The sequence below is a fragment of the Hippopotamus amphibius genome, chromosome 5 (genome assembly GCF_030028045.1).
Source record: "Hippopotamus amphibius kiboko isolate mHipAmp2 chromosome 5, mHipAmp2.hap2, whole genome shotgun sequence".
In the NCBI taxonomy this organism is placed as follows: domain Eukaryota; kingdom Metazoa; phylum Chordata; class Mammalia; order Artiodactyla; family Hippopotamidae; genus Hippopotamus; species Hippopotamus amphibius.
The window spans coordinates 86,302,015-86,374,103 of record NC_080190.1 but is presented as its reverse complement, the minus strand read 5'-3'; positions in this window follow the sequence as shown (position 1 = coordinate 86,374,103).

Below are 72,089 nucleotides of genomic sequence, written 5' to 3'. Positions count from 1 at the left end.
TAATGATATATAAAAGCCAAAATATTTTTAAAGGAATGAACAAAGTTGGAGGAAAATACCAATTGATTTTAACATTTAAAGTAAATTCCAACACTAGCCAGATGAGTAACTGGAAGGGATTTACCCACCAGCTTTAAAAACCAATTTAAGAAAAAAAAAGGAAAAGAAAGAAAGGAAGGAAGGAAGAAAAAGAAAAGAGAAAAGAAAAATGTGTGTGTCTTCAGATTTTCATTACATCTTATTTAATTAAATGTTTTACACTAGTTCACATACTATCTTCTAAACTAGACTATACACACCTTGTGAGAAAACCATGTCTAACACTCTCCTTTTAAATACACTCAGCCCTCCATATCTGTGGGTTCTACAATTGTAGATTCAACCAAACATGGTTGCATATTTGGGAAAAAAATCCAGAAAGTTCTAAAAAGCAAAACTTGAATTTGCTGTACACGGACAACTATTTGAATAGCATTTACACTGTATTAGGTATTATGAGTAATCTAGAGATGATTTAAAGTATATGGGGGGATGTGTGTAGGTTATACACAAATATTATACCATTTTACAGAAAGGAATGGAGAATTACATTGATTTTGGTATGGGAAAGGGTCCTGGAGCCAATCCTCCTTGCATACCAAGGGCCGACTGTACTTTGACATTCATAGAACCTATGAATCATCAAGTTGAAAGAGCTTTAGATCAAGTTGAAAGTGCACTAAAATGCTGTTATATAGCTGTATGAAGTAAAGAGACTTATGAAAACATGTTTTGAAGTTATTTAGTCTTGGGTTTGAATTCAGCTCTGCCACTAACTGATTCTCCTTGGGCAAGTCTGCAATTCTTAACTTTCTAACTAAAAATAGCTGAAAGAATGCCTGCCTTATTGATTTGTTATAGGATTCAATGGATTATATTAGTAACTTACTTTGCAGTTGACACACACTACCTGCCCATTATAGGTAAGTTCTCTGATTTCTTCTCCCGAGAACCTCCATATTTTATCTAGAGGAGACCATGTTACAAAAAGTGTTCAGAGTTTTCTCTCCACTATTGCTTCTGTATAGGGATTTGGAGAGGCTGAAAGTAGATGAAAGTCCTAAGGGACCCCTGAACACACATACTCATTTTCTCTGATATGCAGTCACTGATTGTTCTTACACTCAAGCTCTGTAATCGCTGCCTTTGAACTCCCCACGGACAGGGTTGATTTAGGACAAAACCCAGGAGAGAATAAAACAGAAACAGGCAATCAAACAAAATAATTTCCCTCAAGGGAAAAGAAGGAGGACACCCTAGGAATCTGTAGATATCATGCCAAATCCCGAGAAAGATAAATGACTTTTAGGGAGCAGATGGCTGCAATCAAATAAATGATCAGATGTTTTTACACTGAGCCAGATATCATATCATTGGAGATAAGATAAAATGTAAGCTTTAGTGAGGAGAGATTAAGCAAGGACTCACACAGAATATATTAACAAACTTTTTTAAAGCTCTTTATTGGAATATAATTGCTTTACACTCATGTACCAAATTTGAGGTACACCAAAGTGAATCAGCTGTATTTATACATATATCCCCATATCCCCTCCCTCCTGCGACTCCCTTCCACTCTCCCTGTCCTGGCCCTCTAAGTCTTCACCCATCATCGAGTTGATCTCCCTTTGTTAGACAGAAACTTCCCACCAACTGTAAAATAGATATTAACAAACTTTTCCAGTAAAGAAGATTCACTTTGAACTTCCTGCTGCCTTTCCATTTTTACATATAGTATCATCAATGTTTTTCTTTAAAATGAAGACATATGATACTAGATATGTTGGACAAGTGTAGTAAATATATGGGATTTTTCAATAGTTATTGATTTTAAGAATTTATTCTTATTTTTCTCTTTTTTTCCTATATACTTGTTTTGTGTATTTTATAGTTGCAGTCATCTTGATTTTTTTCTTGAAACATTAGATTAGATTTCACATATAATGGGCACTTTATTTTTGAATTTATATAGTAAGTTTAGTAAATTTGAAATAATATATCGTGTATTAATTGAATTTTTCCTAAATGCTTATTGAAATTACTAGATGTCTTAGTCCATTCAGGCTGCTATAACAAAATACCACAGACTTGGTGACTTATAAAAACAGAAATTTATTTATCACATTTCTGGAAGCTAGAAGTTGAAGATCAGAGTGCTAGCATGCTCACATTCTGATGTAGTGCCTTCTCCCAAGTTGTAGGTTGCTGACCTATTGCTGGGTCCTCACACGGTGGTAGGTGCTAGGGAGCTCTGTGCAGTCTCTTTTATAAGATCACTAAATGTCATTTATGAGGGCTCCATCCTCAGGATCTGAGCATCTTGCAGAAGCATCATCTCCTTAATACTAACACACTGGGCATTAGGATGTCAACATAGAGAATTTGGGGGACACAAACACTTAGACCACAGCACTAGGCTAAGTTCTGAGACTTATATAATATACCTTCAAGATACTACCAGTTTAAAGAAGGAATAACCAATTACCTTACCCTATAAGAACACAGAGAAGAGACTTCTAAACTCACTCTTTGTAACAAGGTGTTTGTAAGGGATTAGTCAATGCTATTAAGAAGTCTACTGTAAACTGAGTTTTAAAGATAAGTAGGAATCAGGTTTGGCAGGGAGAAGTGGGTGGGATGAGGCTATTCAAAATTTAAAGAACAAAAATTCAAAAATATGAATTATCAGAAGCCAAAGAGAACAGTTGAAAATGTAGATGCAAAAAAACTCTATTTTGTAGGGGAGACAGAGAAAGAAATATGCTGGAAAGGAGGCCATAGCAAGAGAAATGAAGAAGAGTTAGGGACTAGATAATGATATCCTGAATGGCGGTATGGATTTTATTCCAAAAAGTGAAACCACCAAAATCTTATAAGCAGAGGATTGACTTACTAGAGTTGTGCTTCAAAAATTCTGTTCTGACTGCATTGTTGAAACTGATTTCAAAACTGTCAGACTGCAGTCATGGATATTATCTAAGAGAATACCCATGACTTGGGGTTGTGTTGTGGCTCTATCCTGACCCAGTGTAGCATTTGAAGACTTACTAGAGCGGCATCCAAAACTAATGAGTAAGCCGCTTAACATCTTTCCAATAGTTTTTAAGAACATGCCAACAGGTTGAATGACAGAGTTATTAAATTTATAATAAAGAACAAAACTCAGATCTCTTCTCCTTCTCTCTCCCTCAAATTTTACTGTTTCTCAGCTATTCCCAATGTCTTCTTTCAACTACAGACCCAAGCCTCTGAAACTTGCTTCCTAAACTCCCTCTAAAAAGGCTCTTTAGCCATTTCCTCTCTTTTAAAACTTTATCTCTTAAAAATAGCTATCTTTCAGCCATTTGTAATATGTTAAGCTAGACTTTAAGCCCCAGGGAACCTCTAGTCCTAGCTTGATCCATTATCTCGGTCTACAAAATAGAACCTAAGATTAGATTAGATAAAACAGAATTTATTCTGTCATGCATTCATTCAACAAAAATCTCTAGGCATAGCTCCATGTTGAATGCTGTTAAAATCCAGTATAGCCATTGTAATCCAGAGAGAGATAATGATGGTGATAAAATTAAAGTATAGGGATCGTCTGAAGATGGTAGTGGAGTAGAAGGACATGGAGTTTGTCTCTCTCCAGGGATGCATCAGGAATTCATCTGTAGATGCAACAATTCTCACGGAAAACCAGCTGAACACTAGCAGAAGACCCTGGACACCAGAAAGGACTCTAAAGATCCTTGCATAACTGGGTAGGACCAAAAAAAACAAAAGGGAGAAGGATAGAAAATGGGATGGGACCTTCACCCCAGGGTGGGGGAGATGAAGTAGAGAAGAGATTCCCAAATTTGGGGAAACCCCCTCTCTGATGGGGAAATCAATTGGGACAGAAGGCAGGCATTTGGGGCTGTTGCAAGAAGGTGAAATGGCCAATCTGTGACAGACCGGACAGGGTGAGAAATACACAGATGGTCCATACCCCATACCATGGCCCTGCATGCCCCAGACTGAGACATGTGCTCACAAGTGTGCAAGGGGGCTGGGAGCTAAAGCACGGGAATCGGAGAAAAGGCCCAGGATGAGCCTGCTGTTGGCTGCAGGGAGACAGACTGAGGGGATGGAAGGGAGGAAATCCACAGCAGGGAGTACCTACTGGGGAAAACTGGGCTGCCATGGAAGCAGGACAATGCTGCTAAGTCACACGCAGAGGGAGGAGCCACTACTGTAGCTTCTCTCTCCCCACACGTGGCACCTGTGACAAACAATAAAAGAAGCCCTCTCCAGGGCTGGCTGCTGCACACCAGTGGCCGAGAAATAGAAAAAGTCCACCTCAAGGGCTGGCCCTCACGTGCCTGCTGAGGAGTGCCAGAAAAAGATCAGCCAGGGCTGGTGCTCACTAGGGCCATATCTCTTGCACCTGTGGCTGCCAGCTTCCCTGCGCATTTGGTTCTACCACTGGGGTTCCATAATCCAAGCAGTCATACCACCTGTGTGCCCTCTCCTCACCTAGGTGGATGCAGAGCTCCAAGGTAGATTCAGGACCAGACTCCCATGGGCAGACCACACACAGAAGTGGGGATAAAACCAAAACTGAATCCAAGGATGGGGACTAAGGTTGAGGATTGAAAATCTTTCAATCAGCTGTACAAGCTGCAGATTAAATCCCCATGATCAGCTAGGTAGACCCTGCATGTATAGAGCATCTGAGTACACAATGAGTGTAACCACAAATGAAAAAGATCTAGCTCTGGCAGCTGTGGACTTTGGCGGCAAGCACACACAGGAATTGGGCCAGATCAGAGTCTGAGTGGTCCCCACAGCAGGTCCAGAGTCCAACCCAGAGGCAGAGGAGGTCCCCTTGGGGAGGCGAACATGGCCTGTGGCTCAAGGCGTGTGCAAGGACACCTACAGCTGAGACTCCAAGGAAACATAATTATCATTATTAATTATATTATGTTTTGATTCATTATATTGTTGATTCTGGCTTTTTTTGTTTTATTGTTTGTCGGTTTGTTGTAGTTGTTGTTTTAGGATTTCTGTTTGTGTGTTTGTTTTGTTATGGAACTCAGTCTTTTGGGATTTTCATGTTTTATACAATATTTTTATTTTTTTATATATTTCTATTTTTAGTTTGCTTTTCTGTTGTGCTGTGTTCTTTTCCTTTTTTTCCCTTCTTTTTCTTTAATATATTTTTAATTTTTTTAATATTTTGATTTCTACTTTGCTTTTCTGTTATTCTGTGTTATTTCCTTTGTCATTTTATTTTTCCTATTTTTAATCACTTTTATTGGTTTGTTCTGTTTCCTTGCTCTGTTCTTCAGTTGGCACACTGTTTTGGTTTTTGCTTTTAGGTTTTGTGTTTTTCTAAGTTCTGATTCTAATTGTTTGATTTCTTTTTGAGGTTCTTCTGTTTATCTGGTTGTTCTATTGCTTTTTGTTTCATTTTGTTCTGTTTTTGTTTCGTTTGCATGAGTGTGTCTTTGTTTCTGTTTTTGTTTGTTTGATTTTGTTTTTACCATTCCTCTGGGGTTTTTTTTTTTCTTTCTTTTCCCTTTTTCTTTAATATATATACATATATATTCCCATTTCTATTTCTATTTTTACAATGCTCTGCTGTTGTTCTGTCTTCTTTCCCCTTTCTCTCTCTCTCTCTCTTTTATTAATCACTTTTGTCAGTTTGTTTTGTTTCTTTGCTCCATTCTTCAGTTGGCACTCTGCTTTGGTTTTGTTTTTGGTTTCTCTTTTGTTGGTTTTCTTTTTAATAGTCTGATGTCATTCAGGGGTTCTTTTCTCTGGTTGTTCTCTTGTTTTTTGGTGTATTTGGTTATGTTTTTGTTTCTTTTGTATGTGTGCATGTTTCCTTCATCTGTTCCTGTTTGTTTGACTTAATTTTTACCATTAGTCTGGGGCTTGGTTAGTCTTTTACTAAATCCCCTTTATTTCTGTGATGAGTGACTTGTGGTGTCTTGGTTCCTCGACCAGAAGTCAGGCCTGAGGTTCTGGGGTGGGAGCACCAAGTCCAGAATGCTGGATCACTAGAGAATTTCCAGGCATAGGGAAGATTAATTGCCAAGAGCTCTCAATTCAAGAGCTCTCAGAATCCAAGACTTGGCTCCACCCAAGTGCCTGCAGCTCCCAGTGCTAGATGACTCACACCAAACAACAAACAAGACAAGAACACAAACCCACCCATCAGCACACAGACTACCTAAAGTCATATTATGCTCACAGACACACCAAAACACACCCCTTGGCATGGCCCTGCTCATCAGAGGGAAAAGACTCAGCTCTACCCCCCAGAATGCAAGCACCAGTCCCTCTCATCAGGAAGCCTACACAAGACATTGGATTAACCACACCACGAGGGGCAAAGAACAGAAGCAAGAGGAACTATGACCCTGCAGCTTAGGGAAAGGAGGCCTCAAATACTGTAAATTAGACAAAATGAAAAGACAGGGAAGATAGTAGAGCAAAATGATGAATATGTTGTTTAATAAAGTTCTTGGTGAAAATGAAAAAAAAAAAGACATGGAAATATCTTGCAGGCAAAGGTGCAAGATAAAAACCTACAAGACCAAATAAATGAAGAAGAAATAGGCAAATTGCATGAAAAAGAATTCAGAGTAATGATAGTAAAGATGATCCAAAATCTTGGAAATAGAAGAGAGAAAATACAAGAATTGTTAGTGAGGACATAGAAGAACTGAAAGGCAAGCAAACAGTAATGAACAACTAAATAATTGAAATAAAAATACTCTGGATGGAATCAATAGAAGAATAACTGAGGCAGAAGAACAAGTAACTGACCTGAAAGAATGGTGGAAGTAACTGCTACAGAGGAGAATAAAGAAAAAGAATGAAAAGAATGGAAGATAGTCTCAGAGAATTGGGGACAACATTAAGTGCACCAACATTCAATTTATAGGCTTTCCAGAAGAAGAAGAAGAAAAGAAAGGGTCTGAGAAAATATTTGAAGAGGTTATAGTCAAAAACTTTGCCAAAATGGGAAAGGAAATAGTCAATTAAGTCCAGGAAGTGCAGAGCCCCATACAGAATAAACCCAAGGAGAACCACACTGAGGCACATATTAATCAAACTAATGAAAATTAAACACAAAGAAAATATCAATATCAGCAAGAGAAAAGTAACAAATAACATACAAGGGAGCCCCCTTAAGGCAAATACCTGATCTTTAAGGAGAAGCTCTGGAGACCAGAAGGTAGTGGCAGGATATATTTAAAGTGATGAAGGGAAAAACCTACAACCACGATTACTTTAATCAGCAAGGATCTCATTCAGATTCAATGGACAAATCAAAAGCTTTATAGACAAGCAAAAGATAAGATATTTCAGAACCACCAAACCAGCTTTACAACAAATGCTAAAGGAACTTCCCTAGGCAGGAAACACAAAATAAGGAAAAGAATTACAAAAACAAACCCAAGACAATTAAGAAAATGGTAATAGGAATACACATATCAATAATTACCTTAAATGTAAATGGATAAAATGCTGCAAACAAAACACACAGACTGACTGAAGAGATACAAAAACAAGACCCAAAAGCTGCCTACAAGAGACTCATTTCAGACCTAGGGACATATGCAGACTGAAAGTGAGAGGATGGAAAAAGATATTCCATGAAAATGGAAGTCAAAAGAAAGCTGAAGCAGCAATACTCATATCAGACAAAATAGACTTTAAAATAAAGACTATTACAAGAGACAAAGAAGGACACCGATAATAATTAAGGGATCAATCCAAGAAGAAGATATAACAATTGTAAATATCTATGCATAGGAGCCCCTCAATACATAAGGCAAATGCTAACAGCCATAAAGGGGGAAACTGAGAGTAACACAATAATAGTAGGAGACTTTAACACCCCAATTACACCAATGGACAAATCACCCAAACAGAAAATAAATAAGGAAACACAACTTTAAATGACACATTAGACCAGATGGACTTAATATTTATAGGACATTTCATCTAGAAACGACAAAATACACTTTCTATTCAAGTGCGCATGAAACATTCTCAGGATAGATCACATCTTGGGTCACAAATCAAGTTCTAGTAAATTTAAGAAAATTGAAATCGTATCAAGCATCTTTTCTGGCAACATATAAGAATAGGTGTCAGTTAAAGGAAAAAATAAACTGTAAAAAATACCAACACATGGAGGCTAAACAATATGTTACTAAACAACCAAGAGATCACTGATGAAATCAGAGAGGAAATCAGAAAATACCTAGAAACAAATGACAACTAAAAGACAACCCAAACCCTATGGGATGCAGCAAAAGCAGTTATAAAGTGAAGTTTATAGCACTACAATCCTACCTCAAGAAACAAGAAAACTCTCAAATAAACAATCCAACCTTACACCAAAAACAATTAGTGAAAGAACTAAAAACCACAAAGTTTGCAGAAGGAAAGAAATCATAAAGATCAAATCAGAAATAAATGAAAAATAAATGAAGGAAACATAACAAAGACCAATAAAACTAAAAGCTGGTTCTTTGAGAAGAGAAACAAAATTGATAAACCAATAGCCAGACTCATCAGGAAAAAATGGGAGAAGACTCAAATCAACAGAATTAGAAATGAAAAAGGAGAAGTAACAACTGACACCATAGAAATAAAAAGGATCAAGAGAGACTACTACAAGCAACTATATGCCAACAAATTGGACAACCTGGAAGAAATGGACAAATTCTCAGAAAAATACAACCTTCCAAGAGTGAACTAGGAAGAAATAGAAAATATCAACAGACCAATCAGAGGCAATGAAATTGAAACTGTGATTAAAAATCTTCCAACAAACAAAAGCCCAGGGCCAGATGGCTTCACAGGTGAATTCTATCAAACATTTAGAGAGGAATTAACACCTATTCTTCTCAAGATCTTCCAAAATACAGCAGAAGGAGTAGCACTCCCAAACTCATTCTATGAGGCCACCATCACCATGATACCAAAACCAGAGAAAAATATTACAAAAAAAAAAAAAAAATTACAGGTCAATATCAAGGATGAATGTAGATGCAAAAATCCTCAACAAAGTATTAGCAAACAGAATCCAAAAGCACTTTAAAAGGATCATATACCATGATCAAGTGGGGGTTATCCCAGGAACGCAAGGATTCTTCAATATACACAAATCAATCAATATGATACACCATATTAAACTGAAGGATAACAACCATATGATAATCTCAATAGATGCAGAAAATTTTTTTGACAAAATTCAACACCCATTTATAATAAAAACTCTCCAGAAAGTGAGCACAGAGGGAATGTACCTCAACATAATAAAGGCCATATGTGACAAACCCACAGCTAACATCATTCTCAATGGTCAAAAACTGAAAGCATTTCCTCTAAGATCAGGAACAAAACAAGGAGGTCTTTTATTCAACATAATTTTGGAAGTTCTAGCCATAGGAATAAGAGAAGAAAAATAAAAGGAATACAAATTGGAAAAGAAGAAGTAAAACTGTCACTGTCTGTGGATGACATTATACTATATAGAAAGTCCTAAAGATGTCACCAGAAAACTACTATCAATGAATTTAGTAAAGTAGCAGGATACAAAATTAATGCACAAAAATTTCTTGCATTCCTATAAACTAACAATGAAAAATCACAAAGAGAATTTAAGGAAACATTCCCATTTACCATTGCAACAAAAAGAATAAAATATCTAGGAATAAACCTGCCTAAGGAGGCAAAAGACCTGTATACAAAAAACTATAAGACACTGATGAAAGAAATCAAAGATGATACAAACAGATGGAGGGATGTACCATGTTCTTGGATTGGAAGAATCAACATTGTGAAAATGACTATACTTCCCAAAGCAATCTACAGATCCAAAGCAATCCTTATCAAATTGCCAATGGCATTTCTCATGGAACTAGAACAAGAAATTTCACAATTTGTATGGAACTGCAGAAGACCCTGAATAGCCAAAGCAATCTTGAGGTGGAAAAATGGAGCTGGAGGAATCAAGCGTCCTGACTTCAGACTATACTATAAAGCTACAGAAATCAAGATGGTATGGTACTGGCATAGACACAGAAATATAGATCAACAGAAAAGAATAGAAAGCCCATAGATAAACCCACGCACATATGGGCACCTTATCTTTGACAAAGGAGTCAAGAATATACAATGGAGAAAAGACAGCCTCTTCAATAACTTGTGCTGGGAAACTGGACTGCTACATGTAAGAGAATAAAATTAGAACAGCTACCTGTAAAAATGTGAAATTAGAACAGTCCCTAACACCATACAAAATATAAACTCAAAATGGATTAAAGATCTAAATATAAGACCAGACATTATAAAACTCAGAGGAAAACATAGGCAGAACACTCTATGACATAAATCAAAACAAGATCCTTTTTGACCCACCTCCTAGAGTAATGTAAATAAATAAAAAAATAAACAAATGGGACATAATGAAACAAAATTTTTTTGCACAGCATAGGAAACCATAAACAAGACAAAAAAAACAATCCTTGAAATGGGAGAAAATATTTACCAATGAAGCAACTAACAAAGTATTAATCTCCAAAGTATACAAGCAGCTCATGCAGCTCATGCAGCTCAATATCAAAAAGACAAAAAACACAATCCAAAAATGGGTGGAAGACTTAAATAGATATTTCTCCGAAGAAGACATACAGATGGCCAACAAACACATGAAAAGTTGCTCAGTATCACTAATCATTAGAGGAATGCAAATTAAAACCACACTGAGGTATCACCTCACACCAGTCAGAATGGCCATCATCAAAAAATCTACTAACAATAAATGCTGGAGAGGGTGCAGGGAAAAGGGAACCCTCCTGCACTATTGATGGTAATATAAATTGATACTGCCACTACAGAGAACAGTTTGGAGTTTCCTTAAAAAACTAAAAATAGAACTACCATGTGACCCATCAATCCCACTACTGGGCATATACACTGAGAAAATCATAAAACCATAATTCAGAAAGATATATGTACCATAACGTCCATTGCAGCTCTATTTACAATAGCAAGGACATGGAAGCAAACTAAGTGACCATTAACAGATGAATGGATAAAGAAGGTGTGGCACACATAAAATGGAATATTACTCAGCCACAAAAAAGAATGAAATTGAGTTATTTATAGTGAGGTGGATGGACCTAGAATCTGTCATACAGAGTGAAGTAAGTCAGAAAGAGAAAAACAAATACCATATGCTAATGCATATATATGGAATCTAAAAAAGCATGGTATTGATGAACCTAGTGGCAGGGCAAGAATTATGATTCAGACATAGAGAACGGACTTGAGGACACAAGGTGGGCAGGGGAAGCTGGGATGAAGTGAGAGAGTAGCAGTGACATATATACACTACCAAATGTAAAATAGATAGCTAGTGGGACGTTGCTGCATAACACAGGGAGATCAACTCAATGCTTGGTGATGACCTAGAGAGGTGAGATAGGGAGGATGGAAGGGAGGCTCAAGAAGGTAGGGATATGGGGATATATGTATAAATACAGCTGATTCACTTTGTTGTACAGCAAAAACTGGCACAATATTGTAAAGCAATTAAACTGCAATAAAGATCTGAAGAATAAAATTGAAATATGAATTCAAGAAATTAATTGTAAAGAAGATGTGGTCCATACAATGGAATATTATTCAACCATAAAAAGAATGAAATAATGCCATTTGCAGCAACATGGATGGACCTAGAGATTGTCATACTGAGGGACATAAGTCAGACAGAGAAAGACAACTATCATATGATATTGCTTATATGTGGAATCTAAAACATGGTATATAAGTGAACTTATATACAAAACAGAAATAGAGTCACAGATGTAGAAAACAAACTTATCATTACCAAGGGGGAAATGGGGGAATATAGTGGGAGATTGGGATTGACATATACACACTACAATATACAAAATAGATAACTAATAAGGACCTACTGTATAGCACAGGGAACTGTACTCAATACTATGTAATATGGGAAAACAATTTTAAAAAGAGCGGATGTATGTATATGTAAAACTGATTCAGTTTGCTATACACCTGAAACTAACACAACATTTTAAATCAACTGTACTTCAATAAAACTTTTTAAAAAAGAATTAAACACCTTGTTTATCCATTCATCTACCAGTGCACATTTAGGATGCTTCCATATCTGGGCTATTGTAAATAATGCCACAATGAACATAGGGGTGAATATATCTTTTTGAATTAGTGTTTTTGTTTTCTTTGAGTAACTACTCAGAAGTGGAGTTACTGGATCATATGTTAGTTCTATTTTTAACTTTCCAAGTACCTGCATAATGTTTTCCACAGTGGCTATACCAATTCACATTCCAACCAGGTGTGCATGAGGGCTCTGTTTTCTCCACATCCTTGCCAATACTTATTATATGCTGTCTTTTTGTTGATAACCATTCTGATAGGTGTGAGGTGATATCTCTTTGTGGTTTTGATTTACACTTCCCTGATAATTAGTGATGTCAAGCATCATTTGATGTGTCTGTTTTTGGCCATCTACATGTTCTCTTTGGAAAAAAGGCCATTGAGGTTCTCTGCTCATTTTTTAATTGAATTGTTTGTTTTTGATATTCAGTTGTATGATTTCTTTATATAATTTAGATAGTAACCCACTATAAAATATTTCATTTGCAAGTATTTTCTCCCATTTAAAAGGTTGTCTTTTCTTTTGATGATAGTTTCCTTCACTGTGCAAAAGCTTTTTAGTTTGAAGTTGCCCCATTTGTTTGTTTTTATTTTTGTTGCCTTTGCCTGAGGAGACGATCCAAAACAGTATTGATAAGACAATGTCAAAGAGCATACTGCCTATGTTTTTTTCCAGGAGTTTTATGATTTCACATATTACATTTAATTCTTGAATTCATTTTGTATTTATTTTTCCATATGGTGTAAGAAAATGATTTAGTTTGATTCTTTTGCAGGTAGCTGTCTTGTTTTCCCAACACCATTTATTGAAGAGGCTGTTTGTTCCCCTATTGTGTATTTTTTGTCTCCTTTGTCAAAGATTAATTGACCATATATGCATAAGTTGATTTCTGGGCTCTCTATTCTGTTCCCTTAATCTATGTGTCTGTTTTCATGCCAGTACCATAATATTTTGATTACTATAGCTTTGAAGTATAGTTTGTAATCAGGACACATGATACCTTCAGCTCTGTTCCTTCTCAACATTGCTTTGGCTGTTTGGGTCCTTGTGGATCCACACAAATTTTAGGGTTATTTGTTCTAGTTCTGTGAAAAATGCCATGGGTATTTTGGTAGGGAATGCATTGAATCATTAGATTGCATCAGGTAAGATAGACATTTTAATAATATTAATTAGTCCAATTCATGGGCATGGTATATCTTTCCATTTATTTGTCTCAACTTCATTGTTTTCCTCAATGTCTTAATATGTTTCAGAGTGCAAGTCTTTTACCTCCATAGTAAAATTTATTCCCAGTAATTTTATAAGCTTTGATGCAATTGTAAATGGAATTGTTTTCTTAGCTTCTTTTCTGATAGTTAATTATTAATGTATAGAAATTCTACAGAGTTTTGTGTATTAATTTTGTATGCTGCAACTTTCCTGAATTCATTTATTAGTTCTAATAGTTTTTCTGGTGTAGTCTATAGGGTTTTCCATACATAGTATCATGTCATCTGCAAACAGATGATTTTACTTCTTCATTTCCAATTTGGATGCTTTCATTTCTTTTTCTTCTCTGATTTCTGTGGCTGGGACATACAATACTATTTTGAATAAAAGTGATGAGGGTGGGCATCTTTGTCTTGCATTGCATAAGCTTCTCTCTCAGAACTGCCTTTGCTGTGTCCCATATATTTTGGAGAATTGTGTTTCCATTTTCACTTGTTTCCAGATATTTTTTTGATTTCCTCTTTGATTTCTTCAATGACCCATTGGTTTTTTTTTGTTTTGTTTTTGTCTTTTTTTGGTAGCATGTTGTTTTGACTCCATGTATTTGTGTTTTTTCTATTTTTTTTTTTCTGGTAGTTTATATCCAATTTCAAACCAATATGGTGGGGAAAAAAAAGCTTGATAAAATTTCAGCCTTCTTAAATGTATTGAGACTTGTTTTGTGACCTAACATGTGATCTATCCTGGAGAATGTTCCATGTACACTTGAAAAGAATGTGTGTTCTGCTGTTTTGGTGTGGAATAGTTTTCATATATTTATTGAGTCTATCTGGTCTAATGTGTCCTCTAAGGCCAGAGTTTCCATAATGATTTTCTGTCTGGATGATCTGTTTATGAAAATGGGATACTAAAGTCCCCTGCTTTTATTCTGGGGCTTAGTAGTGCAGCTCCTTGTCACCAGAGCCAGGTGCTCCAGAAGTGTCCCCTGTGTGGGCACTTCTGTGTTATCCTGTTGTAGCTGGACTGTGCTTGCTCTGGGCACACTAGTGCACAGGGATGGCCTCTGATGCAGTTGGCTCTGAGGCCTGGGTTGAACCATTGTGGGCACTCTGTGGTGTGAGGACAGCCACCAGGGAGGAGTCAATTTGAGGGGATGCTACTGCTGGCAAGGGCACTCATTGGGACTGGCAGAACAGGGTCCCACTCTGGAAGGGCTCTGACTGTGTCAGTTCTGCAGGTGAACCTACAGCAAGGTGAGCAAATAGGTTAGATGGAGAGAGTCAGACCTGGCACCTGACAGCACTGGTAAAAGATGAGCCACAAACAAAAATAACAACAACAAAAAAGTCATACCTACCAGTTTCTCCACACCCAGAGAAAGTCCCCAAAATCTTAAAATTAGTCAATGAGTCTCCTTCATTTATGACCCAGGTACTTTTTAGACTACTGACTCTGTGCTGGGACTCAAAGAGAGTGAGTTTTGTGTGCATTCTTTAAGAGTGGATTTTCGGTTTCCTACAGCCCTCTGGCTCTCCTGGACATAAGCCCTGCAGTTTTTCAAGGCCAGATGTTATGTCATCTTCCCAGTGCAGGTCTCCCTGTCTGGGGAGTCTAACGTGGGGTTTGGAGAACTTGATTTTCAAGGGAAACCTCTGAGGCTGTGATATCCCTCCTGCCCATGGGTCACAGCACTGGTGGTCTGAGTCCCAGCCAGACTGCATATCTGCCCCTCCTACCTGTCTCAATGTTAACTTTTCCTTTTCACCTTTAGTTATAGAAATCTTTTCTGCTAGTCTTCAGATCATCCTCAGAGATAGTTTCTCTATATATAGTTGTAATTTTGGTGTCCCCATGGAAGGAAGTGAGCCCAGGATCTCTCTACTATACCATTTTATCCCATTTCCCCATATGGTCTAGTCTCAGCATAGCTACTATAGTACTTTTTTCTTTTAATTAAGCCAGTATCAAACAAACCAAAGACATTGTAAACAGCTCTTACTGGGGAAAACTCATTCAGCCGATAGCAAATCACAAACATATGGGACACTTGCTGTCCAATGCATTATAAAGAAGTGCATTGATGTCTAATATGAATGGACATATGATGTAGGGAGAGTGATGTTGGCCCTGAGGTTTTAATGGAAATGCCCTCTATGGCTTGACTAGGGACTGAGATCCAATAGTAAGATGGCATGTCAAATCTTTGGCTATAGCCCTATTCTGCTAGCTCACAGTTGCAGAAGCATAACTTCCATTGTAGTGACAAGAGACTTGTGATGTACTCTTATAACTGCAGCTGTATGATGAGATAAGCAAACAGTATAATTTGCCACTCAGCATTTATGGTTGAAGAGGAGGGTCCTTTGATGTAAGTCTTACAGTTGACAAGTTTAATTTTTTAATCAGTAGGCTGTAGCTGACGTCCATTGAAATTTGTAAGAGGCCAGCTCCTTTTCTGGGAGGCCAGCTTGCAGGACATCATTTCTGAACAAATTAATCTTTACCTCTCTCCAAGATAATGTCAGTCTTCTACTCAACAAATTCCAGTGGTTACTCACCTCACTCAGAATAAAATTCAAAATTCTTACCATGGCAGTTAAGGTCATAGATGATCCAGCTCCCCTACTTATCTCCGTGATTTTATTTTCTACCATGCTACCCTTCATCCCTGCACTCTGACCACACCAGTCTCCCTTCTCTTCTTCATACATGGCTTTGCTTGGGCATTTTCAGTTTCATTGCAATTCTCTTGTCATCACAAATTTGGAGATTGTTGTTTTCCAAAACCATGGCATGTTTGCAGCCATGATACCTTCCATCTGTCTTTGTGTGATTTTTGCTTCTTTATTTTGTTCATATAGTGGATTGCATTCATTTTTTTCAATTGTTGAAAACAATATTCTTTTAAAATTTGACATTCTAATGGATATGTAGTGGTATCTCATTGTCAATTTAATTTTAATATCCCTATAAATAATAATGTAATAATATTAAAGAATTTTCATGTACTTGTCACCCAAATATTGTTTCAAAGTGTCATTCAAATCTTTTATCAATTTAAAAATTGGCTTGTCTTAGGCTTGAGTTGTGTAAGGTTTATACATGCACACAAATATGTATATACATATATATATTCTATATTCTGGATATAAGTCATTAGTCTGATTTATGTTTTAAAATATGTTCTCCTTATTTGTGGATTCACTTTTCTCATTTGTAACTGTATTCTAAAGAGTCCATTTTTTTTTCATTTTGAAGGAATCTAGTTTATCAACTTTTATCTTTTATAAGATGTGATTTTTGCAGCCCATGTAATAAGTCTTGGCCAAGCCCTAAATTTCCTAAGATTTTTCTCCCATATTTTCTTCTAGAAGTGTTGTAGACTTAATAACTACATTCAGGACTTTTGGCAATAGTTTTTGTATACGGTTAAAGGTAAGAGCCAAGGATTATTTTTATTTCTGTGGTATATGAATAGCCAATAGCAATGACACTGTGTGTTATTTTTTAACCATTTAATTCTCTGAGATCTCGGTCAAAAAATCAAGTAATTGAGGTAGTTCTTTTTCTGGACTCTGTATTCAGTACCATTTATCTATGTATTCATTTGTATGAAAATTCCACACTTGCTTGATTATAGTAACTTTAAAATAATCTTGAATTCAGGTAGCGACGGTGTTCTGCTTTTTTTTTCAAATTTGTTTTGGGCTATTTTAGGTCTTTTGAATTTCCATACTAATTTTTAAGTGAGTTTATTTATTTCTACCAAAAGCAATCTGAGATTTTAACTGTCATTGTATTAAATCTGTAGTTCAATTAAGGCAAGAATAGACATCTGAACAATATTGAGTTTCCAAATTCATGAATAGGGTATATCTATCTCTCCACTTTTTAAAAAAAATTCTTTAATCTCTCTCTGCAATATTTAAAGTTTTCAGTGTATAGATCTTGTTCATCTCTTGACAAACATATTTTTGATATTTTATATTTTGATGCTATTATAAATTGTATGTTTCACATATAAAATTTATATTTTTAATTTCTAGTACATAGAAATCCAACTGATTTTTGTACATTGATCTTACATTCTGCAAACTTTCAGAACAAGTGTTAATTTTAGTAGGTTTCTTTTTGGAGATTCTTTCGGATTTTCTACAGAGAGGATCATATCATCTGTGAATAGTGATAATTTTAATTTTTCCTTTCTAATTTCTATAGACTTGACTATTGTGAGTAGCATATTTGTATTGGCCTGGCTAAAATTATTGATGCATATGGATATGTATCTTTAACTTAGGTCTGTAATATTTTTTACAAAATTATATTATCACATACAAAGCAGGAAAACTCTCTTTGACTTCTGGAGCCTGCAAGGGTATATATGTCTGCCTATCCTGTGGTCACATATCCATGCACATGGGGAAACTTAGAGAATAGATCTGAGGGTTGAAGAGAGAGCATTCCAACAGCATTTGAGTTTTCTGGATGCAACTAGTTCCACCCTCTGGCTACTCTTATCATGTCAGTACGGAAGACAATCAACTCCTCCTCCCTTTTAGTTTTTGCTCAACTTGGTTTAATTTGGTTTTACATCATTTGCAAGTGAAATGAACTTGAATAATACAATAGCAATGAATTGTGAGGAATATAACACTTGTACAAGCAATAAGAATGCCAAAAATAGCTGGGAGAGGGGAGATAGAAGTTTACTGATTGACAGCCCTACAGGTAACTGCATATTCAGACATGGGCAACAGACACCCATTACATGGGGTTTTGTCCTGGGTGAAGCTAAATATAAACACAAACATATTCCATATAAGTCTAGTTATTAAGAAATTAGAAAATAAGTATAAATGTAGAAATCAAAACTATGTAGTTCAATAAAAGAATAATATAGCAGAAACTCTGTCAAGATGTATCAAAAATAATAAACTCATGTGCACAAATACAGTCTTAATTAAGAATCAGGACAGGATAGATTCGGCTTTGTAAGGCAATTCTATAACAAAACATTTTTCTTAATCATGATGAAATAATGATTTTTTTCCACACTAAAGCAATTTACTATAAAGAAATCAAATTCTGGTTTCCAGTTCCACATCTAAGGTACTAGGAAGTTGACACTCTGTCCAAACGAAAAGTAGAAAGTGGAACAGACTGAAAAGCCAACAATTCTTGGATCCCTGAGAGAGTTGGGCACCTAGGGCAAAGCATGGCATCCAAGACTGGAGAAACAAGCAGATAAGCACAGACAGCCATCGCTTACCGCACAGAGCCTCAGGGGTGGGGACCACCACAGCAACCAGTGCCAGGATGTGAAATTTAACCTGCAGCTGATGAATTTCTGGGTGCTCAGTGTGGATAAGTCTGAAGTTAAAAACTCCAGGGTACCTAGTCATAGCAGAGCCCACACCATACTGTGAGATTTTCCTCCAGGAGCCCAACCAGGTTCTCATAGTAAATATTAGACAAAAATCCCTCATAATTCCAGTAAGGCAGGGGAAGGAAAGGAAATTTTGAAATACACCATGGCACTCTGTTTTTCTTATAAATATCTGCCCTCTGATAAACTAGTTAACTAGAGTCTAGCCTGCAAAAGATATTATCAGGGCATACTTGAGATAGGAGAAGGGAAATATCCAGCTCCAGTTTATTGCAGCCATCCTGCCTCACCCGAGCAGGGAGGAAAAACCTGAAAACAACTTATGAAGTTTATCATCCAGAGCTGTAGGCTCAATAAACCACAGACCTAATCACAGGACACTAGAACTCTTCCCTTTCCCTGCACCTTATGACCGCATTACTTCAGTTCTTCTTACTGCAATTCTTTTTAACTCATCATGTCTGGCTATAAGAAAAAAAGTACAAGGCATAAATGCTCTTTGAATTGATAGGGTGAACATCAGAACCAGACATAGAAGGGATGCTGGAATTATCAGAGAGGGAATAGAAAACAACTATGATTGATATGCTAAATGCTGTAAGGGACAATGTAGACAGCATGCAAAAACAGACAGGTCATGTAAACAGAGAGGTTGAAATCCTAAAAAAAAGAACCAAAAACAAATGCTAGCGATTAAAATGACCATAACAGGAATGAAGAATGAAGTTAATGGGCTTAGTATCAGACTGGACACAGCTGAGGAAAGATTATCTGAACTTGGGGGTATATCGATAGAATCCTTGAAAACCAAAAAGTAGAACAAAAACTGAAAAAACCAAACCTATAGAATGTATAATACCAAGAACGAATCCTAAGATAAACTATGTACTTTTAAGTGATTATGATGTGCTAATGTAGGTTCATCAATATAAAAAATGTACCATTTTGGTGGGAGAGGCTATGTTTGTGTGGGAGGAAGAGGCATATGGCACATCACTGCAACTTCCTCCCAATTTTGTTGTGAACCTAAACTGGCTTTCCCCTAAAGAAAGTCTATAAAAACATAATTGAAAGTAGAATGTCTGGATAGTCTAATAAGTACATGCCAAACAGCTGTTAACAAATGATAGCCCAAATTTACCAGGTACAGATAATTTTAGAAAATAATATAATTAACTTTCAAATAACATGCCATATAGGTAGCATAATAACTGCCAGGCAATATAAGAATTTGCATATTAATTTTATCAATTTATTTTAAGAAGATAACAGAGCTCTAATAATACAACACAGAGAGAGCCCATTTAGAGAACATATTTTTTTTTTCCCCAAAGACTTGCTTCCCTGTGAGAGAACAACTTTCTTTATTGGTTCTGTTTGCACTGCATCAGATAGAATTCCTTACAAGTTATTGTATTTTTACTATTTTGACTGCTCTGTGCCTTAGTTTTCAGTATTAATAGTTGCTCTTCCTTGTTTTTATATTTTTTTAGCTTATTTTGGAATTTTGGTAAGGAATAAAAGTATGCCATTAAGCTTCCGTTATTCATTTATAAACACTCTGGCTTGTCAAAATATGGAATTAGGGAAAACTCATAAATCATTGAGATTATAAAGAAGGTAGGAAGTAATAATTAATTTATTTCCCTGGCATCTGCTTAGTTCCCATTTTAACAGCTGGTATTGCAGTTGTCCTGATTTAACTTTAAATTTTCTGTTGAGAGGAACTTACTAACATTTTAGATGATCCATTTTAACTTGAAGTATCTCCAATCATAAGAAGTGAAGGAAATAGAAAATGTACATATGTTGAGCAGTTAGCCTTTTTATATGTAGGCTTATGTAATTTATTTTTTGGGTGTGTGTGTAAGTTTGTGTTGTTGGGGTTTGGATCTGAATTTGGAGCCTATTAAAAACCATATATTGCTATTGAACTATGTTTTTTTCATGATGTGCCTTTTACATATATGAATTTGAAGGCAGGGCTCTGTGTCATAAGTGCCCCATCAAAGCAGGTCTGATGAAATCTAAGGAAAAGTCAAGGGACTAAATATGTCCGGAACACATCAGTTGGCTCTAAAGAACCACTGTTAAAATTCTTTATTCTTTTAATATCTAAGTAACTATATTGATGTGGCAAAACTCTTATCTCTGACTGAGTCAATGGATAATATAGAGGTGATCTTGGAAACATTATTCCTAATTCTCACTGTAACATGAGAATGTTAACATTATTTGTGACAGTATTAGCAAAGAATATTAACATTGTTAATGTTCTGTATGTTGTTAAATTGTAAGAAAGTTCCATTTAAAATGAAAAATTAAAGACAAGTTATTCACTATGCAAATTAACAGTAACAATAGTACTTCATATATATTCATGAATAGTAACCACTCAATTGTGGTTCAATTTTCCTCTCAGCCAGCTTTTCATCCTAACATTTTGTTTTAAAATGGAGCAACATGTTTTTCTTTTCATTTTCTCTTGCAGGAACAAGTTCAAAGCAGTCAGTCTATAATTATCCATTCACAAACAATAGATAATTGATTTTTTGTAATTTTCTACTCTATTATCTACCTGCAGAGAAAATTAAGCACACATCAAGAAATTACGTGCTCATTTTTGGTGTAGTATAGGCTTCATTTTACTTTTGGAAATGTTGATTAGAATTTTGGTTTGAGAGTGGGATTCTAAGAGTTTGTTTGCATTAGGCTAAGGTGCTTAAATAGGAGAGATAATTTAATGCAACACAGCCCCAGATCTTGAAGTAAAGCAAAATAGGCTTGACACAGTAAATATAAAATGTTAAAAGATACACTTTTGTTAAAAGACAAAATATTAAGAATTGATTTTTGTAGAGCATCTCTGTCAATTCTTATTTTATACCATTTGAAGATTAAAAGGTTGAGTAAGCATTTCCCTGGGATAACTGACAAAGAGACAAAAAAGTATTATTGAGACTGGAGGGGAACTGGAGAAATTTATTCTTGGCAATTGAAACGTTATAGGGTAGTTTTTGTGCTTTCGGGTGCACTAGGAGTTCCAATACAATAGCCAATAGCCACACGTGGTTATTTAAACTGTAAATAAAATAACAGAGTAAAATAAGATAAAATAGAATAAATTTAGTTGCTATAGCCATATTTTAAAGGTTCCTTAGCCATCTGAGGCTAGTTGCTGTGCTAACAGTGAACACAGAAAACATTTCCATTGTTTTATAAGTTCAGTTGAACAATCCAAAGGTAGACCTGTGATTGGAGATATCCAACAGTTGGTAATCTGGCTTTGAAAGTGAGGGTGGATTCTATATAGAATTATTGATTTTATGGTCACCCATTTGAGAGTTGGAGCCAAGAAATGGATAAGATTACTGAGAAAGCTAAGGCACAACACTTCCAGAACATCTACTGCTAAGGACAGAAGCAGGAAGCCTGGACAATAAAACAGAATATTTAGTTAGAGGGGATGATTCAAACCTGCCCACCCTATCAATGTCTTGAGTAATTGGAGAAGTACTTCCAGGATCACCCTGGCAAGATGCATTTTCAAAAATTTGTACAATATGCCCTCTCACACAGAAGAGCAGAGACATCCTCACAGCAGCCAGGTCTTAAAAATACTGTCCTTTCAGGGACTATCACCACCCATAGTTTTGGAAAGTTTACACCTCTTTTTTTGCCTTTAGGGTCTACAGCAAGTTGGGGTTCCATGCATGCCAGATTCTCTTTCTTTCTATGTAAATGAAAGACTTGTGGCAGATCCTTCTTTTGGACAGTTTTGAGGAAGTTTTTTTTTTAATCTCTGAGAGAGTTTTAATTATAAATGCAAATCAGTATTTTAAATGAAATCTATTTCATAGTATCATTTGCTAGTCCAAAGGCACTAGAAACTGAGTTAGCATACGTATCAGTGGATCATTCTGTTTTATAATTAGTCTTAAGATATTTATGTCTTTCTTCTCCTCCCCCAGATTGTAGGACAGTCACATTTTCAGCATTGCTCAAGAATGACACATCGGAAGTTTCTTTTCATAGCCTCAATGGTTCCTGATATTGTCAGGCTTTTAAACTTTGTATATCTTATTGGTGTGGAATTGGATCTGATTTTAATTTGCATTTCCCTGAATATTAGAAAGTTTGAACATCTTTTCACATATTAGTCATTCAGTTTCTTCTTCTGTGAATTGCCCCTTTCTCTACTGAGTTATCTTTCCTCATTTTTATGAGTACATCTATTTATTTATTTCAGTTCTTAATATACTCCCTTGATTGTTTATTCATTTTAAAAATCATTTCTTTTTCTGTGGCTTGTCTTTTAGCTCTTCTTAAGGTGTCATTCTATGAACAGAAGTTTTTCATTTTCATGTAGTCAAATTTATTAAACTTTACTTTTAAGGCTTTGTACATTTAATACCTGTATAAATCCTACCCTATGCAAAGCTAATGACATGTTCCCTGACATTTTTTCCTAAACAATGCAAAAAATGGCTTTTACTTATATAGTTATGCTAAATTGAGTTGATATTTGTTTTCATGGGAGGTAATTTTTTTTAAAAAAAAATGAACAACCAGTTGCTCAAAACCAATTGCTGAAGAGTTTATCATGTTATTATGCTGTAAAGTCCCTTTTGTCATATATCGTTTCCATATGTGGGTGGTTCCAGATGGAACTTCTTGCGCTGTTACATTGGTCTTTGTGTCCCCGTGTCAATACCACAGTGTCTTATGTACTGTTCCTTGTGCTAGATCTTCATAGTTAATGAGCAAAATACTCCTGTTCCTTCTTCAAAATATCAGTTTTGTTGCTGGCCCAGGAAGCTGGTTGGCTTATTTCTGAACCAACCATCTCTTTTATTTATTATCACTTTCAACATTTTGTATATCTTTATGACAGTTAGTATCCATCAAATCCTGAATTTACTATGCAGTCTCGACCTTGGGAAGAGCTTGAGTGCCTCCATGTTGGTCTTGTTCCTATGTTTGGTTCATTTAACTGTGGTCCTGAGGTGGTTATATAGAACACATATGTTGCTCCCATCGTATGCTTGGAAATGAAAGCTTACAGAAAGTTGGTAGTTATCAGAAAGGAATGGATCACTAAAAGCTGTGTGGACAAAACAAATGTGTCTTCAGCACATCTTTATTATTTCTGGTATCATTGCAACTATAGTGCCTAAAATATATTTAATTAATTTTTATTGGGGTTGCTTTACAATGCTGTGTTAGTTTCTGCTGTACAGCAAAGTAGATCAGTTATATGTGTACATATATCCCCTCTTTTTAAGATTTCCTTCCCATTTGGATCACCACAGAGTACTGAGTAGTGTTCCCTGTGCTATACATTTTACAGCATGGTGAAGCCTCTTAATAATCCCGTGCTTATTTAGTGAATATAGTGGAAACTGGTGGTTTTAGAAAGATTCAAAAATCACTCTTCTAGTATGTTGCATTAAAATGAAAATGATATTTTCTGGCACCATATAGTTAGATTAAAATTAACTTATTTTGTCTCTAATGTGAGTAGGTTTGTGCTATCAAGCAAAATGTTAGGAGATGAAATAAAAGAAAAAATATGTACAATATTTGAAGAATATCATAGTGGTTTAAACTATCTTTCAATTCTTTTTTTAGTTTTTATCTTCACAACCACAGTGACAGAAAGTTAAAAAAAGTGTTTAGGTATGTGGGACAAATTTCAAAGTAACTCATATAAACCCCACATGGACCACCTAATGGTATACTTCTATTTATACATTTAGATTAAATATTGAATTTGTACACAGATCCCATCAGCCATTAGTTTAAGTCAGAGCAACTGTACTTCACTAACTAGAACAGGCCACTTTTAGAACAAAATCTATTTAGTTCTGATGGTTTTAGCATATTTTAAGGAAATACATCAAATATAATAATATTTTAAAACAGAGAATCACTATGTAAAGTAACTTTATAAGTCTGAAATTATTCAGTATTGCACACATGTTCTAGGTAATTCCATTATCCTCCTAATTAACATCTACTCAATTTAATTGCTATGTTTTCTTCTTGTTACAGTTCAGTTGTTATTTTTTTAAAAATATATTTACTGGGAACACATAATATGTCAGACTGTATTAAGCACTCCTGGAAATTATAATTCAGTAAGGGAATAAAAAATAATAAAGTAAGCAAGAAATGAATGCATAATTGCCAACTGTGAACAGTTCTAGAAGACAAAAGCACAAATAGGCTCAGAAACAGTGGAGAGCTTATCTTGATTACAAAACTTAAAGAGGACAGGTTAAAAGTTGAGAAGGGTGGAAAACAGAGAGATCTGGGACCCTTAAACCATGGCAGGTTTTTGAATTTTATCCTGATTGGTTGGAAGTCATTAAAATGTTTGAAGGTTGAGGCAGTAGTGCATTGAGGAAATTTAAAGTCACTCAAAATACAATGAAAGCAACAGCTAGGCCCAAATCCAGCTAAACCCAAATGAATAGCTAAGCCCAAATCAAACTTATGAGATTGATTCAATCCATAATAATATCATATTGAGACAGGGAAGAGGTGTGATCATTTCAGGGCAAGAAAACTATCTTGGTCTCTAAAGTCCAGAAATAATTAAAAAATTATGAAACACACAAAGAAGCAGTAAAACCAACTGATTGATAAGAAAAAGAAATCATTGCTTAGATAATGAGCTGCAAAATAACTGAGTAATATCTTCAAGGTTCTGGAGGAAAATGTAGACAATTTGCAAAAATAAAATAAAGAGATTTAACTCAGAAGCAAGTAGTAGGGACAAAATGAAATAAAAGAAATAGTCTAAAGAGTTGGAAAGAAGGGAAATAAAGAAGAAAAATCAAACAAAGAATATATAGGAGAAATGGAAAATAGCAAGATATTTGTACACAACAATATTCCTCATTGGGCTAAACTTAGGTGGTCTAAATACTCCAGTTAGAAAGGAGAAATTGTTAGATTGGATTAAAAAAATAAGGGGGAGGGGATGGAAAAAGATATTCCATGGAAATGGAAATCAAAAGAAAGCTGGAGTGGCAATACTCATATCAGATAAAATAGACTTTAAAATAAAAAAATATTGCAAAAGACAAAAAAGGACACTACATAATGATCAAGGGGTCAATCCAAGAAGAGGCTATAACAATTACAAATATATATGCACCCATTATAGAAGCACCTCAATACATAAGGCAAATGCTAACAACTATAAAAGAGGAAATTGAAAGACAGTAACACAATAATAGTGGGTGACTTTAACACCACACTTATAGCAATGGACAGTTCATTCAGACAGAAAATTAATAAGGAAACACAAGCTTTAAATGACACAATAGACCAGCTAGATTTAATTGATATTTATAGAACATTCCATCCAAAAACAGCAGATTACACTTTCTTCTCAAGTGCACACAGAACATTTTCCAGTATAGATTACATTTTAGTAAATTTAAGAAAATTGAAATCATATCAAGCATCTTTTCCAACCACCATGCTATGAGATTAGAAATCAATTACAGGAAAAAAAAAACATAAAAAACACAAACACATAGAGGCTAAACAATACACTACTGAATAACCGAGAGATCACTGAAGAAATCAAAGAGGCATTCAAAAAGTACCTAGAGACAAATGACAATGACAACACAATGATCCAAAACCTATGGGATGCAGCAAAAGCAGTTCTAAGAGGGAAGTTTATAGTAGTGCAATCCTATCTCAAGAAAAATCCCAAATAAACAATCTAATCTTACACCTAAAGAAACTAGAGAAAGAAGAACAAACAAAACCAAAAGTTAGTAGAAGGAAAGAAATCATAAAGATCAGAGCATAAATAAATGAAAGAGAAACAAAGAAAACAATAGCAAAGATCAATAAAACTAAAAGCTGATTCTTTGAGCAGATAAAGAAAATTGATAAACCTTTAGCAAGACTCATCAAGAAAAAGAGGGAGAGGACTCAAATCAAGAAAATTAGAAATGAAACAGAAGTTACAACTGACACTGCAGAAATAAAAAGCATCATAAGAGACTACTACATGCAATTATATGCCAATAAAATAGATAGCCCAGAAGAAATGGGCAAATTGTTAGAAAGGTATAAACTTCCAAGACTGAATCAGGAAGAAATAGAAAATATGAACAGAACAATCACAAGTAATGAAATTGAAACTGTGATTAAAATCTCCTAACAAACAAGAGTCCAGGACCAGATGGCTTCACAGGTGAATTCTATCAAACATTTAGAGAAGAGCAAACACCCATTCTTCTCAAACTCTTCAAAAAAAATTTCAGAGGAAGCAACACTCTCAAACTCATTCTATGAGCCTACCATCACCCTGATATCAAAACCAGACAAAGATAGTATAAAAAAAAAAAGAAAATTATAGACCAATATCACTGATGAATGTAGATGCAAATATCCTCAACAAAATACTAGGCAACAGAATCCAACAACACATTAAAAGGATCATACACCATGATCAAGTGGGGTTTAGCCCTGGAATGCAAGGATTCTTCAATATATGCAAATCAATCAATGTGACACAGCATATTAACAAACTGAAAAATAAAAACCATATGATCATATAAATAGATGCAGAAAAAGCTTCTGACAAAATTCAACACCAATTTATGATGAAAACTCTCCAGAAAGTGGTCAAAGAGGGACCCTACCTCAACATAATAAAGGCCATGTATGACAAATCCACAGCAAACATCATTCTCAATGGTGAAAAACTGGAAGCATTCCCTCTAAGATCAGGAACAAGACAAGGATGTCCACTCTCGCCACTACTATTCAGCATAATTTTGGAAGTCCTTGCCACAGCAATCAGAGAAGAAAAAGAAATGAAAAGGATCCAAATTGGAAAAGAAGTAAAACTGTCACTGTTTGCAGATGACATGATACTATACATAGAAAATCCGAAAGATGCCACCAAAAAATTACTTGAGCTAACCAATGAATTTGGTAAAGTTGCAGGATACAGAATTAACACACAGAAATCTCTTGCATTCCTATACACTAACAACGAGAGATCAGAAAGAGTAATTAATGAAACAATCCCATTCACCATTGCAATAAAAAGAATAAAATACCTAGGAATAAACCTACCTAAGGAGGTAAAATACCTGTACTCAAAAAACTATAAGACACTGATGAAAGAAATCAAAGACAACACCAACAGATGGAGATATACACCATGTTCTTGGATTGGAAGAATCAATGTTGTCAAAATGACTATACTGTCCAAAGCAATCTACAGGTTCAATGAAATCCCTATCAAATTACCAATGGCATTTTTTACTGAACTAGAATGAAAAATCCTAAGATTTGGATGGAGACACAAAAGACCCCAAATAGCCAAAGCAATCTTGAGGGAAAAAAAATGGAGCTGGAGGAATTAGACTCCCTGATTTCAGACTATGCTACAAAGCTATAGTAATCAAGACAATATGGTACTAGTACAAAAACAGAAATATAGGTCAATGGAACAGGATAGAAAGCCCAGTGATCAACTATGGTCAACTCATCTATGACAAAGGAGGCAAGGATATAATATGGAGAAAAGGCAGCCTCTTCAATAAGTGGTCCTGGGAAAACTGGAAAGCTGCATGGAAAATAATGAAATTAGAATACTCCCTAACACCATACACAAAAGTAAACTCAAAATAGATTAAAGGCCTAAATGTAAGGCAGACACTACAAAACTCCTAGAGGAAAACATAGGAAGAATACTCTTTGACATAAATCACAGCAAGCTCTTTTTTGACCCACTTCCTAGAGTAATGGAAATAAAAACAAAAATAAATAAGTAGGACCTTATGAAACTTAGAAGCTTTTGCACAGCCAAGGAAATTATAAGCAAGATGAAAAGACAGCCCTCAGAATGGAGAAAATATTTGCAAACAAATCAACAGATAAAGGATTAATCTCCAAAATGTATAAACAGTTCATGTAGCTCAATATCAAAAAAGCAATCACCCCAATCCAAAAATGGGAAGAAGTTCTAAATAGGCATTTCTCCAAAGAAGACATACAGATGGCCTAGAGGCACATGAAAAGCTGCTCAACATCACTAATTATTAGAGAAATGAAAATCAAATCTACAATGAAGTATCACCTTGCACCGATCAGAATGGGCATCATCAGAAAATCTACAAACAGTAAATGCTGGAGAGGGTGTGGGGAAAAGAGAACACTCTTGCACTGTTGGTGGGGATGTAAATTGATATAGCCACTATGGAGAACAGTATGGAGGTTCCTTGAAAAACTAAAAATAGAACTACCATATGACCCAGCAATTCCATGACTGTGCATATGCCCAGAGAAAACCATAATTCAAAAAGAGACATGCACTCCAATGTTCATTGCAGCACTATTTACAATAGCCAGGACATGGAAGGAACCTAAAATGTCCATTGACAGACAAATGGATAAAGATGATGTGGTACATATATACAATGGGATATTACTCAGTTGTAAAAAAGGAATGCAATTGGGACATTTGTAGAGACATGGATGGACCTAGAGACTGTCATACAGAGTGAAGTAAGTCAGAAAGAGAAAAACAAATGTCGTATATTAATGCTTATATGTGGAATAAAGAAAAGTGGTACAGATCAACCAGTTTGCAAGGCAGAAATAGAGACCCAGATGTAGAGAACAAACATATGGACACCAAGGGGGAAAAGTGGGGGTGGAGTGGGGTGGGGTGAATTGGGAGATTGGGATTACCATATATACATTACTAATAAGAAAAAATATATCAAATTTTACACTTTAAATATATGCAGTTTACTGTATGTCAATAAAAGTTCTTTAAAAGAAAAAAAAATAAGGGGACTTCCCTGATGGCATAGTAGTTAAGAAGCCACCTGCCAATGCAAGGGACATGGGTTAGATCCCTTGTCCAGGATGATCCCACATGCCTCGCAGCAAAAGAGCCCATGGACCACAACTACTGAGCTCACATGCCAAAACCACTGAACCTAGTGCTGCAACTACTGATGCCTGTGCACTCTAGGGCTCGTGTGCCACAGCTACAGAGACCGTGTGCCTAGAGCCCATGCTCTGCAACAAGAAAAGGCATACTGCACTGAGAAGCCAGCGCACCACAATGTAGAGTGGCCCCCACTTGTGACAACTAGAAAAAAGTCCACACACAGCAAAAAAGACCCCCCCAAAATAAATAAATATAAATTTGAAAATAAAAAAATAAAGACACAAGACTAAACAGGATGCTGTCTATAAGAAACTCACACTAAATGCAAAAATACAGATAAGTTAAAGGTGAAGAGACAAATACTTAAAATAAAACTAGAGTGGCTATATTAATTTCAGATAAAGAAGACTTCAGAGCTAGGAGACAATTCAACTTGAAGACATGACAATTCTATTTTCTTCTTTTTCTTTAAGAACTTTTATTGAGATGCAATTGACATACAATAAACTGCATATATTTAAAGTGTACAACTCAATATTTTTTTCTTATTAGTAATGTATATACAGCAATCCCAATCTCCACATTAAGACGTTACCATTCTAAACGAGTATGTATTTAACAACAGAGCTTCAAGGTTCATGAAGCAAAACCTGATTGATCTTGAATGAGAAATAAAACAAAAAATCCAAAACTATCGTTGGGACCTCTACACTCTTCTCTCATACTGATGGACCAAGCGGAGAAAAAATATCACTATTATTGAAGACCGAAACAACACTAGCTGTTGTTGTTTGAAAATCAATCAATCAATGCAGTTCATTATATCTACACTCAAGCTTATTTTAAACTGTATATGCAAATGTGAAGGACCTAGAATGGCCAAATAATACTGAAAAAGAACTAATTATTATAAATAGTGTATACTTAATGTACTTATATGCTAAATGTAAAGCTGTAATAAACAAAATAGTGTGGTTTAGGGGAGAGAGTAGCTACACAGGTATGTGAAACAGAATGAATAGTCTAGCTAGACCCCACTTATACATGAGCCGTTCATTGTTACAAAGAGAAAGACACATCAATGGAGTCAGATTAAGTCTTTCAACAATTGGTGCTAGACTAACTGGCAGTCCATAAGCCAATGGTAATAATAAGAAGGAGATAAATTATTACTATTTTGACTATTAACACATACCATGTAAATATTAACTTAAAGTGGGTAATAAACATAAGTGTAAGAATTAAAACTACAACTCTGATAGAAGAAAACATAGAAGAACATTTCTGTGATCCTGGAACAAGCAATATGCATTAAGACACACAAAAAACAAATCATAAAAAATGATCAGTTGGGCTTCATCAAAATGAAAATCTTCTGTTTTTGAAAGAGTCTGTTAAGAAAATGAATAGGCAGACTGCATACTGGGGGAAAATATTTTCAAAACATATATTTTATAGCATACTTGTATCGGAAATATATAAAGAACCGTTACAACTCAGTAAGAGACAAAGGACACTCTTTAAGAACCGAAGGAAAGACATGACAAGACATTTCATTAAAGCAGAAGTATAAATGGCCAATAAGCATAGGAAAAGATTCTTAGCATTATTAGTGAGCAGGAAAATGCAAATTAGAACCACAATATTATGACAATACAGACTCAGCAGAATGACAAAAATTTAAGGACTAATAAGACCATATCCTGGCAAAAATGAGGAGAAATATGTACAGCCACTTTGTAAAATTCTTTAGCAATTTCTTAGAAAGTGAGATTTGCACTTACCACACAATTTAACAATCATACTCCTAGGTATAAAATGGGATACTACTTGAAATAAAAAGAATGAACTACTGATAAATGCAAAAACAGGAATGATTCTCAAATGACTAATGCTAAATGAAAGAAGCCAGAAGCCAAGTGCTACATTATGGCTGAGTCCTTTTATATGACTCCCTGCAACAGGCAAAATCAAAGCTACAGAAAACAAACTAGTGGTTTTTGGAGGAGGGAGACTGATTGCCACATTCAATGAGAGAATTTAAGGAGCTTAAGACATAATCTGTATCTTGATTATTTTGGCAGTAACATGGCTGTATCTATTTATGCAAATTTATAGAACTGTGTGCTTTAAAAGAGGGAATTTCATGGTGTGTAAGTTGAACTTCAATATAACTCACTGAAAAATCTAAACTTTCATTCCACTGGCTAGTCTGCTTGCAACAGTAGCCACTAAAACTGCAAGCCACTGTAATTACTGCTACCTTGCGTTTATTTGGTGAAGGCTTTGAGGGTATGAGGGTAGGGGTCGAAGGTCAGTAGCCCAGGGAAAAAGTGTGCTCTATATTGAATAATTGTTGCTTTGGGAGCTTTAAAGTTATAGGTTTTGAGCGCTTTTAATTAAAATTAAAGGCCAAGAATCTTTGTACCTAACTAGATTACAACCCTCATTAAGAGGAAAACTCATTTTTGTTTGCTTGTTTTTAGGCTTTTTTTGGTCCTTTTAAAAATATTCCTATGGGTTAATAGAGTAGCACGTGCTTAATAAATGTTTATTAAATGAAGGCGTGTGATGAATGTATTTAAGAGTTATAATCACAGATGAATAAAGACTGTTAGAAATGAATGTTTCAAAAACTGGTATGGCCTACAAGAGAAAGTTTATTTGGATACGTTAGTGACTGCATTTCAGTAGTTTTCAGTTTCTTGGATATAGGGAGATGGCAATTCCACACTTTACTGCAGATATTTTGCAAACGTCTGAGGTTGTTTTAGGTTGTGACAATGATTAAGGAGTGCCACTGATATTCAGGGGCTGTGGGCCAGGTATGATGTTTTCCTGCAGGGCCTGTGACAGTTTTGTGCAATTAAGTATCACCCTGTGTCTTACCTGGCTTTAGAATGTCATGCAGGTGAAACACCTCTTTATAATATCTGAGCTTAGAAATAACTTCATTTTCTACATGAACAGAAAACCTTTGTGCATAGTTTTAGGTACCATAAGCTTTCCAAGAATGCAAACATCATGTAAATTGACATAAAGGTGTAATTCGTTTCAATAGAACTTTCTTGAGAAGTATTCGCTGCTTAGAAAAATATTTTAATGCCGTGAATGTTGAGTTGCTGTTAAAGTGTGTCTATATAAGAATGCATTTATAGCTACTGCATTTATAGTGATATGTTCTGTAACTGTGAGCATCTGTCATCTTCATCATAATTTCTTGTGTAGCCTTGTCCAGCATGTACATATTAAAAATACAGTCTTTTTAAAAATTATTTTTCTTCTTTTCTCCTTTATACTATAACTTTGGCATTATATTGATTTTCTCAAGGTGGCATGTATAGACAAGTTTTATTCTGTATACATTTTCTTTTGGCCTAAATCTGATGTGGCTGAGAGCAATTAACAATCCATGACCTCACATATTTCCTTTCTTGTTTTTTCTGCGAGAACATTTAAGTTCTACTATCTTAACAAATTTCACTTACGTGATACAATATTAGCAACGATAGTTTCCATGTTACACATTAGATCCTCTGACCTTAATCATATCATTACTGAAAGTTTGTGCTCTTTTATCTCCTATTTTAGCTTTTAATTTGAAATAGTCTCCATCCACATCAAACATTTCATTTGTCCTGTTTAACTATAAAGTTGGTAAATAGCAAGAAGAGTACAACCTTTCCAAAAGAATTAAGCCGCATGTTTCAAATAATTATGATTCATAATTCAGATGACTTTATATTAAAATGCTTTATGTCTTAAATTCAACTGTAGAAAAGTCATTTGAGTCATGTAATAAAAGAAAAAAAAAGACCAAGGAAAAGTGCGAAAAAAAGATTTGCTGTAGAAGTCAAGCAGATTAGTATTGATAATTGATCTAGTAGACATAGTGTTAATAGAACATAGTGAATAAGAGAGGAATACCTAATAGACATAGTGAATAATAGAGGATTACCCAAAGTAAATTTCAAAATTTCTACTATGAAATAAAAGTCCTTCTTTGATTTTAAAAAATTTTTCTTTACATACCTTTCCAATCTTTTGTTGCTACCTGTTATGAACTGATTTGTGTCTCCCCAGAATTCGTATTTTGAAATCCTAACCTCCAATGTGACTGTATTTGGGGTTAGGGCCTTTAGGTGGTAATTAATGTTAAATGAGTTTATAAGGATGGGGTCCTTATCTCATAGAACTGGTGCCTTTTTAAGAAGATACAGAGACTCCAGATCTCTCTCTCTCTCTCTGCACACAGAGAAGACTGTACGATCACAGCAGGAAGGCAACTGTCCGCAAGCCAGGAGGAGAGTCCTCACTGGTAAACAAACTCTCCAGCACCTTGGTCTTGGAATTCTAGCCTGAAGAAGTCTGAGAATATAAATTTCTGTTGCTTACACCACCCGGTCAGTGGTATAAGCAGACCAATAGCTCTACACTACCTATTGTCCTCGCTAACCAGTTTTAACTCCCAGGATACAGCCTACTTAGTCATATATTCCCAGATGTGTTGTGTATCGGATATTGTTTCAGCTACTAGGGATATTGCAGTGTCTCAAATTTATAAAAATTTCAACCTCATAGAACTTACATTCTAGTAGGAAACAGAAGAGGAAATAGATCAATCATTTCACAAATATAGAATTAATTAAATGCAAGGACCATGATGATAAAGAGTAAGAAGGAAATAATGGTAGGGGGTGCTACTCTGAAGAGTCGGGAGCCCTCTCTGAGAAGATAGTTGGATAGAAATGTGAAAGAAAGAAGTGAGGGAGTCATGTGATGGAGGAGTGGAAGAGGATACCTAGCAAGTGCAAAAGCCTTGAGGCAGTAACATGCTCGGTATTGGAAGAATCGCCCAAGGCTCAAGTCTGGAGTTCTGTGAGCAAGTGAGAGAGTAAGAATGACGATTAGGAGAATATCAGGCTTTGGTAAGAATTTTGGAGAGAGTGTTGGAAGAGGTGTGATCATGATCTGATAGAGTTTTAAAGGGCTATTTGGGCAACAATTTGAATAACTGAATTTAAGGGAGACAAAAAGGGAATAAAAGAAAAGAACCATCCTTTATTTTCTCATTCCTAATTCTTCAACAGTGGCCAATGGGGGCTAGCTCCTCAAAGGTTGCAGTTGAAGAATAGGAAGAAATAAAAAATGAGACAGCATGAATTAATTCTCAAGTTAATAAAAACTGTTTTCAGGGAGTCAGATGAAGTGCATTATCCCATAAACAAATATACTTCAATCCCTCAAAGATTTAGGGAGGCCAGCGTCAAAAGTATGATGAAATTAAATCCTTATTCTACTCTGAAACTGTGATTCCAGAATCAGTAGTTGCACATATGCATTTTTAAAATACAGCTGCATATTTTAATAGCCTTTGGTTGTTCTTAAAAAAAGCCAATTATGTAAGGTTATTAGCAATTTTTACAGACATATGAAGTATAACTGACTGACTTATGCCTAACACCAAATAAGAAATTCCATCTTGAAAGAGAAATGAAATATCCTCTTTTTCAAACAACTAGGAAGAAAGAGTATCTTTGATACATCATACAGTAAACATTGATTTTATGTGTGTGTGTTGTGTGTGTGTGTCTGAGTTTAAAGGACTTTCTTTCATATACTGAAATGTTTGCATTCATGTAACCTAGAATATACACTACGGAAGTAACTGTTAGGCAATGAAATGTCATGAACCATTGTCATTTTTATAGCTATATTGTGTTAAATGATTAAATAATTGTATCTAAGTGACACAATAATGCCTATATTTTCAAAATCGAATTTGTTGCCTTTCCTTAAAAAACTGCTTAATTTTCCTTGATAGCTCATATTTGGCCAGGCCAAAAATTATTAGAGATACAGTATTTTATTAACAATAATAGTCAATATTCTTTCTGGCTTTGCCTGAATCTACCAAATTTCCTGAATTATATTCAGCCTCTAAGCACTACACATAACTATCATATGTAATTATACTTCTTTCCTCTTTTCTATCAGCAGTGATCACATGGACCACTCTTGTTTCTGATGCAAAACTCTTCCTTCACTATCCAATAGGTTTCAACAGTGTCTGCACTGGAAACTACTGCCCATCAAAACCTTATGAGGGGGAGGAAAAAGATGGCTGCGAAGTAGAGGGACGTGGAATGCATCCCTCTCCACAGATGCATTGGGAATGCACTGAAGGACGCAATAATTCCCACAGAGAACCAGCTGAACACCAGCAGACAGCCTCAGACACCAGAAAGGACCGCAAGGAGCCCGACATAACCGGTAGGGAGGCATCTACGATGGCTCAAAGAGGGTGAAGCGGCGGAGCTGTGTCAGACGGGAGGGAGTGAGAAACATATGGAGGGTCCGCAGCGCAGCTCAGCATTCCTGGACCAAGACGTCGATCCACAGCTGAACAGAGGGTCCGGGAGCGGGAGCGTGGGAACTGGAGAGCTGGTTCAGGGTGCGAAACATTGTTGCCAGTAAGGTGATGGCCCGAGAGGACAGGAGGGAAGAGGTCCACGGCGAGGAGTGCCTTCCCCTGAGAGCTGCGCGGCTATAATGGCGGCTGGAGGCTGCAGGCTCACGGGCGGGGGGGGGGGGCACACTCATAGCCTCTCTCTCTCTTTCGGGCGCTTCTGCAAAGGCAGTGGAGAGACACCCGTGGGCCACCTAAGGCGCTCAGGGATAACAAGTACCCTCAGGCACTCGGGCGGGGCTAGATTAAAACCCCTTGCAACGCCAGCAGCAGGGAGGCTGCAGAGAAGAAAAAAAAAAAAAAAAACTCGAGAGAGGCCAAACTCTAAGACATTCTGTTTACACCTGAGCCACCGGAGTCCCTCTGCAACAGGCACCTCCAAGCCCGACTGAAACAACAGTGCGCCACTACTCACTCACTCCCAGGGGAAGGAGCCACTATTGTACCCTCTCCCTCCCCACACACCGACGCTTACAGACAAACAATAAAGGAACCTCTGCTGGTAACAGAATAATGCAAAAAAACCCAAGGCGAGGAGAAGGACACTTACAGCTGAGACTCTAAGGAAACAGAAATATTAGTATCAATCCTATTGAACTGATCCATTCTGGGATCAGTTCAGGATTTTTTTTTTTTTCTCCCTCTCTTTTTTTTTTCTTTATTAATTACGAACTTAGTCCTATGGGATCTACAAGTTTTATAACATAATTTTTTAATGATATTTTTATTCTATTTTCATTTTTTAGCCTTTTTATATACTTCTATATCTAGCTAAATTTTTGGTAGTATGGAAAATATATCTCTCACACTTTCCTTTCATCCCTATCTTTTATACATTTCTATTCCTTTCTTTTTATTTCCATATTTCCAACCACACTATGCTCTTCTATTCCCCTTTCTTCCAGCCATTTTAAGATTATTTTATCTTAACATATTTATAAGCAACACTATCGATCTGCTGAGACTCCTTGCTCTATTCTCCAGATGATGCACCACCTTGGTATTTAATATTAGGTTTTTGTCTTTATCTTAGTTCTTAGTACAATTGTCTAATTTCATTCTGAGAATCTCCGTTCTGTCTGGTGGTACTCTAGCTCTTTTCTATATTTGATTCTAGCTTACAAAATCTCCCTGGATTAGTGTTTGTATGTGTAAGGTGTTATTTGTTTGTTTGTTTGCTTTTGTCTCTGATTTGTTCTGTTTCAGTTGTCAATTTCTGTTGGGTTTCTCTTTGAATAACTGATAACTTACTGGGGTTCTGTCAGGTCCTTCCAGAGCTTTATGCCCTAATGGATTCAGTAATTGTGTGTTTTATACATGTATGTGTTTCCTAAACTTAGTATTTGCTTAATCCAATACTTGGACATTAGTCTGAGGCTTGGACAGTCTTCTATAAACACCTCTATCACCAGGACAAGCAACCCCAAAAGTTTGGACAACCATGAGGAAACAAAGAAACACCATGCAGGCAAAGGAGCAGGAAAAAAACCCACAAGACCAAATAAATGAAGAGGAAATAGGAAAAATGCCTGAAAAAGAATTCAGAGTAATGATAGTAAAAATGATACAAAATCTCGATAACAAAATAGAGAAAGTACAAGAAACAGTTCATAAGAACTCAGAAAAACAAACAGCAATGGATAACAAAATAACTGAAATTAAAAATACTCTAGATGCTATAACCAGCAGAATGACTGAGGCAGAAGAATGAATAAGTGAGTTGGAAGATAGAATGGGGAAAATAAATGCCACAGAGCAGGAAAAAGAAAAAAGAATAAAAAAGATTAGAAGACAGTCTCAGAGACCTCAGTGATAACATTAAGCATACCAACATTCGAATTATAGGCATCCCAGAAGAAGAAGAAAACAAGAAAGGTTCTGATAAAATATTTGAAGGGGTTCTAGTGGAAAACTTCCCCAACATGGGAAAGGAAATAATTAACTAAATCCAAGAAGCACAGAAAGTCCCATACAGAATAAACCCAAGAAGAAATACACCAAGACACATATTAATCAAACTAATGACAATTAAACACAAAGAAAAAATATTAAAAGCAGCAAGAGAAAAGCAACAAACAACATATAAGGGAAAACCCATCAGGATAACAGCTGACCTCTCTACAGAAACTCTGCAGGCCAGAAGGGAATGGCAGGATATACTGAAAGTCCTGAAAGAGAGAAACCTACAGCCAAGAATACACTACCCAGCAAGAATCTCATTCAGATTCGAGGGAGAAATCAAAAGCTTTCCAGACAAGCAAAAGTTAAGAGAATTCAGCACCACCAAACCAGCCTTACAACAAGTGCTAAAGGAACTTCTCTAAGTAGGAAACACAAGAAAAGGAAAACACCTACAAATACAAACCCAAAACAATTCAGAAAATGGTAATTGGAACACACATGTCAATAATCACCTTAAATGTAAATGGATTAAATGCTCCAACCAAAAGACACAGACTGGCTGAATGTATACAAAAACAAGACCCTTCTATATGCTGCCTACGAGAAACCCACTTCAGACCAAGAGATACATATAGACTGAAAGTCAAGGGATGGAAAGAGATATTCCATGCAAATGGAAGAGAGAAGAAAGCTGGAGTAGCAATACTCATATCAGACAAATTAGACTTGAAAGTAAAGACTATTACAAGAGACAAGGAAGGACACTACATAATGATCAAGGGATCCATCCAAGAAGAACATATCACAATGGTAAATATCTATGCCCCCAACATAGGAGCACCTCAATACATAAGGCAAATGCTAACAGCTATAAAAGGGGACATCGACAGGAACACAGTAATAGTGGGAGACTTGAACACCCCACTTACGTCAATGGACAGATCATCCAAACAGAAAATAAATAAAGACACACAAGCTTTAAATGACACATTAGACCATCTCGACTTCATTGATATTTATAGGACAGTCCATCCAAAAACGACAGACTACACTTTCTTCTCAAGTGCACACGGAACATTTTCCAGGATAGATCACATCTTGAGTCACAAATCAAACCTCAGCAAATTCAAGAAAATTGAAATCATATCAAGCATCTTCTCAGACCACAATGCCATGAGACTAGATATCAATCACAGGAAAAAAACTGCAAAAAATACAAACACATGGAGGCTAAACAATTCACTCCTAAACAACCAAGGAATAACTAAAGAAATCAGAGAGGAATTCAAAAAATATCTAGAAACAAATGACGATGAAAACACAACAACCCAAAACCTATGGGACACAGCAAAAGCAGTTCTAAGAGGGAAGTTTATAGCAATACAGTCCTACCTTAAGAAACAAGAAAATGATCGAATAAACAACCTAACCTTACACCTCAAACAACTAGAGAAAGAAGAACAAAGAAACCCCAAAGTGAGCAGAAGGAAAGAAATCATAAAGATCAGAGCAGAAATAAATGAAAAAGAAAGGAAGGAAGCCATAGCAAAAATTAATAAAACTAAAAGCTAGTTCTTTGAGAAGATTAACAAAATTGATAAACCATTAGCCAGACTCATCAAGAAAAAAAGGGAGAAGATGCAAATCAACAGAATTAGAAATGAAAAAGGAGAAGTCACAACGGACACCTCAGAAATACAAAACATCATGAGAGACTACTACAAGCAACTATGTGCCCATCAGTTGGTTAACCTGGAAGAAATGGATAAATTCTTAGAAAAATACAATCTTCCAAGACTGAACCAGGAAGAAATAGAAACCATGAACAGACCAATCACAAGTATGGAAATTGAGGCAGTGATTAAAAATCTCCCAACACACAAAAGCCCAGGACCAGATGGGTTCATGGGCAAATTCTATCAAACATTTAAAGAAGAGCTAACACCTATCCTTCTCAAAATCTTCCAAAATATCGCAGAAGGCAGAACACTCCCAAACTCATTCTACGAGGCCACCATCACCCTGATACCAAAACCAGGCAAAGATGTCACAGAAAAAGAAAATTACAGACCAATATCACTGATGAATATAGATGCAAAAATCCTCAACAAAATACTAGGTAACAGAATCCAACAGCACATTACAAAGATCATACACCATGATCAAGTGGGGTTTATCCCTGGGATGCAAGGATTCTTCAGTATATGCAAATCAATCAACGTGATACATCATATCAACAAATTGAAGGATAAAAACCACATGGTCATCTCAATAGATGCAGAAAAAGCTTTTGACAAAGTTCAACATCCATTTATGATAAAAGCTCTTCAGAAAATGGGCATAGAAGGAAATTATCTCAACATAATAAAAGCCATATATGAGAAACCAAAAGCCAGCATCGTTCTCAATGGGGAAAAACTGAAAGAATTCCCTCTGAGAACAGGAGCAAGACAAGGGTGTCCACTCTCACCATTATTATTCAACATAGTTTTGGAAGTGTTAGCCACAGCAATCAGAGAAGAAAAAGAAATCAAAGGAATCCAAATAGGAAAAGAAGAAGTCAAATTGTCACTCTTTGCAGATGACATGATATTATACATAGAAAACCCTAAAGACTCTACCAGAAAACTGCTAGCACTCATTGATGAGTTTAGTAAAGTAGCAGGATACAAAATTAATGCACAGAAATCTCTTGCATTCCTATACACTAACAATGGAAGAGCAGAAAGAGAAATTAAGGAAACCCTCCCATTCACCATTGCAATAAAAAGAATAAAATACCTAGGAATAAACCTGCCTAAGGAGGCAAAAGATCTGTATGCAGAAAACTTTAAGACATTGATGAAAGAAATCAAAGACGACACAAACAGATGGAGAGACATACCATGTTCCTGGATTGGAAGAATCAACATCGTGAAAATGACTGTACTACCCAAAGCAATTTACAGATTCAATGCAATCCCCATCAAATTACCAATGGCATTTTTCACAGAACTACAGCAAGACATCTTATGATTTATATGGAAACGCAAAAGATCCCGAATAGCCAAAGCAATCTTGAGAAGGAAAAATGGAGTTGGTGGAATCAGGCTTCCTGACTTCAAACTATACTACAAGGCCATAGTGATCAAGACAGTATGGTACTGGCACAAAAAAAGAAAGGAAGACCAATGGAATAGAATAGAGAACTCAGACGTAAGCCCAAACACATATGGGCACCTTATCTTTGACAAAGGAGGCACGGATATACAATGGAAAAAAGACAGCCTCTTCAATAAGTGGTGCTGGGAAAATTGGACAGCAACATGGAAAAGAATGAAATTAGAACACTTCCTAACACCATACACAAAAATAAACTCCAAATGGATTAAAGACCTACATGTAAGGCCAGACACTCTAAAACTCCTAGAGGAAAACATAGGCAGAACACTCTATGACATATATCAAAGCAAGATCCTTTTGGACCCACCTCCTAGAATCATGGAAATAAAATCAAGAATAAACACATGGGACCTCATGAAACTTAAAAGCTTTTGCACAGTGAAAGATACCTTAAACAAGACTAAAAGGCAACCCTCAGAATGGGAAAAAGATAGTTGCCTGTGAAACAACGGACAAAGGATTAACCTCCAAAATATACAAGCAGCTCATGCAGCTTCATACCAAAAAAGCAAATAACCCAATTCACAAATGGGCAGAAGACCTAAATAGACACTTCTCCAAAGAAGACATACAGATGGCCAACAAACACATGAAAAGGTGCTCAACATCACTAATCATCAGAGAAATGCAAGTCAAAGCCACAATGAGGTATCACCTCACACCAATCAGAATGGCCATCATCACAAAATCTGGAAACCACAAATGTTGGAGAGGGTATGGAGAAAAGGGAACTCTCCTGCACTGTTGGTGGGACTGTAAGTTGGTACAGCCACTATGGAAAACAATTTGTAGGTTCCTTAAAAAACTACAAATAGAACTACCATATGATCCAGTAATCCCACTTCTGGGTATATACCCAAAGAAAACCATAATCCCAAAATAATCATGTACCATAATGTTTATTGCAGCACTACTTATAATAGCCAGGACATGGAAGCAACCTAAATGCCCATCAACAAACGAATGGATAAAGAAGATGTGGCATATATATACAATGGAATATTACTCAGCTCTAAAAAGGGATGAGATGGAGCTATATGTAATGAGGTGGATCGACCTAATGTCTGTCATACAGAGTGAAGTAAGTCAGAGAGAGAAAGACAAATAGTGTATGCTCACTCACATATACGGAATCTAAAAATGGTACTGATGAACTCAGTGACAAGAACAAGGATGCAGGTGCAGAGAATGGACCGGAGAACTCGAGGTTTGGGAGGGGGCGGGGGGTGAAGGGGAAGCTGAGATGATGCAAGAGAGTATCACAGACATATATATACTACCAGCTGTAAAATAGATAGCCAGTGGGAAGTTGTTGTATATCAAAGGGAGTTCAACTCGAGGATGGAAGATGCCTTAGAGGGCCGGGATGGGGAGGGTGGGGGGGACTCGAGGGAGGGTGGGGGGAAGTGAAGGGAGGGAGGGAATACAGGGATATGTGTATAAAAACAGATGATTGAATTTGGTGTACCCCCCCAAAAATAATAAATAAATAAATAAAATTAAAAAAAAAACAAAAAACAAAAACCTTATGAGACTTTAATTCACAGTTTCTCTATGTTGTCAGCACCCAAAAGAATCTTAAACACACTGGTGTTTGGACCCTTTTCTTCCAGAGGCTTCCTCTGTTTTGAGAAAACTGAGCTAGTGAAGTCTGCAAGTAATATGCACTCTGCTGTATCCAAATGCAAATGATTCCCTCTTTATGTTTAAACATGATGTGCCAAGCTCCTGAACATCAATTCTCTGTTAGAATAAATTTCTTACCACGTAAATCCTTAGCCCTCACATCTCTGAATGAGTCAAAAGGATTGAAATATAACTGGGAATGAGTCAAAATCATTGAATCTGAAACACCCATATCATTCCAAATTATAAAGCTAAGAATCCAAGTCACCAAGGTAAACCCTGGCCCCATAAATGAGTGGATTAGGGATGCTGATATGATGAAATCCTGACCAATAAGACCTGAAAGTCAGTCTATGGAGGAGATTCTGGAACATGTACTTATTTCTAAAATGAAACACTATATACAACTAATAGTTCCTCTTCTCTGGATTTATCACACATCAGTATAATTCCTCGAACTGCTACAGCTATCTGTGACCACAGGGAACCCTTTCCCTCTTCCCTGAAGATGGCATGGAGGAGAAATGGAAAGTGCCTGGGGTGGTAGCAAGCAAGCTGGGTACTGAAGCTCAGAGCTAGTATTACTCTTAGCTCTCCCAGTGCTACCATGAAAAGGAAACATATAATTAATAAGAGAAGCAGGTAATTTATACCAGAAAAGCTATTTTTATTTATTATTTATTGAAGAATCATTAATTAAGCATAAATTGTATGATACAATAGCTAGTCTCAAAGAGCTTTGGGTATGGTAGAATGTGTTCATATGTATTACAGAAACTCAACAGCCAAGAAACCAAGGATTTAGACAATTCTAGTGAAGATTGCCTGTTTAAAGACAAATTTAATCAGGATTGAAGGAAATCGTAACATAAAATATATTTTCCTCCCCGTATGGAAGGAGTCTAATATTTGCATGTAATTTATTTAACTCTTTGTCTTCTGTATTGGTTTAAAAATTCCCAGAGTGGGAATGTGTTTTATTCTTCTTTGTATTCCTAGTAGTCCCCTAATAATTGATCAATAGTAGGCATTAATAAATATCTGATGAATGAGGAGTGAATAATATTCTTGAACCTGAAATAGTAAAAAGAAAACAAAACATAGCTACTAAAACTTAATTCAATACTTTAATTGGAGAAAGAGTAGATTATTTCTATTTACTTATTAATAAGGAGCTTATGAGATCAGGATGAGGTATAAATTATATTCTTTTCAGCTTTTTCTAAAAAGCCATGATTTTAATTTCATTACCAAAAAAAAAAAATTCTTTTTAGAAATTCATCTAAAAATGAAGCAGTAGCTTTCTTGTTTGCAACAAAATCAGTATTTCATATCTATTCTTATATTGTCCTAGTTTTAGGCTTGTTTAAACCCACATTTGATTGGTAAAATTAGTCATCCTATGTTTTTATTTCCTAAAATGAGCTTACTAAAATTTAATGGTACATTCATTAATATCAACATTTTTTTTTGCAAGTCAATATGTGGTTGAGGTTTTTTTTTTTTTTTTAATTTTGCAGGTGATAGTGATTTGCAAATTTCAATTAGCAAGCTCAGAGTCAGAGGTCCCTCGATAGTTAAATCAGATTTCTGTGGTAATATTCTACCTGGCATCTATGCAGAGATTCTTGGCATTGATGTAAAATCTGCCATGGCAATCTAGACATTCTTCCTTTGTTTTCTCTGAGAATTGGCTCTGTTCTTATTTTCTGCCATCATTCCAGTGAGACATTCAGAGAAACTGCCAGATGGCTCATCCTGTGAGGAACTCTATGTAATCAGGAAGAATTTTGAAATAAAGCAAGCCTTGGCAGAAACCAGTTAGCAGAATTCATCATTATTTCTGCTGTTTGAAGATCTGTTGTCCTGTTCTGAAGGTGAAAATGCAACAGCTGAAAACCCAGATTTCCACAAAGTTAGTTATTTTATGGGAAACTTTACTAATTATCCTATATAAACTAAGATTAGTCCTTAGCATATACACAGCAGAAAGGTTCAACTCTAAAGAAGAAAGCTTTCAAATAATCTCTAGGTTCAATACCTAATTTATTTATGAAGAGAATCAATCATCAGAAAATCTGATAATTGAATATTCACCACAAATTTTTATATCATTTTGTTTCATTGTATCATTTGGTATGTAAGGACCTGATTTTGCTTAATTATTTACCACATCAATATAAACTCTGAAATGAGCTATTTCTTTTTTTATAGTCATCCTTGATTCAACTCCTAATACACCCCTATGTCTATTATCAATTCACTGTAACTTTTTTATTCCCATCTCTGTGTATTTCCCTTTCCTGTGATGCCAAAAACTTGGCCTCTGTGCACTGGTGCCAAATTGAATATTCAAGATGGAGTTTGGGGTGAAGTAGAAAAGAATAGCTTTGTTGCTTTGCCAAGCAAAGGGGGACACATTAGTCTTATGCCCTCAAAACTGTGTGCACCAACCCAAGGTCATTTGGTGAGGAGTTTTATAGCAGTTGTTCGTGGGTGAGGTTGTTGATAAGGATCAGCGTGTGTGCAGGGCCTGCCCTTGTTTAATCTGGTCTCAGGTGGTCTCCTGATAAGCTTCTGTGTTCTTGAGGTTATCAAACTGTGACTTTCTTTCTGGAATAATGGATGCTCTGTCAAATAGTTAACACCTTCTATGCTGTGGAGGGGAGAGGGAAGGGTTAATTCTGCAGAAGAGCTCAAAGATGTTGTTATGTATATCCCTTGAGGCAGAACCAGGACCCTGCCCCAAGGCTGCACTGTTGTTTCCTGACTGTTCCTCCCTTGTCTCTGCAACCCTTTCCTGCCTTGATTAGCAAATGTTTTAACTGCCCTTTGGAACCCAGGGAAGGTCACGGAGGCTGAAGCCTATTCCCTACAAATAAGAAACAGTGGACACAAAAAGGCTTCCGTGCCTATGAGCCCCGCAGGGTCCCACTCAGTTTCACCTGGAATATACTTTCCCTTTAATGCCTAAATCCTATGCTTACTTCACAACTAAGTTTTCCATTAAGGCTTTCAAACCCACAACCACTAAAAATGACTATATTTTTACTCTGAATTCCTTGCATAATTGTGTATAGGCCGCACAGCATTTGTAAATATTCTACCTTAAAACAATCCTTAACAATTCTTAGAGCAGAAGACTCACAGTCTTCCCCACTACCAATTTTCCCCATGTTTTCATTTATTCTTTCAACTAAACATCCACATTATTAACTATCTGGAAACAGCTGAGATTGTGGCTCTTTCTTGTTCTAAAGCATTACCTCATGCTTCAATGTCTATAGAAAAAAATTCCACAGTTCTGAGTTTAGAATGTCTGGTCTGCTTATTAGAATAATTATTCATTTGTATACTGTAGAGGAACAAAATTTGTCATCCCAACATGTCTCTTTGGCATGTGGATTATTTCAAACTGAAAACAGTCAAGGTCCAAAAGACTCGGGAAGAAAGTTTGAGCTTCCCTCTAACTGCCTAAAGAATGTAGAGGAGGACGTTTTCCAGGAGGGGAGCTATCACCATAGATAACTACAGTGTGAACCAGGTATAGGGACAGGGAGGAACACAGCAAAGCCTTTTAAAATTCCTCTCTGTGTCCATTGTCTCAGCCTGGGCCAAGCAAACATTTGTTTTCCAAACATTTGCTTTTCCGTCTTTATGTGAATTGCCTTCCTCCCCTTGGAAGATCCGAACCACTACCCCCAACATTCTATTTTCTCTTTTGCTGAAGATAGTATTTGAGGTGAGGGTTTCAGCCATTTGGGTGAGTTACTCTTTTCTCCTGAGTCTCTCCCACACATACATATTATTAAGCTTTTGTTTGATTTTATCTAGTTAATCTGTCTCATGTCAATTTAATTCTTAGACCAACCAAAAGAACCGAGTGTTATTAAGCCAGGTCCACTTGCTCCATGAGCAGCAAGCCACATGCCAAGATGCAGAAGTTTACAACCAAGGAAGAATTTACTCACAAGGCAGCCACTCGAGGAGACTGAAGAATGATTCTCAGATCTGCCTCCCCAAAGGCAATGGGGTTGGGATATTTATGGGGTAAGCAAGGTAGTCTTAAGTGATAAGAAAGGTGATTGGAGGTAAGGAAAAAGTAAGGTAATGGATGTTGTGCACAGGTGCATCTCAGTTTCATGCTTCTGATTGCTTGTCTCTTATTCTGTAACACAAGTTTGAGAATTTCTGTTAGTTACCACCGTCCATTAACTCCACCAGGCAGAGTTTCACTAGAAGAGTAGAGGAAAATTTCTTCCTACCTGACACCTGGTAAAAATGTGACTTTGAAGCAAATGAAACATTTTGCTTTTTGTTACTTTGTTTTCATTTTTGTTCCTGGGAAACTTTTAAGTCTTTGAACTAATTAATTTCAATGTCAAAGATTAGATCATTACGAGAGACAATTAAAAAAAATAAAATCCCACATAATGATATGAAAAAAGATTTAAAAAATATAAAGACTTCTTTGGGAAGTTATTAATTTGGAAATTATACTAGTTTTTTTTTGTACCAAAACAAAGGCATACAGCTTTGTCAGTTATAAATCTATATATTAATAATGTTCAGCATTTCTTTATTTTCAACTATGTGAACCACTTATTTAACGTGTTAGATCTCTCTCATTCTTTTGAAATAAATTCCTTGCCATATCAGAGATCTTTAGCAAGGTCACTTACAAAACCGTTATTAATAGAAATTACTGCATGCATAGCTTTTGAAGTGAAATTCAGAAAAAATGTACTGAGCATTATAAGCTAAAGTTTTATTTTTGATGTTTTATTTGATCTCACCCAGACTGCTTCAATTCAGTTTTTTCTGTGATAATTAACTTTATCTTCTCAAAGATTTTGTGACTATTTTTTTTGTGTGAAGCTAAGCATTTTATACATTTTTATCTATTTTGCATAAAACAACTTACAGTAAATATAACCTATCAAAGTGATATTTGCATTTTCTTCCCTATAAATATACATTCTTTTGAACAATATATTCTGATAAAAGACAAAGCAGGCACACTTTTATTTCTAGTTGTCAGTTTTTACTTCATCACATAGCAGAAAGAAAAAATTCTTTGTAGCTCAAATCACATAAATGTATAAGCATCATGTTAAAATAGGAATGAATATATTTTTATCTGTATTGTTTTGAATCGTTTGAAAATATCTATAAGTGGCAGTTCTAGACATTACATCACATCTGAGTTATGAACAAAATTAGTGCCAGCTTTTTAGTATTATTTAGATGAGATGTGCTACTATAAGTAGTTAGTTTTCTCATTCTTTTCCAAAATGAATACACATTTGCTGAATTGTACAAGTCACATTGTGTTGGAATATATTGCAACAGGTTATTACCATATGAGAGGTCTAAAGTATAGACTATGTCTTCAAATTATTATCCACAGTTTATACATTTATTTACTAAGTGAATATTCGTTAACAACTTTGTATGGGCATGAGATTCCATACTGTGCCTTCCAGCAATTTACACTATATTTGAAGTAAATAAAACTTCTATCAATAACATGATGTTGTCCATAATTTTGAGGATTGCTGTGGTTAATGGGTCCTTTTTAATGTAAGTAGGAATGAGCTGAGCTTTAAAGGGTAAAAATCTTTCCTGAAAACATACTCTTTCTGCAGTCCCCATTTTTTCCTCAGTGACCCCTGCCTGCCATTTCTTTTCTCTTCCTTTTCTTAAACTCCCTCATCCAATTAATTCAACCCATCTAGATTCATCTGAAAACTGTCCTTCAGCTCAATCAAAAACCTTAGTAGACTTTATTCACTTGACTGTATCACCAGTAATCATGAATATTTAAGTGTATGATTAGGTATTTTGTAGTTTCCAATAGGTAAACACTCCGTAATTCTAGCTGAAGATATTGCCCGTCTTAAGCCCTTCCCTTTGTTGGGCTCATCCGTAAATTCATCCACAGTCATGCGTTACCTGCTAATTATGCATTTCCAGCCTTTCCCAAGCTATACCCTGCAGCCTTTCTGTTGTCCACTATGAATGTCCTTGAAATGGCAAAGGATACTCTACCCACAGAGAGGCCACAGAAACTGAAATGTCAGAGTTTGGAGTAGAGAAAGGTTTATCGCAGGGCCATGAAAGGAGAATGGTGGCTCATGGGCAAAAAAATCGTGAACTCCCCTGAAGGGTTTCAGCATAGCATTTTTAAAAGCCAGGTGAGGGAGGGGCATGTGAGGGTATGTGGTTGGCTCCTGCACAGTTCTCTGATTGGTTGAAGTTGGAGTAACAGAAGTTCTGAGGGCTACATGCTCATGATCATCAAGTAGTTCATTTCTTCCATTTGGTGGTGGTTTTAGCATCTGAAAAACTCAGGAAATATGCATGAGATGCTGTAATCTGAATACTTCAGAGAGGAGCTACAGCAGAGGATATGGGGGAGAGGTCTGTCCCAGGAAGGTCCCATAGTGTCCCGCTTGGTTACACAACTTCACAACTTTCCTTTTATATTTTGGCAGATACTGGTAGCTTTTCATCAAAACCCACCTCCACTTTTCCTGCACATGTAGCTGAACCACATTTCCTAATCTCCTTTGCAGTCAGGTGTGGCCACATAGTGATACCTAAACAATACCTTTGCAAGCAAAACTGGACTCTGCTACTCCCAAGTTTGTTCCATAAATCTTTATGACACATGATTTTTCATCTCTTTCTCTTTCCAGTCAGACTGAAGTGGAAACAACACAGGAGTGACCATAGCATGCACATAGAAAATAGAGTTCCTGTCAATCTGGAAGGATACTGATTTGTTATATGATAAAGAAAATAATCCACTATTATATTGAGCTATTGTTTGTAGACCAGCACATTTAGATTATAGGAGAGCAGAATTTGCCAGCCCAAAATATGTCTTTTGGCATATTAATTATGTTAAGCTGGTTATTTTCTAAGAATCCACAGATGGGAAATCACTGAAAACCAAGTAAGAGTTACCCTTTCATAGTAAATGTTTACATTTGTAAGGGAACTTTCCATTAGTAAGGGTGTGTCGCTTATGTGCTGAGAAGAGGATGACCAAATCTCTACAAATTATTATCAGTGAAGAAGTCAATGACTGAAATCTGCTTACAACCTTACCCTTGTTTATTGTGCTTTTCTTGGCAACCTTCTGTAACTCACTCTCCCCACCCTTAACATTCCCTTTTGTCTTTCACTGAAAATGGTGTTTAAGATGAGGGTTTCTACCATTTTGGTGAGTCACTCTGTTTTCCTGGGTTTGTTTCATTTTCTCCTGTTAATCTGTCTCATGTCAATTTAATTCTTAGTCCAGTCAGAAGACCCTAGAAGAGCAGAGGAAAATATCTTCTTCCCTAACAAGATTTATACCAGAACTAAAGCTCACAAAGACCTTAACATTTGTTGCTAATTTAGCTTTCTATGTCTGTTACATAATCTAAACTTCCATTGTTTGCAACTACTACATATCTTAGCTTATGTGTTAATGCAGTCTGCCCTAACCTAACAAATACACAAATAGGCCCTAAAATTGTTGCAAACTTAACTTCTATTGTGGAGATCTTTGGTGATGCCCCCAGGGTCTTCAAAATGCTTTGCTAAACAGTGAGTTCAAGCTCTTTCTTTCTAAGCTCTCTTATTCAATTCCAAACTCTCAGAGCTAAAGGCTGCAGTTAGGATTTCTGATGATGCTATTGTGGCCAGGGTCTCTTATTTGTTTTGAGATGCACAAACCCAAATCTATAATTTGAAATTGAACTGCATAGAAGGGGGGCACAGCATGCAGCCTTCATTTTCTTTTGTCATGGATCATGGCCAAGGCAGAATTGTTTTAGGTTTGGCAGGTGATTTCCTGCGTCAGTGCCTTCCTGATCATAGCAGAGGCGCTGCAGTTGTGCAGTTATAGCTTTTTATCTACAGCCTCCTGAGTGAGGTAGGAAAATCAGCTTCTCTGAAATCCCTGTTGTATGGTGGATTTTAACAATCATTCCCTGAGGTTTAGTTTAGAATCTGTTTTCAGTCTTCTCTCTCTTTATGTTCTAATTGATCTCTTTCGGCTCAGTACAGAGGATTCCCTCTTTACAAATACGAGCTCTCACCAGTGCAGTGAGTGACCTATATTTCCTAGACCACCATTCATCTCACTCTCTTCCATAATCTCCAGCACTGCCGTCTATACCATCTCTGCTGAATCTATTCCCAGGTACTGTCATTGAAAATCGCAGTAAACAGTGTTGGAAATGAGGCAGAGTTGGCTGAGAGGGGAATTGACAGTGCAGATGTTGATATCAATAATTAAGCCAATGTTTATTGAATCCATGTTTTACTCTGTTTTGTCCAGAATGTAATTGTACTTCAACACTTCCCATCTATTTCCTCTGCACTAGCTTTTCTTTACAGAGGTCATAGTCTTTTAGAACCACTCAAATATACTCTGGCTCTTAACTTATTTTAATGTAACAGAGGCATTTGTTTTCATAAGATAGCTATAGTTTAAAATTACAGAAAATGCACAACTACTATAAAAAAAAGGAAAATAACTTTACCTGGATATTTTAATTTACATTTTCATCTTAAAAATTAATAATTTTACTGAGATAATTTGCAATAAAAAAGCAAACATTTTAAGTTTATATTTTGATGAATTTTTATAGTGAATTCGCCCACATAACTACGTTTAAAATCAAGATATAGAACATTTTCACCACCTAAGAATGAATTCCACACATCCACTGGCCAAGATAAAAATAGATCAGCTTTCTGCCACCAGTTATTAGATAAGAGTTTCATACAAATTTAATCATTCATTTTTCCTACTGTTTTTCTATTTCTTTGAGTTCTTCTCTGGTCTCTATTTTTGTTTTTTTAACTTTCTTACATTTATTTTCATTTAATTTTCCCTGCTATTTCCAGTTTCCTAAAGTGAAAACTTAGATAATTGATTTGAGACTTTTATTCTTTCCTAGTATAAAAATATGATGCCACAAATTTCCCTCTAAGCACTTTTTTGGTTGTGTCCCACAAATTTTAATATTTTTTTTTTGTAATCTTTCAGTGCTTATATTTTCCCAGGATCATTGTGATTTCTTCCTTGACACATGGGCTAGTTAGAAATGTTTTAAATTCCCAGTTATCCATGGATTTTTTTCTAGAAATTTTTCTGCTATTGATTTCCAGTTTAATTCTCTTGGGCTCAGAGAGCTATCTGAAATGATTTCCATTTTCTTTAAGTTTACTGAGTATATTTTTGTGGCATCGCATATGGTCTATTTTGTTAAAGTTTCCATATGTATGTGAAAAGTGTATGGTACACTGTGTGCATTCTGTGGTTGTTGGGTCAAGTGTTCTAATATGGCAGTTAGAAAAGTTGGTTGACAGTGTCTTTTGAGTTTTTATGTACTTTATTGATTTTTCAGTCTAATTGTTCCCAATTACTGAGAAATAATGGTGATATACCTATATATAACTATCAATTGACATATTTCTCCTAGTAGATTGGTCAGTTTTTCCTCTTACTATTTTGAAGTCCAGTTGTTAGGGGTATTCACATTTAGAGTTTTTATGTCTTCTCAATGAATTTACCCCGCATTATTAGGACATGTCTTTCTTTATTCTAGTAATATTACTTCTTCTGACATTTACATAGACTGATATGTATACAGCCAATTCAATTTTTTATGATTAGCATTTGCTTGTTATAACTTTTTTAATCTTATTTTTTTTATCTTTATTGGAGTATAATTGCTTTACACTATTGTGTTAGTTTCTGCTGTACAACAAAGTGAATCAGCTATATGTATACATATATCCCCATATCCCCTCCCTCCCACCTTCCCTATCCCACTCCTTTAGGTCTTCATAAGACATTGAGTTGATCTCCCTGTGCTCTGTAGCAGCTTCCCACTAGCTACTTTACATTTGGTAGTGTGTATATGTCAATGCTACTCTCTCACTACCTCCTAGCTCCCTCTTGGGAAAGTAAGTTGGTTATAAAGAGCATAGCCTGGGGTCTTTCTTGTTCATCCAGTCTCACTATGTCTACCTTTTACTTCACTTTTTAGATCATTTTCATTAATGAAATTATCAATTTGGTTTAAATCTACTCTCTTGCTAATTTTCCCTGCATCTGTTCTTTACTCCTTATTTCCTTTGTTTTGCATTCATTTGAATTAAATATTTTATGATTTGTTTTTCCTCTTCTATTGGTTTATATGCTATGATTTTTATTTTATTATTTTGTAGCAGTTTCTCTAAGATTTATAATATACACCTTTAGTTTATCACACTCTCTCTTTAGACTATATTATACCAGTTCTCACCAAATATGAAAACCTTAAACTCTATTTTTTTATTTTCTTCTTCCTGCCTCTTGTGCTATTATTGACATACATTTTGGTCCTATATGTTATAAAACCCACTGCACTATTGTTTTTTACTTTGTCAATTCTCTCTCTTTTTTTAAATAAATTTATTTATTTATTTATTTATTGGCTGTGTTGGGTATTTGTTGCTGCACACGGGCTTTCTCTAGTTGTGGTGAGTGGGGGCTACACTTCGTTGTGGTGCACGGGCTCCCCTTCATTGTGGTGCACGGGCTCCTCATTGCCATGGCTTCTCTTGTTGTGGAGCACAGGATCTAGGTGCATGGGCTTCAGCAGTTGTGGCACATGGGCTCAGTAGTTGTGGCTCATGAGCTCTAAAGCGCAGGCTCAATAGTTGTGGTGCACGGGCTTAGTTTCTCCACAGCATGTGGGATCTTCCTGAAGCAAGGCTCAAACCCATGTCCCCTGCGTTGGCAGGTGGATTCTTAACTACTGTGCCACCTAGGAAGCCCATCAATTCTCTTTTAAATAAATGTTTAAACTGCAGAAAACATCGTATATATTTACCCACATATTTACCAGTTCTAGTGCTATTTTTGTGTAGACCCACGTGAAGAACTATTTTTAACATTAACATTTAACATTAACGTATAATGCAAGTTTGCTGGCTACAGATTCTCTCCCTTTGCTTGTCTGAAAAAAAATTATTTTTATCTCATTTTTGAATGACTTTTTTATTGGATATAGAATTCCAATTTCAGTTTTTCCCAGAAATTTGTTATGATGTATTGTGGCCTTGTTGACTGAAAAAAATTGCACACTGTGAGAGTTGTGAGTTAAGTTTTATTTGTGGGCAAAATGAGGACTATAGCCTGGGAGACAGCACTTAAGATAGTTCTGAATAACTGCTCTAGAGAGGTAGGGGGGAAGGTCAGTATATATGTGATTTTGGTGAAGAGGGAGTACATGCAATCGAGAACACTTGTTTACAGAAGGTTTCTCCTAGTCTCATGAAGGTTACTACTATCACAAGGAGCACGTGTCACCTTGAAGGCTTTTAGTGTTTTTCTAGATATGAGAAGATGCAAGAGTTGGGCTCACAAAATCTTCTCCTGAAGATATCTAACCATCTGAAGACCTGTTCTTCCAGATTTTCTAAGAGTACAGAGTGCCTCATTCCTGATCTGTACCCCAAACTCCTTTCAGGGGATGTTGAAGGTCAGAAGCTGCAGCAGCTCATGATTTAATCCTTCTTGAGATAGATGGCAAGCACCAATTAGTAATTGGCAGTCTGATTTTTTGTATGTGATTTTATCTTGCTTGGAGTTTGTTGAGTTTTTTAATGTGTTTGTTTACTGTTTTCATAAAATTTTGGAGAATCACTAGCCATTATTTCTTTAAGTATTTTCCATCCCACCCTTTTCTCCTAATATTAAAATTATTTGCATATTTTGCCTCTTAGTATTGTCTCACATGTTACTGAAGTGCTGTGCCTCTGCAATTTTTTCTCTATTTCAGCTCAGAAAGGTACTATTTCTAAGACTTCAAGTCATCATTTTTCCTATATTGTCTGATATGTATTAATGTAATTAATTTTTAGATTTCTATTGTATTATTCTACCATAGAAATTTTATTTAAAAATGTCTTCCATTTCTCTTCTCATCCATAAACTTTGACATTCCTGGATCTGTTTCTATTGACACATTTTTCTTCTGATTTGAGTCACATCTTTATGATTCTATTTCACTGGCATGTTTCAGTAATGAGTCACCTCTCTGGCTGATACAAACTTAAGTATTGTCCAGTACTATTTTACAGAAATTTGGCAATTAATTTTTCTCTGCTTGGCCTCATGGACGTTGATTGTATGCTTGTGGAGTCCAGTAGGCAGGGAAAGATAAAATGGGATTCCGGTGAAGATTTTAAGATATCTTCTGGTCAATGGATTTTTTTTCTGTACTTTACTCTGCCCTTGATAGCTGCCTTAAGCTTCCTGAATGGCATCTCTGCCGCTTCAACTCATTAACATCAGGTGCACACCCCCACCCCCACCCCCACCTCCCAACCCCCATTACATCCAGGAATTTGCTTCTATATAGAAAGCCATGGTGATCATGGGCTCATGTAATTTACTTACCTTCTCTCGGGGGGTCACAATTGTCTACTTCCTGTTGTCCAATGTATATTTTATATATTCTTTCAGTTTTCTAGTTGATTATCATGGAAAAGAAATTTTGGAGCCTGAATTGGCTGACACTTTTGTCCAATTTTAATTTACTTTGATATTTTGCATTAGAAAAATTATGAAGAGGAAAACAAATAATGATTTATCAAAAAATTATGGGATTAGGTAACATTCATTTTGTATTTGCAACACAGAGACTACTAGGCTGAAAAAAAACATACGTAGAACTGTGTTGTGTTACATCTTATGTACATCTAATTAGTCTCCTAGAGCTAGTCAGCTTCTGTGATAGAGTAACACGACTGCTATTTGTTTACTAATTGATAAAATGTCCTCTAAGATAAATACAATATGGGTCATACACAAAGTTATTAATTTTATATAAATTATTTTTATATAATTCACAAAAAGTGTTATTCTGCATGTAATTTATACTTACAAGTTATCCATCTAAGACTTTGTTGAGCACATGCATAATTCTTTGTACAGCAAAATAGCAAAGAAATTATAGTACCACCTAACCTCCCTTCCTCAAATACTTTTTATTATTTTTCAAAAATTTAAGACACTTTTATTCTTATGACAGTAACTTCCATTGGAAGTAGCCTAGAATTAAAAGAGTAGAATGAATTTTTGGTATCATCCACTCAAAGTCTCTCCTATTGTGATAGATAGATCCAATAGATAGATAGACAGATAAGTGTTAAAGTAGATGGTCATTATGACATAAATACCAGTACTTAGCTGCAAAATTCAAGGCACCCTAAATTGCCTTTAAGTGAATCTGTGAGTAGTTTTGATTGAATTTAAGGGAGAATTGGTTTTGATGGTTTCCTTATAAAAGGATTGGTTCTGAAAAATCAATTTGCCATAGAGCAGTCTGATTACATAGACAAGCCTTATGAAATACCTTATGTGATTTTAAGTGCAGTGTAGAACTACTGTGATAAACAGTCAATAAATGTTTTAAATTAATTTCAGAAACAATTTTTAAGAAATTTAAAAATGTGTTTTTCAGATCCATTGTTTAACACAATAAGTGTGTCATCTCAATTCACTAGGGATATGAATCACTCCTATAAAACTTTGCCCATATGTTCAAGTGCTGTGTACTAAATTATCCCAAACTTACTAGCTTAAAGTAAAAATGCTAGTATTTTGGTAATGAATCTACAATTTGGTAAAACTCATCATGGAAAGATGTTCTCTTAACTACATAGCATTACCTACGGACAGACTGGAGACTAAAATGACATGACAGCTAAGGCCTGAATCAGTTGAAAAATTATCACTTCATATATCTGATGACAATGGCTGGCTATCAGAGGGGACCTCTCTGGGGCTGTCTGAGAAAACATCTTTAAGGTATCTTTCTATTTGGCTATTTGGCTTCCTCACAACATGTTGGCTGCATTATATGAGTGAAGATCCTGAGAAAAAGTGGAGTGCATGGCATTTTTATGACCTGGTTTAAATGTTTAAAGACATATAACACCATATCTACTGCACTCTGTTGATCAAAATAGTCAAAAGTGAACTCTGTTTCAAGATGAAGTAACTTACATATAATTACTTTAGGAGTAGTATCAATGACACATTTTGAGAAGTATGTGTGGATGTATGCATAGTATGTTGTAATGAATATCTCAAAAAGTAAAAGAGTTTGCTTTCTAGCCAGAAATCACATCTCACATACAAAACAAACAAGCCAAATAAAACAAACAAAAAGTACTCAAAGCCCCCAATTTCATCCTATCATTTATGGCATTGTGTAAAAGTTCAGGTTCTCATCATCTACATAAGATGCATGTACAAATGAGGTTCACTGGGTGTGGTTCATCACATGCAGACTTTTGAGTACAAGTTCTCTTTATTTAAAGTCTGTGAACCAAGTGTAGATGTTATCCAACATAAAATGGTGGGACAGGCATAAAGAAAATACTAGAGACACTTCTATTTAAAAGTAGTGGGGAGTTAAGATGGCATTGGAGTAGGAGGACATGAAGTTCATCTCTCTCCACAGATGCATCAGGAATACATCTGTAGATGTAAAAATTCTCACAGAAAACTGGCTGAACACTAGCAGAAGACCTTGGACACTAGAAAGGACTATAAAGATTCCTGCATAACTTGCTTCCAGCACTGGATGACTTACACAGAATAACAAACAAGACAGGAACACAAACCGACCCATGAGCTTGCAGACTACCTAAAGTCATACTAAGCTCACAGACACCCCAAAACATACCAGCTGACATGGCTTTGTTCATCAGAGGGAAAAGACTCAGCTCTACCCACCAGAATACAAGCACCAGTCCCTCCCATCACGAAGCCTACACAAGACACTGGACCAACACAACCAGCAGGGAGAGAGAATGAAGCAAGAGGAACTATGACCCTGCAGTTTAGGGAAAGGAGACCTCGAATACTGTAAATTAGGCAAAATGAGAAGACAGAAATATCTTTGCAGGCAAAAGAGCAAGATAAAAACCTAGAAGACCAAATCAATGAATAAGAAATAGGCAAACTGCCTGAAAAAGAATTCAGAGTAATGATAATAAAGAGGATCCAAAATCTCAGAAACAGAATAGAGAAAATACAAGAAATGTTTAACAAGGACCTAGAAGAACTAAAGAGCAAATAAACAGTAATGAATAACACAATAACTGAAATTAAAAATATTCCAGAAGGAATTAATAGCAGAATAACTGAGGCAGAAGAATGGGTAAGTGAGCTGAAAGAGAATGGTGGAAATAAATGCTGCAGAGCAGAATAAAGAGAAAAAAATGGAGGACAGTCTCGGAGTCCTCAGGGAAAACATTAAGTGCACCAACATTCAAATTATAGGGGTCCCAGAAGAAGAAGAGAGAAAGAAAGGGTCTGAGAGAATATTTGAAGAGATCATAGTCAAAAACTTCCCCAACATGGGAAAGGAAATAATCAATCAAGTTCAGGAAGCACTGAGTCTCATACCAGATAAACCCTTGGAGAAATGTGCTGAGACACATATTAATCCAACAAACAAAAATTAAACACAAGGAAAAATATTAAAAGCAGCAAGGGAAAAACAACAAATAAAATAAAAGGGAACCCCTATGAGGCTAACAGCTGATCTTTCAGCAGAAACTCTGCAGGCCAGAAGGGAGTAGCAGGATATATTTAAAGTGATTAAACAGATAAAACCTACAAACAAGATTGCTCTACCCAGCAAGGATCTCATTCAGATTTGATGGAGAAATCAAGAGATCTACAGACAAGTAAAAGTTAAGGGAATTCAACACCACCAAACCAGCTTTATAAAATTGCTAAAGGAATTTTTCTAGGCAAGGAACACAAAAGAAGGAAAAGACCTACAGAAATAAACTCAAAACAATTAAGAAAATGGTAATAGGAATGTACATATCAATACTTACCTTAAATGTAAATGGATTAAATGCTCCAAACAAAAGACACAGACTGGCTGAATGGATGTAAAACAAGACCCATGTATATGCTGTCTACAAGAGACCCACTTCAGACCTAGGGATACATACAGACTGAAAGTGAGAGGATGGAAAAAGATATTCCATGAAAATGGAAGTCAAAAGAAAGCATAAGTAGCAACACTTATATCAGACAAAATAGACTTTAAAATAAAGACTATTACAAGAGACAAGGAAGGACACGACATAATGATCAAGGGATCAATCCAAGAAGAAGATATAAAAATTGTAAATATCTGTGCACCCACCATAAGAGCACCTCAATATATAAGGCAAATGCTAACAGCCATCAAAGGGGAAATTGACAGTAGCACAATAAGAGTAGGGGACTTTAACACTCCATTACACCAATGGACAGATCATCCAAACAGAAAATAAATAAGGAAACATAAGCTTTACATGACACATTAGACCATCTTGACTTAATCGAGTTTTATAGTACATTCCATCCAAAAACTACAGAATACACTTTCTTCTCAAGTGCACATGGAACATTCTCCAGGATAGATCATATCCTGGGTCACAAATCAAGTCTTGATAAATTAGAGAAAATTGAAATCATATCCAGCATCTTTTCTGACCATAACACTATGAGACTAGATATCAGGTACAGGGGGAAAAAATGTAAAAAACACAAACACATGGAAACTAAACAATACACTACTAAACAACCAAAAGATCACTGAAGAAGTCAAAGAGGAAATCAAAAAATACCTAGAAACAAATGACAATGAAAATATGATGACCCTAAACCTATGGGATACACCAAAAACAATTCTAAGAGTGAAGTTTATAGCAGTACAATCCTACCTCTAGAAACAAGAATACTCTCAAACAACATAAACTTACACCTAAAGCAATTAGAGAAAGAAGAACAAAGAAACCCACAGTTAGCAGAAGGAAAGAAATCATAAAGATCAGATAAGAAATCAATGAAAAAGAAATGAAGGAAACAATAGCAAAGATCAATAAAACTGATTCTTTAAGAAAATAAACAAAATTGATAAACAATTAACCAGTCTCATCAGGAAAGAAAAGGGAGAAGACCCAAATCAACAGAATTAGAAATGAAAAAGGAGAAGTAACAACTGACACCACAGAAATACAAAGGATCATGAGAAATTACAACAAGCAACTATATGCCAATAAAATGGACAACTGGAAGGAATGGACAAGTTCTTAGAAAGATATAACCTTCCAAGACTGAACCAGCAAGAAACAGAAAATATGAACAGGTCAATCACAAGCACTGAAATTGAAACTGTGATTAAAAATCTTCCAACAAACAAAGCACAGGGCCAGATGACTTCACAGGCGAATTCTATCAAGCATTTAGAGAAGAGCTAACAGCCATCCTTCTCAAACTCTTCCAAAATATAGCAGAAGGAGGAATACTGCCAAACTCAATCTATGAGGCCACCATCACACTGATTCCAAAACTAGACAAAAATGCACACAAAAAAGAAAATTACAGATCAATATCACTGATGAACATAGATGCAAAAATCCTCAACAAAATACTAGCAAACAGAATCCAACAGCACGTTAAAAGGATCACATACCATGATTAAGTGGGCTTTATCCCAGGAATGCAAGGATTCTTCAATATATGCAAATCAATCAATGTGATACAGTATATTAACAAATACAAGGATAAAAATCATATGATAATATGAACAGATGCAGAAAAAGCTTTTGATAAAATTCAACACCCATTTATGATAAAAACTGTCCGGAAAGTGGGCATAGAAGGAACCTATATCCACATAACAAAATCCATATATGACAAACCCACAGCCAATAGGATTATCAATGGTGAAAAAGTGAAAGCATTTCCTCTAAGATCAAGAACAAGACAAGGGTGCCCACTCTCACCACTATTATTCAACATAGTTTCAGAGGTTTTAGCCATAGCAATCAGGGAAGAAAAAGAAATAAAAGGAATCCAAATTGGAAAAGAAGTAAAACTGTCACTGTTTGCAGATGACATTATACTATACAAAGAAAGTCCTAACGATGCCACCAGAAAAATACTAGAGCTAAGAAATGAATTTAGTAAAGTAGAAGGATACAAAATTAATGCACAGAAATCTCTTGCATTCCTATATACACTAATAAAAAAATCAGAAACAGACATTAAGGAAACCTTCCCATTTACCATTGCAAAAAAAGAATAAAATACCTAGGAATAAACCTGCCTAAGGAGGCAAAAGATCTGTATGCAGAAAACTATAAGACACTGAAGAAAGAAATCAAAGATGGTACAAACAGATGGAGAGACATACCATGTTGCTGGTTTGGAAGAATCAACACTGTGGAAATGACTATACTATGCAAAGCAATCTACAGATCCAAAGTATTCCCTATCAAACTACCAATGGCATTTTTCATGGCACTAGAACAAGAATTTTTACAATTTGTATGGAAACACAAAAGATTCGGAATCGCTAAAGCAATCTTGAGAAGGAAAAATGGAGGTGGAGGAATCAGACTCCCTGAATACAGACTATATTAGAAAGCTACAGTAATCAAGAGAGTATGGTACTGGCACAAACACAGAAATATAAATCAATAGATAGCCCAGAGATAAACCCACGCACATAGGGTCACCTTATCTTTGACAAAGGAGGCAAGAATATACAATAGAGAAAAAACAGCCTCTTCCATAAGTGGTGCTGGAAAAACTGCATAGCTACCTGTAAAAGAATGAAATTAGAACACTTCCTAACATTATACACAAAAATAAACTCAAAATGGATTAAAGGCCTAAATGTAAGGCCAGATACTGTAAAACTCTTAGAGGAAAACATAGGAAGAACACTCTATGACATAAGTCATAGCAAGATCCTTTCTGACCCACCTCCTAGAGTAATGAGAATAAAAACAAAAATAAACAAATGGGACCTAATGAAACTTTAAAGATTCTGCACAAAGAAATCATAAACAAGATGAAAAGACAAACTTCAGAGTGGGATAAAATATTTGCCAACAAAGCAATGGACAAAGGATTGATCTCCAAAATATACAAGCAGCTCATGGAAGTCAATATCTAAAAAACAAACAACCCAATCCAAAAATGGGCAGAAGACCTAAATAGATATTTCTCCAAAGAAGACATACAGATGGTCAACAAACACATGAAAAGATGCTCAACATTGCTAATCATTAGAGAAACGCAAATCAAAACCACAATGAGGTATCACCTCACACCAGTCTGAATAGCCATCATCAAAAAACCCACTAACAATAAATGCTGGAGATGGTGTGGACAAAAGGGAACCCTCTTGCACTGCTGGTGGGAAAGTAAATTGATACAGCCACTATGGAGAACAGTATGGAGGTTCCTTAAAAAAGTAAAAATTGAACTACCATATGACTAGCAGTCCCACTACTGGGCATATACCCTAGAAAATTATAATTTAAAAAGATAACATGTATCATATGTTCATTGCAGTGCTACTTACAATATCCGGGACATGGAAGCATCCCAAATGTCAATTGACAGATGAATGTAGAAAGAAGATGTGGCACATATATACTCAGCCATAGAAAGTGAACAAAATTGAACTATTTGTAGTGAGGTGAATGGATTTAGAGTGTGTCATACAGAATGAAGTAAGAAAGAGAAAAACAAATACTGTACACTAACACGTATATAAGGAATCTAAAAAAAATGTACTGATGAACCCAGTGGCAGGGCAAGAATAATAATGCAGATGCAGAGAATGGACCTGCAGATGTGAAGGGAAGGGGAAGCTGGGATGAGCAGGGGGGGTAGGATTGACATATATACACTATCAAATGTAAAATAGATGGCTAGTGGGAAGCCACTTCATAGCACAGGGAGATCAGCTTGGTGTTTTGTGATGATATAGAGGGGTGGGACAGGGATTGTGGGAAGGAGGCTAAAGAGGGAAGGGATATGGGGATATATGTATACATATAGCTGATTCACTTTGGTGTACAGTAGAAATTAACAAAAGATTGTAAAGCAATCAAACTCCAATAAAAATGTGAAAAAAATAAATGAATAAAAGTAGCATGGGAGAGGGAATGGGGAGTAAACAGCAATTACTGGTTCATAGCAATTATGAAATCCAGCCAATCACACTCTTCTTGATTAGGGCTTATGCCTGGGAGTGGTTCTTCATGGCCCTGAACTCTGGCATCTGGGATCTTAGTCTAGCCCTCTGAGTCATTTTTTTCTTTTCCATAAGAAATAGCGTCTGGTTGCAGGTGAGTATTTTGAGGTTCCAAGGTCATCTTTTCATTTTGTACTGACACTGTTCCTTTCAGTCCAAGCTGGCATAATTAATTTAAAAACATTAAAAGCATTATAGAAATCAAAGGACATTTACTCCAGTAAACAAAAGGCATGTAGGATAATAGTTTTAAGATTTTATGAAGCCCCATTGTTTAGCAGAGAAGATCTAGAGGGCTCATCTTTCAGGTTTTTAGAAGGCCTTTGTCTCAAAAGGTATAGTCCTTGCAAATATTTTATTAAATTTATTCTTTTTTTATTATTAATTTTTTGGGGGTACACCAAGTTCAATCATCTGTTTTTATACTCATATCCCCGTATTCCCTCCCTTCCTTGACTCCCCCCCCTCGAGTCCCCCCCACCCTCCCCGCACCAGTCCTCTAAGGCATCTTCCATCCTCGAGTTGGACTCCCTTTGTTATACAACTTCCCACTGACTATCTATTTTACAGTTGGTAGTATATATATGTCTGTGCTACTCTCTTGCTTCATCTCAGCTTCCCCTTCACCCCCCGCCCCCTCCCAAACCTCGAGTTCTCCAGTCCGTTCTCTGCACCTGCGTCCTTGTTCTTGTCACTGAGTTCATCAGAACCATTTTTAGATTCCGTATATGTGAGTTAGCATACAATATTTGTCTTTTTCTTTCTGACTTACTTCACTCTGTATGACAGACTCTAGGTCTATCCATCTCATTACATATAGCTTAAATATTTTATTTTTAATGCAATTATAGGTGTTCTTGATTTATTAATATAATTTTTCAGTTCTTCATTTCTAGCATATAGAAATACAACTGATTTTTGTCTAATTGTCTTATACACGCAACCTTACTCAGTTCACATATTACTTGCAGTATCCGTTTTTGGACTTTAGGACATAATCATGCTTCCTGCAGCTAGGACTGGTATGTGTAGTCATACATTGTTTGTAAGTATACTTAGAGATAGTTTGCATTATTGTATCATAAAATAAGATATTAGTTGTAACGTTTTGTAGGAGACCGTTATAAAGCTAAAGACATTTTCTTCTATTCTTAACTTTCTCATAGTGTCATCTGAAATGGACTTTGAATTTGTTAAATTTTTTTTCCTCCACATATATGTTGATTTTGACTTTCTCCCTTATTTTGTCAATATGCTAAATGCCAGTGATTCTAGATGTCCAGTGTTAACTTCTGTTCCTAGGAATGTCAGCTTGATATCAATACAATATCATCTGTATATATGTTGAATTCAATTTGTTAAAATATTTTGAAGAGATGCCTCTATTCAAGCCTGGCATTGATCTGTAATTACATCTTTATTTTTGATAGCAGGTTCATATTGACATCATAACATGATTTGCAAACCATTTCCTCTTCCTCTGTTTTCTAAAAGTATTTATTTACATTTGGTATTATGTCTTATCTAAATTGTTAATAGAATTCACCAGTGAAGCCATCTGGTCCTTGTGTTTACTTTTGGGAAGGATTTAATTATTAATTAAATGTCTTTAATTTATATAAAGCTATTTATATTCTTTATTTTCACATTAAATCAGTTTTAGTAATTTCTATCTTGTAATAAATTAGTTCATTTTACCCAATTTATTAAAATTAATTCCATTGTGATGTTTAAAATACTTTCTTATTATACATTTAATATCTGTAACATCTATAGATTTATCCCTTCTTTCATTCCTGATATTGGGAGGATTGTGACTTCCTTCTTGTTCATGATCAGAAGTTTATCAATTTTACTAATCTTTAGGAAAGAAAAAACTTTTGGACTCATTGATTTTCTCTATTTATGTCCATTTCCTATTTCATTACATTCTACTCTATTTCTATCATTTTCTTTCTTCTACTTATTTTGCATTTGATATACACTATTTTTTCCACTTCCTCATGGTGGATTCAAATTATTGACTTTTAGACCTTTTATTCTAGTCAAATATAAACATTTAAAGTTGCAAAATTTCCTCTGAGCTCTGCTTTAGCTGTATCTCATGATTTTGATATATTGTGCAATTGTTTCCAATTTTAATTCAAATTATTTTCTAATCACACTTGTGTCTTATTCTTTGACAATGGACTATTTAGAGTGCAATTCTTTTGTTTGCTTCCAGTTTTACTGAATTATAATTGACGAACAGCACTGTATAAATGTAAGGTGTCCAGCATAATGATTTCACTTACAGACATTCTGAAATGATTACCACAGTGAGTTTAGTGAACATCCATCATCTCATATACACACAAAAGAAAAAGAAAAAATAATTTTTCTTGTGGTGAGAACTCAGAATTTACTGTCTTAACTTTATAACACAAAGCAGTGTTAATTATATTAATCGTGTTGTACATTAAATCCTTATTACTTATCATACAACTGGAATATTGTGCATTCTTTAATCTCCAAATATGTCAGGATGTTTTGGATACTTTTATCTTACTGATTTTTATTTAACTATGAATCAGAAAACATACTGTTTGTGATTTACATCTTCTTGTATTTATGAAGATTTGTTACTGCTCAGAGTGTGGTCTTTTTTGTGTGTGAATAATTTATATGCATCTGAAAAGAATGTGCATTCTGATGTTATTGGGTGGAGTGTCTTATAAGTGTCAATTATTAATAGTATTGCCCAAATCATCTATAAGCTTGATAAGTTTCACTTTAGTTATGCTATCAAATACTAGGAAAACTGTATTAAAATATTCACATCTAATTTTGGATTTGTCAGTTTTTTCCTTCAATTCTTGCTGCCTCAAGTGTTTTAAAGTTTAGTTATTATGTCTATACATATTTAGAATAATTTTGTATTCAAGATGAATTGAGCCTTATTATTAGTAAATATCCACTTATATCCCTGGCAATACTACTTGTTTAAAGACCATTTTGTCTTATTTAATGTAAGACCTGGAATTTTATTTTATTTTTTCATGGAACTGCTTATTCCATCATTTTACTCTTAAGTTCTCTGTATCTTTATATTTAAAGTGAGTTCCTTGTGGACAACATATGATTGGGTCTTGTGTCTTTATCCAGTCTGATACTCTCTACTTTGTTTTTTGAGTGTTTAGGACATTTGCATGTAATAAAATTATTGATGTTCTAGGCTTTAAATCTTGCTATTTGGTTTTTTTTTAAAGCATTGGAAAAAACCTCTAAAACTTGTTGTTTAGGGTTTTTTTGGTCTCCTCTAATCTCTTTTTCTTCTTCTTGGTGAATTTTTAGTTGAATTGACTTTATTATCAATTATTATTTATCTCTCCTCTTGTCTTATTGGTTATGATCTTTGTTTGAAATTTTTAGTCATTACTTACGGGTTGGCAACTATGGCCTTGGGGTGGCAGTGTGGTTTGCAGATTAAGTTTCAATGGAACAGAGCCAAACTCATTAATTTACATATTGTCTCTGTAGTTGCTTAAGGATGCTTTTGCAATACTCTGCCAGAGTTGAGTGGATATGACAGAGAATGATTGGCCTGCAAGCCTAAAATACTTACTGTCTAACCCTTGGAGGGAAAGTTTGCAGACTCCTATCTAAAGGTTTTCAATATGCATCTTTACTCTATCATCTTCTGCTTCCCTGTAACATCATGTCAATTCAAGCATAATGTAACAAGCTTTCACCTGTACACACCCCACCCCATTCTTTGTAATGTTTCTTCAAATATCTTCTTTCTACATGTGCTAAAACTTTAGAGTGTATTTGCATTGAAATGATTCTTTTAAACAGTAAATATTTCTTTAAGGAATTTTAGAAAATGAGAAAAAAATCCTTTTAATTTATCCAAATATTTGTTATTTCCAGCATTCTTCATTTATTTCCAAATAAATGCAGATCCAAATTTCCACTTGGTATTATTTTCTATTCCCTTAAAGAAATTCCCAGTTTCTTATAGTTCAGATCTACTACTGATTCTTTTTCTAAATGTTTCTTTGAATACAAATATCTTTATTTTACCCTTATTTTTGAAGGATATATTCTGTCACTATAGAATGCTGAGGTAACAAGTCTTCTTTTTTTCAGCACTTTAAAAATATTGTTCCATAATATTCTGACTTGCTCTGCTTCTCATAAGGAGACTGTGATATTTTTATATTTCTTTCTCTATGTATTATTTATTTATTCTCTGGCTATTTTTTCCACAATTTGTTTATGATAAAACTTGGTCTGCTTTTTTTCTTTGTTTTAATCTGTTTTGTGGTTAAGGAATTGTGTTTTTCTAGTTTTCATCAATTTTGGTAAAAATTGTTAATATTCCTTTAAATATATTTTTTCTAACACTTCACTCTGACTCAAACTTCACATACATTTAACTGCCTGATATGGGATTCTTGACAACTGTTAATTTTTTCAGTCTTTTTACTCTTTGTAATTCAATATGGAAATTTTCCACTTACACATTGTCAAGCTCAACTATCTTCTTTTCTTATGCAATGTCTAATCTGCCATTAACTTCATCAAGTACATTTTTTCATTTGAGAGATTTTATTTTTCGTTAGTCATAGGACTTCTAAAAATGTTCTATGTGCCTTTTCAATACAGTTGACCCTTGAACAACACAGGTTTGCGCAGGTCCACTTATTCTCAGGGTTTTTGCAATTGTAAATACCACATGATTTGTGGTTGGTTGAATGTATAGATGTGGAAACACAGATGCAGAGGAACTGCATATACTGAAGGCTGGCTGTAAGTTAGTCATATGTGGCTTTTCAACTGCTCTAGAGGGTCAGTGGTCCTAATCCCCAAGTTGTTCAAGGTCAACTGTACATTAAGTTTTTCTCTAAAGTCTGATGCAAGTTTATATTAGTACTTTTAGAGTTGCTGTTTGCCAATCCATCAACTCAGTCCTCTCTGTCTATTTCTATTAGCAGATTTTCTTGGTTCTGGGTCACATGTTCCGGCTTCCTTTCATGCCTAGTAATTTTCATTAAATGCTGAACATTGTGACTATAACTTTGAGTGTTATTGTGTTCTTTTAAAGAACATTGGATATGTTTTTGCAGGAAGTTAATTAACATGAATCAATTCAGTAATTTTAACCACTTTTTTAAAGCTTTTTTAAGGCAGATTTAAAGTAGCCCTCCTGCTCAGGAATGATCTACCAGGAAACCATATTGTGTAGCCTGGATATTTCATGATGTCTTTCCTGTCTAGCTTATTGAAACTCATTAGCCTATCAGGCCTGGAAAGATGTGGGAGTTGTTCAGTTTACAGCTCCTCAGAAATACTTTTCCTTGTCTGCTGCATTTCACCCAACATATGTGCAAATAATTCTTCAGTAACAGAGTCAAGGGGACTCTTAACACAGAGGTGTGGAGATGTTTTTCAGAGTAACTCCCTCCTCACCTACATTCTTCCCTATAAATTCCAGCTGACTCATTGCCTGTAAACTTGAGTCAGTTTTACTCAATTGTGCAATGCCAAAATGCTGTACTTGGTCTCATCTCCCCATTCTACTGTCTAGAATGTACTTCCAGAGAAGAAAACCCAACTGTATCATAAATATCACCTCATTAGATTCCATTTTATTATGGAATTTTAGTCTTATGCTGCATGGAAGCAATGCTTGAATATATATAGTGTCCAGTTTTCCACTTCTTTATGATGAAAAGGCAGTAACATGGACAGCAGTAGAAATTATACTTCACTGATTGTTATTCATATCTTCATTATTTTCTTCTTCCCAGACTAAAAGACATATATATATACACAAGCAGCTCATGCAGCTCAATATCAAAAAAACAAACAACCCAACCCAAAAACGGGTAGAAGACCTAAATAGACATTTCTCCAAAGAAGACATACACATGGCCAGCAAACACATGAGAAGATGTTCAACATCGCTAATCATTAGAGAAATGCAAATCAAAACCACAATGAGGTATCAACTCAAACCCATCTGAATGGCCAGCATCAAAAAAATCTAGAAACAATAAATGCTGTAGAGGGTGTGGAGAAAACAGAACCCTCCTGCAACATTGGTGGGAATGTAAGTTGGTACAGCCACTACGGAAAATAGTATGGAGGTTTCTTAAAAAACTAAAAATAGAACTACCATATGACCCAAAAATCCCACTACTGGGCATATACCCTGAGAAAACCATAATTCAAAAAGATATATGTACCACAATGTTCAATGCAGCACTATTTACAATAGCCAGGACATGGAAGCAACCTAAATGTCCATTAACACATCAATGGATAAAGAAGTTGTGGTATGTATATGCAATGGAATATTACTTAGCAATAAAAGGAATGAAATTGAGTAACTTATAGTGAGGTGGATGGGCCTAGAGTCTGTCACACAGAGCAAAGTAAGCCAGAAAGAGAAAAACAAATACCGTATGCTAATGCATATATATATGGAATCTAAAAAAATGGTACTGATGAACCCAGTGGCAGGGCAAGAATAAAGATGCAGATGTAGAGAACAGACTTGAGGACGCAAGGGTGGGAAGGGAAGCTGGGATGAAGTGAGAGAGCAGCATTAATATATATACACTACCAAATGTAAAACAGGTAGCTAGTGGGAAGCTTCTGCATAACACAGGGAGATCAGCTCAATAATTGGTGATGACCTAGAGGGGTGGGATAGGGAGGGTCAGAGGGAGGCTCAAAAGGGAGGGGATATGGGGATATATGTATAAATACAGCTGACTCACTTTATTGTACAGTAGAAACTGGCACAGCAGTGTAAAGCAATTACACTCCAATAAAGATCTGAAAAAAAAAATGCTCTTATTTTTTTTTTTACCTCTTGAGTTAAAACTAATTTGATTTTAAACTTCCCTTTTATTCTAATTATTGTATTTATAGGAAATTTCCCTTTCATTCTTGTTTTTTCTTTCTTCTTTTTTTCCTTTGGCTGTGTTAGGTCTTCATTGCTGCACGTGCTTTCTCTAGTTGAGGCAAGCAGGGGCTACAGTTCATTGTGGTGTGCAGACTTCTCATTGCAGTGGCTTCTCATGCTGCAGAGCACAGGTTCTAGGCTTCAGTAGTTGCAGCATGTGGCCTTTGGTAGCTGTAGCACGTGGGCTCAATAGTTGTGGCTCTCAGGCTCTAGAGTGCAGGCTCAGTAGTTATGGTGCATTGCCTTTGTTGTTCCACAGCATGTGGCATCTTCCTAGACCAGGGATCAAATGCATGTTCCCTGCATTGGCAGGTGGATTCTCAACCACTGCACCATCAGTGAAGTCCCATCGCTTTCATTAATTATTTTAGCTTAACTTCAAAATTCTATTATTTCATATTTTCATTATCATATTAATTTGAAATATTTTAAAATTCCTCTTCTACTTCTTAGACTCCAATTATTTTATGTTTGTTGTTTAAGTTCTGCATATTTGGGCATTTTTCTAGTTAACCTTTCATTATTCATTTCAACTTTAAATCCTGTGAGGTCGGAGGAAATACTTGAATGAATTCAATCTTTTCTAATTATCTATACTAGCTTTGGAGCCCAAGATGTGGTCTATTTCTGTGAAAGCTCTGCATGCAGTTGAAAAGAATATGTATTCCACAGTGTTTGATGTGCATTCTAAAAATGTCAATTATGTCAAGTTTGAGATTCACTACAAATCTCCCTTACTCTCATTATTTTTATCTTCTCATTATCTCGGTAACTAAAACAGTTGATTAAAAAGCTCTAAACATGATTGTAGATTTCTCCATTTCTCCTTTCTTTCTATTATTAGTTCAAGTATTTTTAAAGTATATCACTGAGTGTAAACAATTTAGGATTGTTATTTTAGTATATTGGTTTGTCTTTTAAAATTTTATATTTTTTTAATTGAAGTTTAGTTCATTTACAATGTTGTGTTAACTTCTGCAGTATAGCAAAGTGATTCAGTTATACATATATATACATTCCTTTTTTTATATATATTCTTTTCCATTATGTTTTATCATAGGATATTGAATATAGTTCTCTGTGCTATACAGTAGGACCTTGCTATTTATCCATTCTATATATAAAAGCTTACATCTGCTAAACCCAACCTCCCACTCTATTCCCCCCCCACCAAACCCTCCCTCTCAGCAAACACCAGTCTGTTCTTTACGTCCAGAATTCTGATTCTATTTCCTAGATAGGTTCATTTGTGTCACATTTTAGATTCCACATAGAAGTGATATCATATGGTATTTGCCTTTCTGACTTACTTCACTTACTACAATAATCTCTAGTTGCATCCATGTTGCTGCAAATGGCATTATTTTATTCTTTTTTTATGGCTGAGTAGTATTGCATTGTATATACATACCACATCTTCTTTACCCTTTCATCTGTCGATGGACATTTAGGTTGTTTCCTTGTCTTAGCTATTGTGAGTAGTGCTGCTATGAACATAGAGGTACATGTATCTTTTTGAATTAGAGTTTTGTCTGGATATATGCCCAGGAACGGGATTGCTGTATCATATGCTAACTCTATTCTTAGTTCTCTAAGTAACCTCCACACTGTTTTCCATAGTGACTGCACCAATATACATTTCCACCCACAATGTAGGAGGTTTCCCTTTTCTCCACACCCTCTCCAGAACTTGCTATTTGTAAACCTTTAAATAATGGCCTTTCTGACCTGTGTTAGGAGGTACCTCATTGTAGTTTTGATTTGTATTTCTCTAATAATTAGTAATGTTGAGCATCTTTTCATGTGCCTACTGGCCATCTGTAGTATTGTATCTTTTCATATACACAACATTATAGTGAATGAAAAAAGCCAAGGCCAAATGTTACTCATTTATATACTTGAAATGGCAAAGTTTTAGAAATGAAGGACAGACAAATGGTGCCTAGGAGAAGTGTGGGTAGGGATGGAAGTGGATGTGACTATAAAAGTACAACATGAGGGACCCAGGGTTTGATAGTGTACTATAGTTTTGCAAGATATTACCATTGGAGGAATTGAG